The sequence below is a fragment of the Anomaloglossus baeobatrachus genome, chromosome 4, assembly GCF_048569485.1.
Source record: "Anomaloglossus baeobatrachus isolate aAnoBae1 chromosome 4, aAnoBae1.hap1, whole genome shotgun sequence".
Taxonomy (NCBI): domain Eukaryota; kingdom Metazoa; phylum Chordata; class Amphibia; order Anura; family Aromobatidae; genus Anomaloglossus; species Anomaloglossus baeobatrachus.
In genome coordinates, this window is record NC_134356.1 from 476,302,488 (window position 1) to 476,374,402 (window position 71,915).

Here is a 71,915-nt window from a genome sequence, read left to right on the forward strand (position 1 = left end):
TATATAGGTTCAATAAAAAGTTTTAAAAAAATATATCACAAAAAAAAACAAACAACAAAAACTTAGCGCACGTTCTTGGTACTAATTTAATGGGTTGTCCACTACTCAGTGGCATGTTTTCCACCAGAAAAATAGCAAAATAGCACTTCAAAAAACACTTCAAACACCAACCCCCCCCCCCCGCTCACCCCCCACCATCTCCCCCCCCCCCCCCCTCTTCACAGTGCTATTCCAGTTGTGTTGGCACTCACTCTCCCGAGTCTCGCAACGCTTCGGCCATAAAAAACATTAGGGGGATGTGAGCAGTCATCCACAGGTCTGACTTCGTGGTGATGTCCGATTTGTCCAACAGTGGGGACACTAAAGCCAACACCGCTGGAACAGCACAAGAGAGGAGTGGAAGTGTTATTTTACTGGGGGCAGACATGCTGATTGGGAAGGGGCTGTCACAGTCAGGGCCGCCATCAGGGCATTACTACTGTGCCTGGTGTAGGGGGCCCGGTGAAGAGAGGGGGCCCGGCCAGGCCCGGGGTAAATACTTATCTTTAGCCTCAGGCAGGACGGGCCCCGTCTCGTCACCAGGCCCCAGTCACAGCAGCAGCAGCGGGGCCCGGCGGAGTGACTTCACTACCAGACATGACTAAGTTGCATGCGAAGGGGCGGAGCATGCAAATTAGCCATGTGCTGTAGTGGAGGCAGAGTCAGTGGAGCAGAGCAGGGCGCGTCATCGCTGGGCCGTGCAGCAGGAGGTGAGGTCATCACTCTGAGACCTCATTACACTCCTGCTACAGCGGCTGAGGTGGTGAGGATGCGGCAGCCAGCGGGGACAGGTAAGCGCAGTGAGCCGAAGACGATCGCCGGGGGGCCCACTGATCTCTGCCCTGGATGGGGCACTGCTCTCTGCCCGGGGCCCGCGCTGCTCTCTGCTGGGGAGGGGGGGGGGGACACGCTGATCTCTGCCCGAGGCCCTTGCTGATCTCTGCCTGGGAAGGGGGGGAGGGCGCGCTGATCTCTGCCCGGGGGGGTGGGGGCGCTCTTCTCTGCCCGCCGACCCCAGCCCCTGTCTTGCTTCAGCTAGATCAGGGGTGGGGAACCTCTGGCCTGTGGTCTCCTGGCCTCTCTGCTGTGAGCCTCCCTCTGGTGTGGGCCTCCTGCCTCTCTCCTGTGGGCCTCCTGCCTCTCTGCTGTGCTGTGAGCCTCCTGCCTCCCGTGGTGCTGTGAGCCTTCTGCCTCCCGTGGTGCATGAGCCCTAACAGCTAGTCAGGAATATAATCCTCCGTCCGCAGGCGCAGAAGGCAGGCATCATCATGGCGCTGCGAAGGATTCAACGTGGAAGGCAGCAGGCGGCAAGTGACCTAGCCTGGCGGCTACACAGTAAGTTCAGGCCCGGAGGCCATGTGGTGTGTTTGGCGGGCGGCTCCTTGGTCTTTAGAGCAGGTGTGTGTTAGGGCAGGGGGCACCGAACAGTCTCTGATACAAAGGCCTCACTGGTGCTGTATTTTCCTAAGTAAATTCTTTGCTATTTGCCTGTGATAAAGAATCTCCTTAGGAGAATACAGCAGCAGTAAGGCCTTTGTATCTGAGTGTTTGGTGACCCATGTCCTACGGTAATATCCAGGCTGTAATAAAGACTCTCCTAAGGCTGCGTGCCTACCATCAGTGTTAGCAGTGTTTTGGATGTTGCATGCTTCAGCTGCGTCCAAAACGCTGCAATGTACAGTACAAGCACATTGGATGGGATTTGTAGAAATCCTGTGGCCACTGTGCGTGTATGGCCCGCAGCAATAACTGACCTGCAGTGCAGCTTTCCGAGGCCATAGAATGTCAATTGTTTGCTGTCGCATAGGGAGAACACAAGCAGGAGACCGCAGCACACCGAACCCTGATCGTGGGCACGAGCAACTGCGTTATCCTGTGGAGGAGACTTGTGGCCCCACAGGTCAGGATGCCCATCCGTTACAGATTGGAAGATAAATAGAAACTGTTAACGGATCTGTCCTCCATAGACTCCCATGGTAAAGAAAACTGATCCTGCAGAAATACTTTTTCCCAACGGATGATTACAGGGCATGTGGACCTCATTCTGCCTTTATCGCGGGCGGAGGGGACGCGCTCACCACGCTCGGGTCCAGGGCTTCTGCTGCTGCTCTGTGGCTCGAGCGGTGGACCGGACCCGGGGACTCGAGCGGCGCTCCTCACCCGTGAGTGAAAAGGGATGGTTTGTTTGGGGAGAGAGTTCGTGATGCCACCCACGGGACGTGGTGATGATGGCACCACCGCTGCTGGTGACGGGGATCCCGGGAGAGATGGTAGGGAGCAGCTAGGATGTTGTCCCCTCCGTGGGTAGGGGGTTGGTGATCCCGAGGCCCGGTGGTATAACGGGGAGGCTGGACGGCTGGGTTGCAGGGGCAGTGCGGTGCCTGATGGCACTGTGGTACTCACTCAGACAATCAATGACAGAGTCTCTGGTAAACCAAACGGCCGGATGAACGGGTCCCGCAGCCGGCTGCAGTGTTGTTGTGCTCTCCCCGGATGGTGTGATGGTGGCTGTCTTTCCCTGCACCTGTTAGAATGTTCTGACTCCTGTGGTTGCCCACCGGTAGTCCGCTCCCCGGCGTATAGGTGCCGTAGGCGCCCGTTTTGCCCGCAGGCGCTGGCCCTTGGATCTCTAGCCTGTGGCGGTGGCTGTATATCCTCGGTGTGGACTGTTGCCTTCTGTCGGGTCTTGGTTGTTGGGAAACCCCGGGGGTTCCTGTCACACTCGGATTTGACTATGGTCAGTGGCTCCAAGCCTGGTCGGGGTCCGGTGGCCCTGCCTGTGTGCTTAGCTTCACTACGCTCCCCGGTTCGGTACCGCTGGGCCACCGCCCAACCCTGGTCCTACGGCTCTGCAGAGTTCCACTAACTCCTGCAGACGGCCACCACCGTCTGCCAACCTTGCTGTCAGTGCCTGGGCTTCCACCCGGACACTTGCAGTTTCTGTCCTCTCACTTCCACCCACAAACTCTTTACTACTGCTTTTCCCACCTCCAGGCCTGTTAACTCCTCGGTGGGTGAGGCCAACCGCCTGGCTCTGCCCCACCTGGTGTGGACATCAGACCCTGGAGGGAGGCAACAAGGGTTTTTGGTTTACTGGTGTAACTGCCAAGGGTGGGGGGTGTGTATGTTATGTCTGTGACTACCTGGCTAGTCCAGGCGTCACACCTTATCTGGCATTTCTTGTTCACAACCCTCCTCCGCTCTCATAAAGAACCATCAGTTTAAATCTCAGCTTAAAATGCCATGCATAGCCGGGCACAGAGCTCCTGACCTGCTCCTCATATATGCCCTGAGACTGCTGAGGTCAAGTCAGGAGACCTATGGCCAGTCCATGCACTACGGCCCAAGTGCAGACCGGTTTTCACCGACTGCTGAATGAGCCTTAAAGTGACTGTCAGCAGGTTATTTCTCCCCCATCTGAGAGCAGCATAATGTAGAGAGACATACCTTGATTCCAGCGATGTGTCACTTACTGAGCTGTTTGCTGTCATTGTGATAAAATCAATGTTTTCTCTGCTGCAGATCTAGCAGTTATACAGAGCTCGGGAATATGCTGGACTACTTGCAGCATGCCAAGTAGTCCTGTAATGATAACATCACTGGTTAATCAGCAGGAGATTATCAAAACTACACTAAGCAGCCCAATAAGTGACAATCGCTGGAATCAGGATCTCTTCCCCTATGTTATGCTGCGCTCAGATTAGGTGTTAAAAACCTGGTGACAGATTCCCTTTGAAGGGGTTGTCAGGTCTAAATCCACAAGTCAGCATTATCACAATTTGGTTTCAATTAGTTTAAAAACTGTATGCGACACATTCCCTTAAAGAAAAAAATAGACCAAAAATAAATATATAAAACAAAAAAGTTAGATATAAAAAAAAAAAAAAAAAAAAAAAAAAAGTAGAGTAGAGTAGGGTCCGGCCAAAAGAGTCTACCTTGTCGAGGTGGCAGGCTTAAAAAAAAAAAATCTGATGTCCAAAACAAAATCTGATGGCTGCGTGTGTGATACAGTGTTCAGTGTGAAGGGTTAATGTGTGATTGGTGAGGCTGTAGTGCAGAAGTGAAGTTTTTCTAAGAGTGGCGGTGAGACTGTGGAAGATTCGCGGGGTGGAGGTGGAGCTGGGGTGGAGGCGGAGCTGGGGTGGAGCCTCAAGGGGCCCCGAAATTTTGCCAGTATGGGGCCCCAAAATTCTTAGTGGCAGCCCTGGTCACAGTAGTGGACAGTTCCTTGGAGTGAAAGATGGAGAGACAATGATCTATAAACATTTCCAGGCAAATTGCTTTATTACCCACCAATCATAGCAATGTCTAGTTCTTACTCAGTTTATATAAAGTACACATCCACTGACCCAATTTTAATAATTTGAAATATTTTATTTTAACACTGAACATTTAATGCACATGACTTACAATCCAACCCTGAAATAAAAGCGATCTAAAAATGGTTACAATGTTTCAAAGCGTTGTAACAAAACTGTATACATTGCATCCATCAAGCTCCTACAGCTCAGGCAGAAGAGGAGCAGCAAGACGCGATAAGACTTTAGAGTTCAGCTGAGGGATGGTGCTAATCCGATTTAGTTTTCGGCTTGCATACTTGTTCTTAACATACTGTGGGGAATAAAATAAATAAAGTTATTGGGACAATAAAAACCCAAAATGGTTCAGTTTACGTTTCAGGACTACATTCCCATTGCACAGAATAACTTTTGAAACAATCTCTGAAGAATTATCCAATCACAAACTTGGTTATTCCCATCAGGACGATTCTTGCCACCAACACGGAGACTACGTCGTTCTGTATCTAGGTGGCTAAGTAGGGTGGGGGGGATGGCGCTCACACGTTAGAGGTGGGGGTGTTTGTGAGCTCATACTGTATACAGGGGGATGTCAGCATACTTAATTCTGCTCAATATTAACATTTTAATTGTAATATTCAGTAGAGTTAATTACAGCCTATTGGTTCGGCCCACCATACCAGTCACTGTATCTTGTGGCCCCTTGGAAAAAAAAATTGTCCACCACTGATTTAGTCAATGCATTTTCTGAAATTCTTAGAATAATCAAGTAGCAAAAAAGATCATTAAAATACTTACAACAAATTTTGTCATATTGTTATTGACCTTTACTACATTCTTTGCTATATGCTGCATGACTGGGAACAGATTTTCTTCAGTATAGCCAGTGTAATGGTGGACTGTGGCATCCTGAGTGGAAAGCAAAGAAGATCTTAGGTGGTGAACAGCAGTCACATTGTTACTGCATTATAAAGAAATCACACAAGACTGATTGCAAAAGAATTTGCCACAAATGTAAAGTAACAGGTCTGTAGAGAATCTTTGCTCTAATTGTGAGCTTAAGAGTTTAGTCAATTTAAAAGGAGTTTTCCACTACTAATGTAAGCACCTTTCATTTGTCCTAACTCTTCCCAACTACCACTTTCCTAATCTACTTCTGTAGGCTAACAGGCTTGTAAATATCTCTATAGTAGCTTTGATGCTTCCGGCTGGAGACCGGAATTGGACCGGAATTGGACCAATTGAGCAGGGCACGCCACTGGTGGGAGCGGGGCTGCCTCTGAGTGACAGCAGATCATACCCAGATCACACTTCACTCTCCTCTCAGCCTGCACTGCCAAGTGCAGATCATTCAATGTGATATACCATCTAATGATCGGCACATCGCAAAACTTGTCATATGAAAGCACCACCCTGTAAAGCTGGCTGAGTGGAGAATGAAGTCTGCACTGCGATGTGCCGATCATTCACTAGCGAAAATACCGCATGTGCAGCTGCACAGGGGCCCAGAGCGGGAGGGCTCTGGGGGGAACCCCCCCACACACGGGCCCCTTCCTCACCTGTTAGGGCCTGCAGGAGGGAGAGGATTCATCTCCACACAAGCTGCCAGCGCGCAAAGGATGACATAATTTTTCAGAGACAGGAGACTCCGCCCACCAACTCCGTCTCCAGCAGTGCAGACAGAGGCCTGTGCTGTATAGCAGACATGGCTCCCTGCCCCCTCATCCCTGAGCTGCTTCCCTTCCTCGCGTACTGGAAATAAGAGGAAGAGGAGGACCACCACAGACAAGATGGAAGTACCAGCTCCAGAGAAGAACCTGCCGTCCTGACCATCATGTGCCATCATCTGCAAAGAGGGTGAGTCCATGTGTAATGTCTGAAAATCTATTTATCTGTCTCTACCCATCTGTCCCTCTACCTATCTATTATCGATCTATCCATCCATCTATATGTCTAATATGTTTGTATATATGTCATGTCTATGTATTTCTGCACATATGTGTGTATATTGTACATGTATTTATCTATATACATCCTTGTATTCACCGATATGCTCATCTTATTTCAGCTCCATTACAAGTGTGAACAAGGCCGGATGTGGTGAAGTAGCATGTGAACATATAGGCGAATACATTCATTTACAGAAGCCTCCTACTCACTTTATTGATGGAGTGTGTCTGTGCAAGTAATGTAGTGTGAGTGTATTTATATACACACACCTACTGCCGCTTTTCTACTTTCCTGAGAGCAGTCACCGCTCTCCGGTATCTCGGGTCACACTACACTCTGAGCCAGAAGTCTTTTACAATTAAAGCCTATAGAGCATCTATCTGACGCTCTATAGACTTACATTGTAAGTCACTTTCAGGTCCTGCAGAGCAGTGTGACCCAGAGATACTGGAGAGCTGGGACGTCACAGAGAAGAGGAGCAGAACAGCGCTAGATACTGGAGAGAACGGCGGTCATGTCATTGAAAAAGGGAGCAGAACAGCGCTGGATATCAGTGAGAGTGGCGGTGACCTCACTGAGAAAAGGAGCAGAACAGCGCTGGTCACCGGTGAGAGCGGCGGTAGGCGAGTATATTATAACACTACATGCATATACACATTCCATCAGTAAACAAATTAGTGAGACCTTCTTTAATGAAGTCTATGGCGCGGCTGTGCTTCGTTGTATTTCCTCTGTTTCACTGCTATATCCTCCTGTGGTATAGGGCGCTGCTTATAAGGAGCCTGACAGCGGATACACGTGGATCAAGCAGCCTGTATCAGACATCACATCTGTACGACTATTTCATGCGGCTCAGTCCCCAACATCTATTAATGGCCTTCTGTGAATCTCCTCATCGCTTTAGGGTCACACACACCTGGCTGTGATCGTACAGCCACTGCCTGGTACATGCTGCCCGCGGCTCATGGGTATCAGCCTTCAGGTTCCCTTTAAAGGAGTGGTCTGAAATACATGTACTGTAAAGAAACTGTCTGGCAAAAGAATCTAAAAAGGGGGTTACATTTTATAAAACTAAAAAAAGAAATTATTCACCCCTGCTGTCACCTCCTGGATCCTGTGCCGGCCGTCCTGTGGTCTTGTCCCAGAATATGTCACTGTTTTACCAGACACAGGACCGCTGCAGCTTGTGATTGGCTGCAGCGCTCAGGTGACATGAACTGCAGGCATCACAAGCTGCAGCGGTCCTGTGTTCCATAGAACGGTGACATAATTAATGCTGGCACAGACGATAGGGCAGCCGGCGCAGGATGTGACAGCAGGTGAGTACAATTTTTTTTTTTTTTTTTTTTTTACAGAATCTGCTGGACAATGCCTTTAATAAACTATAATCATCTTTCTTCCATCTGACAGCTCTAGTGTTCTATTCCCTGATGCTTCTATTTACAATGGCTGCAGACATCACAGCCCAGATGCCCCATGTGACCGCTGCAGACAATCACTGGTTTCAGACTTTTGAGCCGTATACCACTGACAAGCTGCAAAACACAGATGGTGTCCAGGTTGTGCCATCTCCAACCTATGTAAATAGAAGCATTGGACACAGCACTGAAGCTGCTGCAGATAGAAGGGTGCAGGATTGTCTATTATAGTCAGATGGTAAATATGGAGATTATTTATTGTTTAGATTTGGTCGTTGTGTCCTAAACTAGGAAAAAAAAACAGTGCAACCCATATGTTTACATCATATTATTATGGTATGAAGGGGGAGCATAAAAATTTAAATTCTTGCACATGGACCCCCTACAGTCTGTGTCCGCCATTGCGATCATTAGATAGTATATCACATTGCAGCGCTTGTCACCTCAAGCACCTTACTGTAAAGCAGGCATAGAGGAGCGTGTGAGGTGGTCATGCGTGCAGACTGCTGTCACTCAGAGGCAGCCCTGCCGCCACCAGTGACGAGCCTTGCTCAGTTTGTCCAATTCCGGTCTCCTGACACTGCTGATAGATTAGCTTACAGGAGCAGGGTAGGCAGCAGAAATATATATGGAAAGATTAAAATTTAGTATAAATGAAGAAAAAAAATGTGTATGGGGAGGGGGGGGGGGTTGGGGTCAACATTAGTAATGGAAAACCCCTTTAAGTATTGGGAGTACTTTGGGTTTAGAATTTAAGTATGCAGATGCATCTAAAAGCAAACAGTAGTATCAAATAGTGGCTACTTACCCAAGAACCCCAATCGAGAACTTTTTGAGTCAGGCACAGTGATGCAGCTGCTATGATGGACGGCCGATAGTGAACCATGTCATAGTCCACCAGGGTAAGTTCCATAAAGTATTTAGCAAGAACGTGGTGCTCGGCATCTGCCTAAAAGAAAAGTATATATAGAATATAACATTTGCTTAAATAAAAAACTGGCAGGCAGTGGCACTCTGGAGAAGACAGGACTGTGGAGTCTTATGCTGCACAACACTATCATACAGGTCAGTGAAACCAGCACACTTAAAGAAGTTGTCCAGTTACCAAAACTGTTTTTTTTTTTTTCTGATAAATCTTGCTAATATGTGCCCCTCAACACATCTATTATGTTTTTTCAGCAAAATTACCTTTCATTGTGCACTAGCAGCACACGGTCATTGCTGGCTCCAGCTCTGATGGGGTTAATCTCTCCTCTGACTTCCTGTGTTCAGTTCCTACAAGTCCCAGAATTCTTTGTGGCTTTAGGGCGGTGTCTGGCTTATCTAACACACCCATTGTGTCTAATACACCCACTCTGCTCCCACCCAAACCCTCCTCCCTGCCTCTTCCCAGTGGATGTGCACTCAGAGAAATCACAGATACAGCAGCTCTGCACAGCCAGGGGAAGAAAGTGTGTGCGCGTGTATATACAGTGTGTGTGCGCGTATATACAGTGTGTGTGTGCGTATATACAGTGTGTGTGTGTATATATACAGTGTGTGAGTGAGTGTGTATGTGAGTGTGTATGTCATACTCACCTGTCTGCAGGGTACGGGTGCCATGCCTGCTTCCAGCCCCTGTCTCGGTCCCGCCGCTTCGGCTGTGTGCAGTCTCCCCGGTGCATGCATGAAGCTTGCAGGACCTGGCCGTGGATCACCTGATGCAGTCACCTGACGCATCAGCTGATCGTAGTCTCGCCGGCTATCAGCTGATCCTGCCGTCAGGGGACTTCATCAGCTGATAGCCGGCAGCTCCTGCAGTGATGGGCCAGGATCAGACTCCGCTCCAGGAGCTGCCGGTCATCAGCACAGACGTGAGTATTTATTTATTTATTTTTTTTTTTGCACTGATGCATCAGCTGATTGTATAATCGGCTTTTATACAATCAGCTGATGTATGATGTGATTCACATCCTTTATCCTGACACATCATCTGATCGCTTTGCCTTCCTTCCAGCAAACCGATCAGATGATATTGGATCCGGATTGGACGGCACGGGACCCTGACCCAGGATTACTGCGGAGGGGGGTTTATTTGAATAAAGATGGAGTCACTAATTGTGTTGTGTTTTATTTCTAATAAAAATATTTTTCTGTGTGTTGTGTTTTTCTTTTTTTCTTATCATTACTAGAAATTCATGGTGGCCATGTCTAATATTGGCGTGACACCATGAATTTCGGGCTTAGGGCTAGCTGATAATATACAGCTAGTCCTAACTCCATTATTACCCGGCTAGCCACCCGGCATCAGGGCAGCTGGAAGAGTTGGATACAGCGCCAGAAGATGGCGCTTCTATGAAAGCGCCATTTTCTGGGGTGGCTGCGGACTGCAATTCGCAGTGGGGGTGCCCAGAAAGCTTGGGCACCCTGCACTGTGGATTCCAATCCCCAGCTGCCTAGTTGTATCCGGCTGGACACCAAAATTAGGCGAAGCTCACGTCATTTTTTTTTTTAAATTATTTCATGAAATTCATGAAATAATTAAAAAAAAAAAAAAAAAAAGGGCTTCTCTATATTTTTGGTTCCCAGCCGAGTACAACTAGGCAGCTGGGGGTTGGGGGCAGCCCGTACCTGCCTGCTGTACCCGGCTAGCATACAAAAATATGGCGAAGCCCGCGTCATTTTTTTTTTCTTTTTGGGTAAAAAACTGCATACAGTCCTGGATGGAGGATGCCGAGCCTTGTAGTTCTGCAGCTGCTGTCTGCTCTCCTGCATACAATGAACATTTTGAATAAGGAAATGACATCAGACCTTTTTTATTTTTTTCATCAACAATCTTTAATGGCATTGTGCACTGATTAAAAACGCAGTGAGCAAAAACGCAGCAAAAAAGGCACCAAATCGCGGCAAAAACGTGACATGCAGCATCCGGTCACCTGCACTACAAGTGCCAGAGTGGAGAAAGATAGTGACATGCAGCACACTATGTGTCAGAGCAGAGCATGTCACTGTCTCCACTCCGCTGACCTCACAGCCCGTACACGCTGCGATGGATGCAGGGGGACACAGAACAAGTAATCGGCCGACACTGGAGTCATCTGATTACTTGGGATGAATTGAACAGTAAAATGCTCTGGTGCTCGATGGGTGAAGCCCATGCCGTTTTTTTTTAAAAAAAAAATTAATTAAAATAAAAAAAAAAAAAAAAAATCACATTGTTTGTGGGCTCCCGCTGCATTTTCTGTTGCTAAGGGTAACCAAAGCAGCTACTGGCTGCTAGCCCCCGCTGCTTGGTGTTACTTTCACTGGCAATAGAAATGCAGGGAAGCTTTTTTTTTTTTTTTTTTATAAAGGTTTTTCCCTGAAAACGTTTTTAAGAAAATGACGTGGGCTTCGCCATATTTTTGTATGCTAGCCAGGTACAGCAGGCAGCTACGGGATGCCCCCAACCCCCAGCTGCCTAGTTGTACCCGGCTGGGAACCAAAAATATAGAGAAGCCCTTTTTTTTTTTTTTTATTTCATGAATTTCATGAAATAATTAAAAAAAAAAATGACATGGGCTTCGCCGAATTTTTGAGTCCAGCCAGGTACAACTAGGCAGCTGGGGATTGGAATCCGCAGTGAAGGGTGCCCAAACTTTCTGGGCCCCCCGCTGCGAATTGCAGTCCACAGCCGCCCCAGAAAATGGCGCTTTTATAGAAGCGCCATCTTCTGGCGCTGTATCCAACTCTTCCAGTGGCCCTGGTGGCAGGTGGCACGCTGGGTAATAAGGGGTTAATACCAGCTATGTTTTACCCGCTGGTATAAAGCCCGAGATTCTAAATGTCAGGCCAAGGTTGACCTGGCCATTAAGAATCTCCAATAAAGGGTTAAAAAAAAAAAGACCACACAGAGAAAAATACTTTATTAGAAATAAATACACAGACACAGTAGGGACTCCATGTTTATTACTCCCTCTCACCCCTCCACGATGGAGAGATTTCTGTACTGACCATGCCAGGAGAGAGCGAGGGAAAAGAGAGCGAGCGAGGGGGGGGGAGGAAAAGAAAGCGAGCGGGGGGGGGGGGGGGGGGAGGAAAAGAAAGCGAGCGGGGGGGGGAAAGAGAGCGAGCGGGGGGGGAAAAGAGAGCGAGGGGGGAGGAAAAGAGAGCGAGGGGGAGGAAAAGAGAGCGAGGACGGGGGAGGAAAAGAGAGCGAGAGGGGGGAGGAAAAGAGAGCGAGGGGGAGGAAAAGAGAGCGAGGGGGAGGAAAAGAGAGAGCGAGGAGGGAGGAGAAAAGAGAGCGAGGGGGGAGGAAAAGAGAGCGAGGGGGAGGAAAAGAGAGCGAGGGGGAGGAAAAAGAGCGAGGGGGCGAGGAAAAGAGAGCGAAGAGAGCGAGGGGGGAGGAAAAGAGAGCGAGGGGGGAGGGAAAAGAGAGCGAGGGGAAGAGGGGAGGAAAAGAGAGCGAGGGGGGAGGAAAAGAGAGCGAGGGGGAGGAAAAAGAGAGCGAGGGGGGAGGAAAAGAGAGCGAGGGGGGAGGAAAAGAGAGCGAGGGGGGAGGAAAAGAGAGCGAGGGGGGAGGAAAAGAGAGCGAGGGGGGAGGAAAAGAGAGCGAGGGGGGAGGAAAAGAGAGCGAGGGGGGGAGGAAAAGAGAGCGAGGGGGAGGAAAAGAGAGCGAGGGGGGAGGAAAAGAGAGCGAGGGGGGAGGAAAAGAGAGCGAGGGGGAGGAAAAAGAGAGGAGGGGGGAGGAAAAGAGAGCGAGGGGGGAGGAAAAGAGAGCGCAGGGGGGGAGGAAAAAGAGAGCGCAGGGGGGAGGAAAAAGAGAGCGAGGGGGGAGGAAAAGAGAGCGCAGGGGGGAGGAAAAGAGAGCGAGGGGGGAGGAAAAGAGAGCGCAGGGGGGAGGAAAAGAGAGCGCAGGGGGGAGGAAAAAGAGAGCGCAGGGGGGAGGAAAAGAGAGCGCAGGGGGGAGGAAAAGAGAGCGCAGGGGGGGAGGAAAAGAGAGCGCAGGGGGGGAGGAAAAGAGAGCGCAGGGGGGGAGGAAAAGAGAGCGCAGGGGGGGAGGAAAAGAGAGCGCAGGGGGGAGGAAAAGAGAGCGCAGGGGGGAGGAAAAGAGAGCGCAGGGGGGAGGAAAAGAGAGCGCAGGGGGGAGGAAAAGAGAGCGCAGGGGGGAGGAAAAGAGAGCGCAGGGGGGAGGAAAAGAGAGCGCAGGGGGGAGGAAAAGAGAGCGCAGGGGGGAGGAAAAGAGAGCGCAGGGGGGAGGAAAAGAGAGCGCAGGGGGGGAGGAAAAGAGAGCGCAGGGGGGGAGGAAAAGAGAGCGCAGGGGGGGAGGAAAAGAGAGCGCAGGGGGGGAGGAAAAGAGAGCGCAGGGGGGAGGAAAAGAGAGCGCAGGGGGGAGGAAAAGAGAGCGCAGGGGGGAGGAAAAGAGAGCGCAGGGGGGAGGAAAAGAGAGCGCAGGGGGGAGGAAAAGAGAGCGCAGGGGGGAGGAAAAGAGAGCGCAGGGGGGAGGAAAAGAGAGCGCAGGGGGGAGGAAAAGAGAGCGCAGGGGGGAGGAAAAGAGAGCGCAGGGGGGAGGAAAAGAGAGCGCAGGGGGGGAGGAAAAGAGAGCGCAGGGGGGAGGAAAAGAGAGCGCAGGGGGGAGGAAAAGAGAGCGCAGGGGGGAGGAAAAGAGAGCGCAGGGGGGAGGAAAAGAGAGCGCAGGGGGGAGGAAAAGAGAGCGCAGGGGGGAGGAAAAGAGAGCGCAGGGGGGAGGAAAAGAGAGCGCAGGGGGGAGGAAAAGAGAGCGCAGGGGGGAGGAAAAGAGAGCGCAGGGGGGAGGAAAAGAGAGCGCAGGGGGGAGGAAAAGAGAGCGCAGGGGGGAGGAAAAGAGCGCGCAGGGGGGAGGAAAAGAGCGCAGGGGGGAGGAAAAGAGAGCGCAGGGGGGAGGAAAAGAGAGCGCAGGGGGGAGGAAAAGAGAGCGCAGGGGGGAGGAAAAGAGAGCGCAGGGGGGAGGAAAAGAGAGCGCAGGGGGGAGGAAAAGAGAGCGCAGGGGGGAGGAAAAGAGAGCGCAGGGGGGAGGAAAAGAGAGCGCAGGGGGGAGGAAAAGAGAGCGCAGGGGGGAGGAAAAGAGAGCGCAGGGGGGAGGAAAAGAGAGCGCAGGGGGGAGGAAAAGAGAGCGCAGGGGGGAGGAAAAGAGAGCGCAGGGGGGAGGAAAAGAGAGCGCGGGGGGAGGAAAAGAGAGCGCGGGGGGAGGAAAAGAGAGAGAGGGGGGAGGAAAAGAGAGCGAGGGGGGAGGATAAGAGAGCGAGGGGGGAGGATAAGAGAGCGAGGGGGGAGGAAAAGAGAGCGAGGGGGGAGGAAAAGAGAGCGAGGGGGGAGGAAAAGAGAGCGAGGGGGGAGGAAAAGAGCGAGGGGGGAGGAAAAGAGCGAGGGGGAGGAAAAGAGAGCGCAGGGGGGAGGAAAAGAGAGCGCAGGGGGGAGGAAAAGAGAGCGCAGGGGGGAGGAAAAGAGAGCGCAGGGGGGAGGAAAAGAGAGCGCAGGGGGGAGGAAAAGAGAGCGCAGGGGGGAGGAAAAGAGAGCGCAGGGGGGGAGGAAAAGAGAGCGCAGGGGGGGAGGAAAAGAGAGCGCAGGGGGGAGGAAAAGAGAGCGCAGGGGGGAGGAAAAGAGAGCGCAGGGGGGAGGAAAAGAGAGCGCAGGGGGGAAGAGAGCGAGGGAAAAGAGAGGGGAGGGGAGAGAGGGATAAGAGGGGAGAGAGGGATAAGAGGGGGGCAGAGAAGAGGGGGAAGAGGGGAGGGGGAGAAGAGTGGGGGGAGAGAAGAGAGTGGGGAAAGAACGGGGGGGGGGGGGGCAGAGGTGCTCTGTCACCAACTGTCTCCACTCTGTGACTTGTGGTGCAGGTGACAGAGTGCAGACAGTTGGTCCCATGCAGCAGGACAGATGGCAGAGCACAGCGGTGACATGCCTGCCAGTGTCTTGCTGCTGGGAGGAGCACACGATCACACTGCCCGACACCGGCCGCTCTCCTGACATCGCAGCAGAGCGGGCGGGTGGACAGTGTGAGCACATACTTACGTGCAGGGGGGGATTCAGCTAAAGACCCCCCCTGTACTGCACCCTGGCGCCCCGTGTCTCAGCCTCTCTGCAGGACGCCGACTCCACAGTGACGTCCTCCGGCTCCTCCCCTCGATGCTGAGCTGTGACGTGCGGTAGTCACCGCCCACAGCCCTGTCACTCAATCTGAGTGGCGCCGGCATCCTGTGACGTACCCGTCTTGTTTGAGAGCCCGGAAATGCCGGGACGTCAGAGGATGCCGGCGGCCACAGCTCCAGGGGGTCATGTGACTGGCACTGAGCGTGCAGGATAGCGCCGCTCAGTGCCAGAACTGGAAACAGAAGGCAATGGAGAAGACGCCTAGAATTGTAAGTATAGCTCATACAGAAAATAAAAAAAATGGGTGAACCACCCCTTTAAGCCTGCTTGACACGCTGCAATGTCTCTTACAATGTGTCGGCGGGGTCACGTCGTAAGTGACGCACATCTGACATCGTAAGGTACATTGCAGTGTGTAACAGCTACGTGCTATTTCGAATGAACGGTAAAACGGTCATCGCACGCACATTGTTCATTTCTCTAGAATTGAACGTGAGATTGTACATCGTACCAAGGGTAGCACACATCGCAGTCTGTGACACCCCGGAAACGATGAACAGATCTTACTTGCGTCCTGCGGCTCCCGGCCAGCAATGCGGAAGGAAGGAGGTGGGCAGGATGTTATGTCCCGCTCATCTCCGCTTCTATTGGCCAGCTGCCGCGTGACGTCGCTGTGACGCCGAACGTCCCTCCAACTCCAGGAAGTGGATGTTCGCCGCCCACATAGAGGTCGTATGGACGGGCAAGTGCGTGTGATGGGGGTTAATAGTTTGTGCGGCACATTCAACAAATTAAACGTGCCGCACATACGATGGGGCGGTTACGATTGCCTACGATATCGTATGCTGGATCGTAAGGTGTAAAGCAAGCTTAAGGCCAAGCTCACATGGCTGTATGAACGAGGGGGAAAGGGGTCACCCCAGCATATATGCTGTTATGTGGGACAATCGGGCCGGTAATGCAAATGACATTTGGCTCAAAGTCTGATCAAAATTGTAGCAGAATGTCAGTTTACTGTGATCAGATTTGTGAGAATCACAGTAATGGCGAGGAAAAAAAAAAAAAAAAAAAAAAAAGAAGGAGAGAGAAATCTTTCCATTGTATCAGCTTAGAGGACATCGGAGTGCTGTCCAATGTGTTACACGCACCCGGAGACTTGAATGGGTGCATGTGACCCAAGATACTCTGACAATATCCGCATGCTTGATATTTTCTCATACTAATTGGGCATGAAAAAAATCCACTCATTGCAGGCCCGGACTGACCATAAGGCAAGTCTAGCAAATGCCAGATGGGCCGGTCCCTGTAGTGGGCCGCTCTCTGCTGTCACCGCCGCTCTGCTCAGCAGTGTGCAAGCCGGGAACTGCCATGTGCACACTAGCTGCAGCAGGACCAAGAGGCAGCGCTGTGCCGTCCTTGCCGTGTGCCCGGCATGCACATTGCCAAGGAGCGCGGCGGTGCCGGTGACCGCATCTTCCTCCTTCCTATTCAAATGTATTTGCGTCTTTCAGACGCAAATATATTTGAACAGCGCGCCTGCACTGGACCCCGCCCTCAACGTGCAGCAACGTAATGACATCAGCACATTGCTGACGTCATCACAGTGCTGCGGGCGCCACGCTGGATGCACCAGGCAGCGGTAAGCACTCCATAGAGGCGCTGAAGATATTAAATGGGGATGAGTGGGGAGGGACTGAGGACACAACGAGGCAGGAGTAGTGATGGGGGGGTGTAATTTGTGTGTGGGGGCTAATAGGGGTGCATTGTATTGTGTGTAGGGGGTGATGGGGGGGTGCATTGTAGTGTGTGTGTGTGTGTGTGTGGGGGAGGGGAGGGTTAATGGAGGGTGTGTGTGTGTGTGTGTGTGTGTGTGTGTGTGTGTGTAGGGGTAATGGAGGGTGCATTGTATTGTGTGTGTGTGCGTAATGGAGGGTGCATTGTTTTGTGTGTGGGGGGGGATTACACAAGATGTTTGGGGTGGGGAATATATAAATTAATAAAGGGGCAATATGGGGGGACATTATGGAGAGAGGAAGTGTGGGGGTATATTACAAAGAGAGCAGTGTGGAGGGGACATTATGGAGAGAAGCTGTGTATGGACATTATGGAAAGAGGCAGCGTGGGGGTATATTAAGGAGAGAGGCAGTGTGGGAGGTATTTTGGATAAGGGCAGTGTGGGGGGGATATTTTGTGAAGGAAGCACAGCAATTATTTTTTCAGGGGCACAACATGGGAGATATTTATATTTATGAAGCAGTATAATGATACTTTTATTTTTAAAGGTGCTGTGTGGGGAAGTGCTGCTAAAGAATAAAGATGGAGGTCTTCAGAGACGAGCAGTGGGCACAAAACCTTATCATGGCGTCTATACTGCGTAGAGACAAAGGATTGGAATGACTCAGAAGATGTCATCTATAAAAGGTACCTGGATGTAAATTATTATTTGTGACATTGCCTGCGTCTTATCAGTATTGTGGTTCCTGTATGGTCCGCAGTCTGATAACAATGGTAAGGAGATGCTGGGAGTTAAGGACAAGCTGGAAGTTGTAGATTCCGGCATCTTCCGAGCCTGCCCATTGATCTGCATTGTAAAATACAGAGCGTTTTCCGAGTGGAAAACACCAGAAGAATGGAGCGGTCACTTCTTTTAATCACTTGGTGGTTTTAGAAACCGGAAGTGGGTAAAAGATGCTCAAAATCCTGAACCTGTGCACAGCGAGGAGATGCAGATGGTCATTCATGGCCAGTATTTTTCATAGTAGTTTCCATGGTGGGATCTGCCCCCAAACATTTCATTGCATATTCCCTAAGTGGTATGTACCCAAAATTATCACCAGTGACAACAACAGCTTCCCTGATCTATCTGTAGAATAGGTCATCAGTATTAGGCCAGGGGGATGTGATTTTGTATCCCCGCTCATCAGCTATATGACCGCAGCATTATATGGAGAGCAGCATCCTCTTCATTATCTGTGAGACCCAGCTCTGTAGGGAAAATAGCGGCTTCACCAGGTCCTGCTACGAAGAGCAATAAATAGGCCTGAGCTGTAATACTGGATGCAGCCGTGACTGCATGTTATATGGTCGTGTTACACAATCTACAAGTGCACAAAGACATTACACATTCACCACGCGAAAAGTGGGCCTGTGCACCCCCAAGTGCCAGGGCTGAATTTTAGTCCCAGGCCGGCCCTGACTCATTGACATTGCCCCATATTATAACATTGGTCTGAGGGCTGTCGGAACATTAGATATCCTTCGTCCATCTGAGCCCTAAAACAGTCTCTGGCTTTTGTAAAAATAAAAAAAATAAAAAAAAAAAGTAAAAAAACATAGGCTTCACAAGCTTCATTTTCACTAGTGCACTGCATCTCAAAGATTTTGCAGAAATTTTCAGGTTGCTGATTAAAATTAAAGAACTTCATTTTACCTTCAAAGAAAACATTAAATTCCAATCTAGTTTGTGACAGTGTAGATAAAATAACCTCGGCATAGAAGACTCAAAAGTGGGCCAGTAGGCTATATACAGAGTAAAGTTGAACCAATATAGAAAAAAAAAAGGAAAGTAAAGCCAACAAAACAACTTGTATACAGTTTATTAAGATTACAATTTCAAGGACAAACAGTGAACAAAATGAGGGGGCACAGCGGGGGGAGATGCCGTAATTGTTACACTAACGGGTCCCATAGAAAATGTAATATATACAGTCATATGAAAAAGTTTGGGCACCCCTTTTAATGTTAACCTTTTTTCTTTATAACAATTTTGGTTTTTGCAACAGCTATTTCAGTGTCATATATCTAATAACTGATGGACTGAGTAATATTTCTAGATTGAAATGAGGTTTATTCTACTAACAGAAAATGTGCAATCCGCATTTAAACAAAATTTCACCGGTGCAAAAGTATGGGCACCCTTATCAACTTCTTGATTTGAAAACTCCTAACTACTTTTTACTGACTTACTAAAGCACTAAATTGGTTTTGTAACCTCATTGAGCTTTGAACTTCATAGGCAGGTGTATCCAATCATGAGAAAAGGCATTTAAGGTGGCCACTTGCAAGTTGTTCCCCTATTTGAATCTCCTATGAAGAGTGGCATCATGAGCTCCTCAAAACAACTCTCAAATGATCTGAAAACAAAGATTATTCAACATAGTTCAGGGGAAGGATACAAAAAGTTCTCTCAGATTTAAACTGTCAGTTTCCACTGTGAGGAACATAGTAAGGAAATGGAAGAACACAGGTACAGTTCTTGTTAAGCCGATAAGTGGCAGGCCAAGAAAAATATCAGAAAGGCAGAGAAGAAGAATGGTGAGAACACTCAAGGACAATCCACAGACCACCTCCAATGACCTGCAGCATCATCTTGCTGCAGATGGTGTCAATGTGCATCGGTCAACAATACTGCGCACGTTGCAAGGAGAAGCTGTATGGGAGAGTGATGCGAAAGAAGCAGTTTCTGCAAGCACGCCACAAACAGAGTCGCCTGAGGTATGCAAAAGTACATTTGGACAAGCCAGTTACATTTTGGAAGAAGGTCCTGTGGACTGAGGAAACAAAGATAGAGTTGTTTGGTCATACAAAAAGGCGTTATGCATGGAGGCAAAAAAAAACACGGCATTCCAAGAAAAGTACTTGCTACCCACAGTAAAATTTGGTGGAGGTTCCATCATGCTTTGGGGCTGTGTGGCCAATGCCGGCACCGGGAATCTTGTTAAAGTTGAGGGTCGCATGGATTCAACTCAGTATCAGCAGATTCTTGACAATAAATGTACAAGATTCAGTGACAAAGTTGAAGTTACGCAGGGGATGGATATTTCAGTAAGACAATGATCCAAAACACCGCTCCAAATCTACGCAGGCATTCATGCAGGGGAACAATTACAATGTTCTGGAATGGCCATCCCAGTCCCCAGACCTGAATATCATTGAAAATCTGTGGGATGATTTGAAGCATGCTGTCCATGCTCGGCGACCATCAAACTTAACTGAACTGGAATTGTTTTGTAAACAGGAATGGTCAAATATACCTTCATCCAGGATCCAGGAACTCATTAAAAGCTACAGGAAGCGACTAGAGGCTGTTATTTTTGCAAAAGGAGGATCTACAAAATATTAATGTCACTTTTATGTTGAGGTGCCCATACTTTTGCACCGGTCAAATTTTAATTGCGGATTGCACATTTTCTGTTAGTACAATAAACCCCATTTCAATCCAGAAATATTACTGAGTCCATCAGTTATTAGATATATGAAACTGAAATAGCTGTTGCAAAAACCCAAATTGTTTTAAAGAAAAAAGGTTAACATTAATAGGGGTGCCCAAACTTTCATTTGACTGTATATTATATCATATATATGCAACCAGGATGGTAATATATAAACAGTGCTTTATAAAAATTACAGTCTAGTGGCATACATACAGTATGTGACCTGTTGTAACAATTGCTGCGTCTCCCCTGCTGTAGCCCCCCCCTCCCCATTTTGTTAACAGTTTGTCTTTGCAATTCTAATCGTAACATTTGCACATTATTTTGTTTGGCTATACATTTTCTTTTTTTGGATACTTTGTAACTGTACAGCCAAGGTTGAGGCAACATTTGTCGCACTCAGTAGGCCATATGATAGGAAATCACTAGATACGATGTTGCTGCGCACACCGCAATCTCATTGTAACGTCACATGTCACAGGCTAACCCTCAACTAAGAGATAACAAAACCTTAGTCACATAAAAAGAAACATACGTGGCAACACCTGGTGGCTCTGCGAAGGAAGTGTAGCGGTAATGGTCTTCCAAGGTCAAATCTCAGCTTATCAAGTATTGTTTTTTCCATTTCTCGAATCTCTGCATTGGAATAGGCATTATCTGTTATGTAGACAAAGTCTGCGATCTCTGGAGAATACATTTCTTCATATTTTGATGCCACAAAGAGTGATGAAACTCCCACCAGTTGGAGCTTATTCCTTTGAACAGGATGAACCTTAAGACAGTTGCAAAGTTATAAAATGTAAATGCCTTTTCCCTTTAGCCAACAGATATGTATAAAAAAAACAAACCAAAAAACACAATAGTGTTTTTCCACCAACCTATTACATCCATGTACAGTATATATCAGTAACAGAAGGCAGCGTATATTAAGAAACCTACTTGTAGGAAGCGATCCAAAATTGCAACAGCCATGTAGAGAGTCTCTTGGAGAAGGTGGAATTTAGAGTGAACTTGCATTAGCCAGTCTATGAGGATTGCTCTCATACGCTCATTCACTTCCATTCCTTTCAGATAATTTGGACGTATAGACTGTTTGACCTTGATTTGCAAAGTGAAATATAGTATAGGCTTCATTGTATACAGATAGGGCAAATTTAGCAAAAAGAACACACAAAATGCAGGATGTGCACAACATTAAAAGGATTGTCCACTAGATTAACATTGATGGCCTACCCTAATGATAGGTCATCAATGTCTGATCGGCTGAGGTCTGACTCTTATTGATTTGAATAGGAGGCGGATGTACAGTATCCGGCCGCGGACACTATCAGAAGATGAAGTGTGACGCCCTGGGCAAGCCAGGGGTCACAGGTCATGACACCACCACACACCCCACATTCCCTGCAGGCACACCAAGGTCAGAACACAAATCCTTGTTGCCCTCCTTCAGGGGCTGATGTCCACACCAGGGGGTGGGCCAGGCGGTTGGCTCCGCCCACCGAGGAGTTCACAGTCCTGGAGGCGGGAAAACCAGGCAGATGAGTTTGAGAGTTGAAGGAAGTGAGAGGGAAGTGGTAGAGGAGCAAGTGTAAGGAGAAAGTGACAGTAACAGAGCCTGAAGTTGATCCGGGTGTGTGCCCCGGACTGAGACAGCAAGGTTGGCAGATGGCGGTGACCGTCTGCAGGAGTGGCCTATTGTAGTCTACCGTAAGGACCGTGGACGGGTGGTGGCCCGGCGGTACCGGACCGGTACACAAAGAGAAGCCAGCACCATTGGCAGGGGCCTTTCGGATCCCGGCAAGGCTTGGAGTCGCCGTACAATTTGCCAAATCCGTCAGTGAAGGGGACCTCCGGGTCTCCCAACAGCCAAAGTCCCGATTGAAGGCAACCGTCCAACCATATTGGAGAGACACCGCCACCGCCAAGGCACCAGTTTCTCAGAGCCAGCGCCTGCGGGCAAAAGAGGGGCTCCTCCGGCTCATATCCAAGCTGGGGAGCGGGTTACCGGTGGGAATCCATCGCTACCAACAACCGTATTTAGGTGCAGGGAAGAGACAGTCACCGCTAACTTGCAGGGAACATCAACACCGCAGCCATCCGAGGGACCCGTCCAACCAGCCGCTTGTTTACCGTGAACTGTGTCGTCATCATTGGGCTGAGTGAGTACCTCCGTGCCGTGCGGCACAGCGCTGCCCCTGCGTCCCTGCACCTCAACAGGCCCCATAACCCGCCTGTCAACCATCCTAACTCCCCATCATCGGGCCCCGGGACCACCAACCCCCTACCCACGAAGGGGAGGGCCAACATCTAGCTGCTCCATACCACCACTCCCGGGATCCCCATACAGAGCAGCGGTGGTGTCCACACAATCACCACAACCGTGGGTGGCGTCACGGACAGTAAATCCCCAAAACCAATCCCCTTTTCACTCACGGGCGAGGAGCGCCGCTCGAGTCCCCGGCCCATCGCTCGAGCCACCGAGCAGCAGCCGGACCCGAGCAGAGGGAGAGCGCGGCGTCCCCTCCTCTGCCCGCGACAGAAGCAGCTCCAAAACTGAGCATTTTCAGCTGCGGCACTGGAAACAGCTGATCAGCTTTGGTGCCTGGTGTCAAATGCCTGCCAATCAGACATGAATTACCTACTGTAAGGATAGGCCATTAATGTTTAAGTAGTGGACAAGCTTTTTAAATACACATTCTATGGGATGCTTCAGATGTACATACAAAATTGGTCTAAGTATAGGCTGCAATGTACAGACTGGATGTAGCTCTCCTGACCCGAGCATTACAGCCTCAGACACGTGAGGCAGACCTGTTGGTAGTCCATGTTTGCACGGACATCTGACTCAGTCTAATGTGAGCTTGATGGAGCACTAATGACTAACAGCTTCTTTCTTGCTGGAAGGGCGCCCTTGCTTGATTGGGAGTTCAGACCAATGATATGGTCACACCATTGGTCTGCATTGTGCAGTCTCAGATCCTGTAAGCAGAGCAGAAATGCAATGAAGCATACTGGAGCCATAGGTTCAACCAGCTTCAGGGCAGCAGTTCTAAAAAAAAGAGGCTATAACCGCTGAAGTTCTTGCCCAAGAGACTGGTGCAGCCAGAGCTGGCCACAGACCAGCCACCAGTTCCTGCTGAATTTGGGATGGGGAATTGTCTAGAACTGAGTGTGGGGGGGGGAATTTTCATTAATAAGCAAGTTGCTTGTCTTTAGGAGACCTTTGGGAGGTTTTTTTGTCACAAATCGGTACATTTTAGCCAAACTGAGCTAATTGAATTACAAACCTCCAGTTCCTTCAGGTATCTATAAATGTCTTTTACATAGTCACTGCACATCTGTGGTTTGTCAGAGTCTTCAGTGTCAATATCTTCCACTTCATTGAGAATCTCTGAAAATGCTTGGCAGAGGCCATCTTCATCCTTTATTGTTCGATCTGTATTGAAAGGGACCTAGAAGGGGAAAGTTAGGCATATTTCTCCTGGAGAACAGCACACTAAGCATGATACAGCAAACAGAAGGGACTAATAGCTAAGTGTAGATATTAACATTTACGACAGTTTATTGCATTTTTCTGTAGATAAGGAACCATCCAAATTTGCTCCATTAGGATATAAGCAGACAGTAGATTATTGCAGAAACTTCTGCAGTTGACCCACTCATATGAATATGTGGTCTATTTATAAGATGGCACTGGTTTGATTTTATTTGTTTTGCATTCCTTTGCCTGGAAAATAGCTTTTAAATTTCAATACAAAAAAAAAAAATCACTGAGTCACACAGGCTTAGAAAATAGAATTTGGCTCGACTGTGTAGGTTGGCACCCAGGAGTAGCAAAATGTCCCGACAAAATAAAAATCTTATGCTCGGGCACACATACTCACGAAGAAGCCCCTGGCGAAACGCGCGTTAGGGTATTTATTTTCTCCAAGCTCCATGCACTTTATTCTGGCAGCCTGACACTGGTTCGTATGGCTGCTTTTGTATCCCCTGGCCTCTTCATGCTCTTATGGCTGCATCTTTGAACCTCGGGTTAATGCAATATTACTTGTCCTGTTGCTGCTAAAACCACTGGTTTTCGGTGCTCTGGGTCAGTGCAATAATTATTATCTTTCTGCTGCTATTTATCATCTTTGGGTTGGTGCAATATATTATACATTGGCAGTGCCATTTATACTTTTCTAGCTCGTTATTGAAACACAGCCCATATAGTGCATTTTATCTACTTCTTCCCTTATTTGCACAGGTGGATTTGTCCCACATATCTGATTAATTGCTCTATGTACTGACTGAAGAGGAGTGTAATATCTAACCTTATATTGAGGACCCCTAGTGGTCAAAATATTTATATATATATATTTATCCATTATGTATTGGTGATACAATTGTGCTTTTGGGTTGCTTATGGATGGAAATAATTTTCATGGCGTATCCCCTTTTTCTTTTTTTGTTTGTTAGTGTTTTTTACTTTGCTGATTCATTTTTTCAATAAAGATATTATTTGATTCTACCTTTTGGCTATTCACTCTGTTCTCTATAGGTTATTGTTCTTACTTCAGAGTTAGCTAATATATGATTTTGGCCATTTATTGGTGTTTTGCTCGGGCACACATAGTTGAGGCAAAAAAAATAAGATAATACTGCATTTTTATTATTCTACTATTTATTGACGCAAAAGACAAGTTTCCAAATTCCGATGTTTCGGCCCTAATCCTGGGGCTTTGTCAAGAATGCGAATCTGTGTAATACAACAGGTGTCAAAAGGGATATTTACTATTAACACACAGAAAAGATTATAATTACTTACCGGTAATTGGATTTTCCAGAGCCATGACAGCACCGTACATGAGCGAGTGTATCCGCCCCCAGGAACAGGAAACCTATCTGAAATAAAAGGTGTACCTGTCCAAAGCCCCAGTTTTTAGAGCCTTAGAAGTAACCGCCTTATTAATAAACACATCCATCACCATATAGGAGAAGCCCCTAATGTACCACACACATTCTACACATGAGTTGGGGTTTTTTTGTGATAAAATCCACCACCAAATCAGAGAGGGAACTAGCATAGTGCTGTCGTAGCTCTGGAAAATCCAATTACCAGTAAGTAATTATCTTTTCCCTTCACATGACACCGCACTGTACGTGAGAGAATACAAACAAAAAACACACACACACAGAATTCTAGGGTGGGTCCACCACAGAGAGCAACTTTCTCCCAAAGAGATCTGAAAGCCCCAAATCCAAATGATAGTGCTTGAAAAAGGCAGAAGGTGATGACCACACTGCAGCCTTATAGATGTGCTCTACCCAAGTGTTCGCCCAGGAATTGGATATAACTAATAAAATGGGCCCTAATCACTTGAGGGGGGCCTGTCCTGAAACAGAGTATGCCAAACTAATGTCCTTCCTCACCCACCTAGCAATAGTGGACTTTGTGGCCACTTTCCCTGTATTCGGCCCACCAAACAAGACATACATGGTGGAAGACTTTTACCAGGGTTCTGTTATCTACAAGTATCTCAGAACGCTTCCTCTGATATCGTGGGAATGGAAGACCTGCTCTGTGATTTTGGTTTGTCACAAAGGATGGCAAATTTTATTTCCTGGCTTTTATAAAACTTGGAGTTAACTATAGGTGAAAAGGCCGGGTCTAATATCCTGTCGTCCAGAACCGTGGTGAAGGGAGGGTTAATAGAGATGGCCTGTAGTTCACAAATATGCCTGGCCAATGTTAATGCCACCAACAATACCAATTTTAGGGTGAGGGCCTTATTATTGGTGGCTGACAAGATGGGTTCAAAGGGGGCTCTTATGAGGGCATTCAGTACTAAAATTATGATCCTGGGGCCTGATAGTGGCCTAGAAGGAAAAGAAAGCCCTGATTAATCTACACACCCATGTAGTGTGGGCAGTTTTCTTACCAAAAAGTGTGCTTAGGGCTGTAACCTGTACCTTCAGGCTATGTGCACACTTTGCATTTTTTCATACGTTTCCAAAGCATTTTGTACTGCAGCGTTTTGATTTTCAAGCAAAGTCTATGGGAAATTGTGATTTCTTGTGCGCACAATGCTGTTAAAAACGCGGCGTTTCAGTTGCAGAAAATTTGGCAAAAACTCAGCATTTAAAGAAGCAGCATGCCAATTGTTTTTGCCATTTTGGCAGCGTTTTGCTAACAGAGTCAATGAGAATTTTCCAAACGCATCCTAAATCAAAATTCTAGTGTTTTACATGCTTTTTTGATGCAGAAAGCATGCGTTTTTCACATTATATTAAGGGCATGATATGTCTCTTTACACACACACACACACACACACACACACACACACACACACACACACACATAGTCCGACAATTAAATTAATGAAAATCAATAATTTAACATTATTTTATACATAAATATTAGAACACCGTTATAATTTTAATAAAATTAGCTATTTTGTGTATGATTTTAATCATGATATTCGTTATTTTTTTCCGTTTTTTTCATAGTGCTTGAATGTTTAAACTTTATTTAGTAGTGTATTTGTATTCAAAACGCATCTGACTTTATGCATTGAAAAAGCATGTAATACGCGGCTAAAACGCAGTAAAAACGCAAGCGTGTTTTTAGAGTTTTTGTGGTCAAAACCAAATTTGACAAAGACAATTTCTGCCAGAGGATGCGTTTAGAACTGCAAGAAACTCAACGCAAAGTGCGCACATAGCCTTAGTGTACTGGTAGATAGGCCCCTTTCTAACCCCTTCTGCAGAAATTCTAAACACCTCTGCTAGCGGCACCTGCTGCTGTCGGATAACGTGCACCCTTAAAACTCTAGGAACTCCCTCCGACTCCCCTCGTGGATATAGGAAAAAGAACCTTTCATGCTGATGAGTTTCTTGGCTTGCGAATAAATCTATCTCCATTTTTCTTCAAATTAGACAGATTTGTTTGAAAACCTCTCAGTTCAAAGTCCATTTGGTTTGTTTTAGCATAGGACTGCTTAGGTAATCAGCTACGATATTGTCTGACCTCTTTAGGTGTCGTGCCCTGAGTGACCGCAGGTGCCCCTCAGCTCTTCTGAATGTTTTCTCCATCTCCACCATGAGGGATTTTGACCTGGTACCCCCTTGGTGATTTTAGGTAGGCCATAACCATGTTGTTGTCTGAGAAGTGGACCCCGTTTTTCCCTATGATCTTTCCTAAGACTGACTGTATCACTTCCATCACTGCTGCTAGTTCCTTAAAATTTGAGGAGCTGTCTCTGAAAGCTAAATTCCACTCCCCTTGAAGGTATTGGCCCTGCAGATAGATGCCAGCCCAGTGGGTTGGGGAGCCTATGGTGATAACTATTGGTTCTTCAGTGTTCCAAGGGACTCCTTTCCTCAAATCTTGTTCATCTAGCCACCAATCTAGTAACCTTAGGACTTCCTTAAATAGCCCAGCTCTGCCGCCTGAATGGACAAAACTTACAATGAAGGCCTCGTGTAGAACTGTGCCCACTGCTTGTCTCACATTGCTTGTCTCACTGAGATTTCTGGTTGCATTTGAACTGAAAGGATTTTCTGTTTTATCTTGAGTATTTTTTATTTGGGTGGGAGAAAAGAATATTGTCGAACTGAGTCCACATTGAGTCCCAAAAATACTTGAACCGGAGTCTGTTTTTTTCCCCTTGATTTTGCCTCCTTTATCAACCACCTTAGCTCTAACAGGACAGAGGTGACCTGGCTGACGGCTGCTGAACAATCCCCTTCTAACTTTCCCACTATCAAAGTCCTCAAAAGTATGGGACTATTAAAATGTCCTTTTTTCTTTTGTAGTTGGCCATGTCCGTCACAATTTTGGTGAACACTCTTGGGGCTACTGAGATGTCAAGCAGGGACACTGGTACTGAAAGGGAGTCAGTTTCCCTATGACTTTTACTGCCTGCCTCAGATATCTTTGATGATCTTCGTGGATGGGGGACATAGTAAGATGCATTTGTCAAGTCTGGTGCTGCCATGTAGCAAAAGGGGAACAGTAGTCTCACTGCTGAATTCAGTGTCTCCATCTTGAATCTTTCTAATTCAAAAGTAGAGATTGTGGGATCTTAGATTGAAGATGGTCCTGAAGGACCCATTGGGGTTTGTTTGTTTGTTTGTTTTTTAAAATACGAGAAATAGGTTGCTAGTAGGGCTGAGCGGACCCGAACTGTAATAGTCCTGATCCGCACGGGTTCAGCGCTATATCTGTGTTGTACCCGGCTGCGGGATTCCGGGTGCACAATCCGGAATCGGCAATTATTAAAAATAAACAAAATCAGAAATAAATGAGAGTTTCATACTTACCCAGACTCGGTGTCATGGCGGCACACTGCTTCCGTGTCACGCATTCACTTCCTGTACTGTGCACGCAATCACACAGCTTTCCGTGCTTTCCCCACCCACCAGATGTCCTCTCATCTGTGATTGGTTCCTGGCTGACGCGCCCCTAGCCTGTGACAGTCTCTGCCACGGTCATCGCTTATCGCGGCTCAGTAATAGGCTGCACTCAGAGAAAGCAGCCGTGCTCTATGGCTGCTTGCTCTGAAATGTAGCAGAGCTGGATGTGTCGCTGTTGGACGTCGTGTGGATTACGCCGGAGCTGGAGTGGTTTGTTGGGGATAATAAAGAGGTGAAGGAGGGAGAGTTTTGTACTTTATTTCAAATAAAGGATTTTTCTCTGTGTCTATTTACATTCATGTACAGGTTTGTGTGATGCAGGTATCTGATAGACGCCTGTGCCAGCACAACCTAGGGTTTAGTAGCAGCTGTGTGCTGTTATTAACCCCTGCTATTAGCTCGATTGCCAGCACACCAGGGAAATCGGGATGAGCCGATATCGCACCAGAATTGTCACATCTAATAGATGCAGCAATACCGGGCGATGCGGGCTGAGAATATACCTGCCCCCAGCCGGCGTTCTTTGCTGAAGATCAAAACTTAATTATTTATTTAAATAAAAAAAAAGCCGCATGCGACGAACTCCCGCGAGTCTGACATCGCAGCACAGCCGCACACTTCTGACAGGAGCATGCATGTGTTTCTAGGTACATGCACGCTCATGCTCAAAGAACGGCAGGCTGTGCCGGGTGAGGTCATGCTTGGCAGACCCGCACAAATCTAACATCACAGTCACAGTAGCACTCTTCTGACAGGGGCGTGTATGTGTTTCTAGGTACATGCACGCTCATGTTCAGAGAACTGCAGGCTGTAAAAAGAAAAAAAAAAATCCTGCCAGCAGTTGGAAATTTGGTGCCGAAATCTGGTGCAGACGATTTCAGCACCAAATATGCACCTCCTAGCAAAAAAAAGTGTCAAAAATAGCGAAAAAAATAAATGCGGCAAAAAACGCAGCAAAAAAATGTGTGAAAACACCGCGTTTTTTTGCCAGGAGGTGCAGATTGGATGCAGGAATATGGTGTAAAAATTTCAGCAACAAATTTGCATCTCTTGGCCAAAAAAAACCCAGATTTTTCTGCTAGGAGATGCAGGTCTGTGAAGTCAGTGACCTCCACCTGAGGTCAGGTTACCTGCGATCACAGATGAAGGACCGTGGGAACCTCCAGCTGTGACCGCAAATGACCTGAGTGACGTCACCGCTCAATGCGCAGCTCATTCATTCTCTGGAGCTCACAGAGAGCGGTCGTGTTCACGTGCCTCTCTGATATTCAGATGTAGCAGAGCTGAAGCGGCGTGGGACCTCCTGTGGATTACGTCTGAACTGCAGGGTGTTGGGGGGGGGGGGGATTGTTTATTAAAGAGGTGAAGGAGGGGGTGTTTGTATGTTATTCCAAATAAAGGATTTTTCTCTCTTTTTATTTACATTCATGTACAGGTTTGTGTAATGCAGGTATCTGACAGATGCCTGTGCCACCATTAACCTAGGGATTAGTAGCAGCTGTGTGCCACTATTAATCCCTGCTATTACCCCGATTAGCACCGCATCACGCCTCCGGGAAGACCTGGTATCGCACCGGGATTGTCACATCTAATACATGCGGCAAAACCGGGCGGCTGCGGGCTGAGAATACCAGCCCCCAGCCGGCGTTATCTTGGCTGGGGTTGAAAATTAGGGGGGAACCGCACGTCATTTTTTTTTTTTTAATTTATTTAAATTAAAAATAAAAAAAAAAAAGCCGCATGCGATTTCACCACAGTTACACATTCGAGGGACTCGCGCGAGTCTGCCATGGCATCACCCGGCAGCCTCGCACATGTGACTGGATACACTGCACAGATACAATGCGCGGCTGCAGCTCCAGCCGTCAGGCTGTATCTGTGCTGCCGATTGTTTATTTTTTACCACCATGCTGACCGGCAGACACTTGCACTGCTTTCCCCACCCACCGGCCATCCTGGCGCCTGTGATTGGTTGCAGTTAGCTGCCACTCAGGGTGGGAGCGCGTCTAGCTGCAACCAATTACACACGCTGGTGGGCGGGGAAAACAATGAATATTGAATTGTCGGCTCCGGAAGGTAACAGCGTGACCCGGAAGGAGTGTGCCGCCATGACAGCGCCTCTGTGAGTACACCGTGCTCGCTCCCACCCCTCTATCCCCTCCACAAACGTTTTTAACGTTCGGATTCTGGTCTCCATTGACTTATATGGGCACCGGATTCTGGAGTGGATTTCACTCTTTTCAAAATCTGGCAGTGATCCGCCGGTACCGGATTATTGGCCGCTCAATCAACTCTAGTTGCTAGTAAGTTTAGCAGATACTTATGCACTGGGAAGAATCTGTGCTTGCACTCTTCCAGGTTGCTAAATATGGTGTCTTGGATGGATCGCTGTTCTTTCAGGGATTCTACTCCCATGGTGGCTCTTATGTTCTATTACGCAGATTCCGATCCTTGACAAAACCCCAGGATTAGGGTCGAAACGTCTGAATTTGGAAATTTGTCTTTTCCACCAATAAATAATAAACCTGCAATATTCTCATTTTTTTTTACTCTAACTATATGCATGCACGATGAGATTTTTTCTGTCTAGACAGGCTTAGGGCACATTTACACTGCACAATTATATGGAAGGAATGGTTACCCGATATTTGGGCAGTGGCAACTAGCGATCAACCTACAAAGTAGTCAAACTTTTTTGAGACCAGTATGTAGAACAGAAGTATGAGCAAAATGTGACCAATAACTAGAAAAAAATAAAATTTATACCTGAAACAATGTCTTAGCTGTCCATATCACGTTTAGTACATTTTTTTCAGGGTCTTCTTGCTTTATGACTTTGACTTGCTTAGAGGTCTTACAGTTCTATGTAAAAATAAAATAAAATAAAAAAAAAAAAAAGTCATAAAAAGAGAAACATAGAAAAAAGCAACACAAATGAAAGAAAAGAGTTGGGGAGGGGGGGGGGGTGCGTGGGGGAGTTTGAGCTCATCTGGAAGAAAGGAAATATATATATATATGTACCGCAGCCACTGCATGGTTTGCTGGAATCATTGTATCATTGCGGATTTCTTCAAGAGGGTGTCTCTGGCTGGATAGTCTGTCTTTCATCATGTTTATTCCTCCTGCCAAAGCATTGTCCATTTCCAGAGCTGTAATTAGAGTGCAATCATCAATGGTTATGTACATTTTCTGCAGTAATAATAGCAGGCAGAACATTAAAGCGGGCTTTACACGCTACAACATATCTAACAATGTGTCGGCGGGGTCACGTCGTAAGTGACGCACATCCGGCATCGTTAGTGGTGTTGTAGCGTGTGACAGCTATGTGCGACTGAACGTAAAACCGTTCATCGCATACACGTCGTTCATTTCCTAAAAATTGCACGTCGGGTTGTTCAATGTTCCCGTGGCAGCACACATCGCAGTGTGTGACACCCCGGGAACGATTTAGGCGTGTCACAATTAATTGAAAGGTATAAAGCAGGCTTTACTCACACACCAGCTCTGCTGAGTCAGACGCAACGTTTCAGGAAATGGGAAAGAATTTTTTTCTCTAGAAATTAAAAAAGATTAGATATATCCACATATAAAGTAACTTAATAGGTTCCTAAACTGTTCTCTTGTTAGTAACAAAAAAGTAAAAAAAAATATATATATACACCTCTATTGTACACAGCTAGGCAAGTGACTACCAGACAGTTACCACCAGACAGCATGTTAGCATTTTGCGTGGCCAGACATTACCTTAAAACTGTCTGGATAATCGGGTCGATAATATAAGGAGGATGTGGCTATTCTGTATTTTATTCATACCCGTTGATACTTTCTTTATGTAATTGTATTTTGCTGAAAAAATTTCAATAAAAACAGATTTATCATAAAACTGTCTGGATAAAACGGTATAAGAATCACTTGAAATGTAATGCTGGAAGATAAAAAAAAATAAATACAAAATATTTATCCCCTTCCCCTCTATATGGTTAAATGCTAGTTGAAAAAAAAAAAATACACAAATAGAATTAACTCTGCTGATCGTTTTCAGGTGGCTCCACTCCAAAACATTAACAAAACACCCAAATATGCATTTTGAGCAAAAAAACAAACAAAAACAAAAAACACCACAACACAAGACTCGCTTTTCAGGATTTTTTTTTTTTTTTTTTAGCATCTTTCAACCTAGGAGGACAGCTCAAAAGGCACCAAGGCTTCTTTATGACAGTATTGACAGCGAGTTTTGTTTCAGGTTAAAAATAAAAAGGAATAGAAAACACAAGTATAGAGGAAAAAAAAAAAAAAAAAAAAAAGTGTTTCCATAATCCTTTCAGAAAAAAACTTTTTTTCTTCTCAACAATTTTTTTTTTTTTTTTACAATGAGTTGTAACATTCATTTTACCCTATAGTGTACTGCAATGGTTGAAGAAGAAAAAAAAAAAAAAAAAAGTTCCAAGTGTGGAGAAATTGTGACAAAAAAAAAAAAAAACCACCCCAAAAAAACCGCATTGTTTTTGGCAATTGTTTCTTTTTTCCTCCATTGTGTGGCAAAAGTGACCTGGCACTGATGAGGAGAATAGATTTATGATTACAGTGATACCAAATATGTCCAGTTTATTTTTATTTTAGTGGTAAAACAAAAACCTTTTTTGGGTTGTGTCGCCATTTTCTGAGATTTGTAGCATTTTCATTTTTCAATAGATTGAGCTGAATTATGGCTTATTTTTTGCGGTATGAGTTCACGTTTTAGGATAGAAATGATATTTTGATCACTTGTTACAGCATTTTTATCTGATATTGCATCAACCAACAAAAACTTTGTTTTGGAGTTCTTGATTCTTTTTTTCCCGTTATTTACAAATCAGGGGAATTTTTTATATATATATCCATCTATCGGACTTTTCTGAACTTGACAATTCCATGTGTTTTTTGTTGTTTTTTTTATTATCTTTAATGGGGGAAAAAAACTTTTTTTGTTAACCTGTGATTGTCTGAACTGTGGACGAGCACATTGCGTTTCACAAATTTATGGATGGGACTGGCCTGAGATTTGTACAATTAAGTTAAACAGGCCTAAGGAATCAGTCTGATGACTGTTTTCAGTTCACGTGTGCAAGTATGGATGACAGAGAACAATTATAGTTAGTGCAAAAAATTATTGCAGAATGCACCATTCTAGAAAGTGTATGTAAAGGCAGGCAGGTCCTTCACCCAAACACACCGTGCCAGTCACCTCCCCCCCCCCCCCCGGTCATTACAATGGTCATCCAAACACAGCTGCAGAGTAATAATCCTCACCAGGCTCACTAATTTCAGCAAAACCATGGACCAGGTTATAGAGTGAAAGCGTACCTCCACTATCACAAGAAAATTAGTATAATGCAGTATAGATTTTCCAAAGCAATTCATTTCTGCTGATAACCCTGAAAGTCTGAGCTGCGGCCTACATTGAAACATCCCACGTCTTGTTCCTGCTGCCAGACTACCCTTTTGGGTGTTAGAAGACTTACCAGCACTCGGTAGAACGCTGCATATTTCACTGTGACCGGCAGCACAGACTTCTGGCGGTCCATGGTGCAGGTTATCACCAGAAAACGCTATTAGAGCGATTTAGGCCATGTGCATATGTTGAGTATCTGGCGAGTTTTTACCTCAGCGTTTGTAGCCAAAACCAGGAAGGGGATAAAAATAAAAATACAGAAGAAGTAGTGCCTGTGTTTCTATTCTACTTTTCCTCTGATTGTCCCACTCCTTGTTTTAGCTTAAAAAACTGAGGTAAGTAACTCTGGAGAAACTGGAGATACATTTTATAAACCATTAAAATCAGATCCTTGCAAAACAGCATCTTATTCACTCTGGAAAGTCCAGCCTCTTAGGATAGACGTAATGCCCAACTCACCACAGTGCTCCATGCAGCCATTGTAATTAATTATGTGCTAAGCGGCTACTCCCAGACCTTATTACAAACTCCTATTTGTATCAGGACAAAATCCTATTGGATAGAATCATTTTTAAGGGTGGAAACCATTTAACCCCTTTTCTACTCAAAAGGCTTGATACTTGTTTTGGACTAGGAAACTAGCACATTTTTAGGCTAGCGCCACACATCCGTGCTGCCGGCACGTGTTTGTCATTTTTTACACGTACCGGCGGCACGGAGACACGTTAACCAATGCTACCCTATTGTAGCAGGGACACACACGTAAAACCACACGGAACGTGTGTCCGTGTGCGTTTGTACGTGTGTGCGTTTTTCAAAGCGCTGACATGTCAGTGTTTTCTCCCGCAGCACGGGTGTCACACGGCCCGCACCCGTACCACACGGGTGTAGTGTGGATGCGGTCCCGTGTGACACGTGCCGGAGAAAACACACATGTCAGTGAAAAAAAAAAAACCATTAACTCACCTTCTCCAGCCCTCCTGTCTCTGCCGCTGCTGCCTCTTGCTGCCGACCGCCGCTCATTATTCTCATTGAATATTCACTTCACTGCCTGGCAGCAGCAGCAGCGGGGAGACGGGAGGGCTGGAGACCGAGGATCAGCACCACGGACAGCAGCGCGGACAGCAGGAAGGACCAGGTGAGTATGTTAATTACCGGTTCTACGTGTGCTATCGCGGATAGCACACGTAGAACACACGTGTCACGCACGTACCAGAGACACGTACTTACCTGCACGCAACACGCAGTGAAAATACGTGTCTCTCGGCACGTGCGTGAATTTCACGTGAGTGTGGCAGAAGCCTAACTTTGTGTGCTTCACAATTTTATTTTTTTACCAATTAGTAATGGTGTTATGGTATTTGCAGAGTCTATGTTTAATTTGTATCTATTTTTTAATTTTATTTCTTTTTTATCCCTTCTTTCACATCATACTCACTTGGGATTTCCTCACTTAGGAAATGATTAGATAATTACGGTTCAGATCCTTTAATTTAATTTAGGACAAAGCTAAGGCTCACTCAGATGTCCATTTTTTTCTCGTACGTGGAACCCATAACTTTTTTATTATTCCATCAATATAGCCATATGAGGGCTTCTGTTCTACAGGACGAGTTGTACTTTTGAATGTCACCATTGTTTCTGCCCCATATTATACTGGAAAACGGGAAACATTCGAAGTGCAGGGAAATTGCAAAAAACAGTACATATGCACAATTGTTTTTTTATTTACCATGTTAGGCCCGTTTCACACGTCAGTGAAAAACACTGACGTTTTTTCCTGGCGTGTAAAACACGCACATGTCCCTCCGTGTGCCGTGAATTACGGCCCACGTGGGTTGTCTAAGTGCAATCCGGGCTCTGTTCTACGTGGCCCGTGATTGCACTTAGAAATCAACTCACCTGTGCCAGCTCCCACTGTCCTTGGTGCTGATCGCTCCCGCGGTGCGGCATCCGGCCGGCGCTGACCCCCGCAGCAGCTGCTTGCACTTAGAAATCAACTCACCTGTGCCTGCTCCCGCTGTCCTTGGTGCTGATCGCTCCCGCGGTGCAGCATCCGGCCGGCGCTGACCCCCGCAGCAGCTGCTTCCGGGTCGGCTGTGTCGTGCATCATGAATATGCGCGACAGTAATGAGTAATGAAGCAGCATGCAGAACGGGCTGCAGAGAGCATCGCTGAAGCCGGGTGAGTAAAAATGTTTTTTATTTTAAAAGCACGTTTTTTTCTGGCACGTGTTTCACGGACCACACCACTGCGTGGTCCGTGGGACATCAGTGATGCCAGAAAAAAAATGGACATGTCTCCGTGCGGCAATCACGGACACACGTGAACGCTGCACGGAGACATGGTCAGTGAAACATCACTGACGTGTGAGCAGACCCATTCATTATAATGGGTCTGCGTATGTCAGTGATTCTGGTACGATTAAAAAAAAGCACAAACGTACCAGAATCACTGACGTGTGAAACAGGCCTTAACTATATGATAAAACTGACTTATTAGTATAATGTCTCAGGTCGGTACGTGTTCGCAGATACCAAACATGTATAGTTTTATGTTTATCTAAGTGGTAAAAAAAAAATCAGAACTTAGTAAAAATAAAAATGAATTGCGCTTTTGTCGCTATTTTCCGAGACCCATAGCGATCTCATTTTTCTGGATCTGGAGCTCAGTGATGGCTTATTTTTTTGCATCTTGAGCTGATGTTTTTAATTATACCATTTTTGGATAGATGAGATGTTTTGGTCACCTGTTATTACATTTTATTGCAATGTAAGGCCCCTTTCACACGTCAGTGATTCTGGTACATTTGTGCTTTTTTTTAAACGTACCAGAATCACTGACATACGCAGACCCATTATAATGAATGGGTCTGCTCACACGTCAGTGATTTTTCACTGCACGTGTCTCCGTGCGGCGTACCCGCGTGTGCGTGATTGCCGCACGGAGACATGTCCATTTTTTTCTGGCATCACTGATGTCCCACGGACCACGCAGTGGTGTGGTCCGTGAAACACGTGCCAGAAAAAAAACGTGCATTTAAAATAATAAACATTTTAACTCACCCGGCTTCAGAGGCGCTCTCTGCAGCCCGTGCAGCCTGCTGCTTCTAAGCCAGCTGATTACTGTCGCGCATCTTAATGATGCACGACACAGCCGATCCGGAAGCAGCTGCTGCAGGGGCCAGCGCCGGCCGGATGCTGCATCGCGGGAGGGTTCAGCACCACGGAGAGCGGGAGCGGGCACAGGTGAGTTGATTTCTAAGTGCAATCACGGGCCACGGAGAACGGAGCCCGGATTGCACTTAGACAACCCACGTGTGCCGTGAATCACGGCACACGCAGGGACATGTGCGTGTTTTACACGCCAGTGAAAAACGTCACTGTTTTTCACTGACGTGTGAAACGGGCCTTAAGGCACCAAAAAAATGTAATTCTAGAGTTCTGATTTTGTTCTCGCTACACCCTTTACCGATCAGATTAATTGATTTTATATTTTGATCGGGTATTCCTGAACGTGGTGATACCAAATATGTGTATTCTTTTTATTGTTTTTTTTTCAATGGGACAAAAGGGGTCATTTAAACTTCAAATTCGAATTTTTAAAAACTTTTCTTTTTTTTTCTTAATTTTACTATTCCCCTTAAGGGATTTTATGCCTGTACTGTCTGATCGCTTGTGCTGTTCAAAGCGATGCTTCAGCATCCCTCTGATAAGCAGAAATGCTTATCTCCTGTGAATGCTGGTGCTCTTCCAGCTCTCACAGGAAGTGAGTGATGGCAGGAACAGGAGTCATCAGCTGAACCCAAACTGTCATAGCAACCCAACGGCGCCCCGTGATCACGTCAGGGGGCAGCTGATGGTGACGGCTAACAGCGCGATCCTCGCTGGAGCACGTTTACTTGCGCTGTCAGAGTTTGACAGCACGATCTAGGCTAGGGGTTAACAGGCGTGAGTGGATCTCCAATCCATCATCACCTGTTGGCTGCACATGTCTGCTGATATGATGAGCAGACATATGCGGGGAATAACGCATGCTATTGTGGTGAGGGAGGCAACCTAGGATGTATAGCTACGTCCTAGGTCAGTGATGGCAAACCTATGGCACGCGTGCTGTGTCCTCATCCTGCCGATTTGATCTGCTGGCGCGGTGGTGCGGGCAGTTTAAAGCTATGTTGGAGCGGAGGAGACATTTCTCCTCACTCTGACACTCCTCCTGTCCCAGCCCGCAGGTGTGTTGCCTAGGAGACGGAGGAGTGTCAGTGAGCGGCGCTGGCGTAATGACGTCTTCTGGCCACGTGGGAACTGAGGACCCAGCGGCACGCAGCGGTGGAGGGGGTTCTGGATGGTGAGTTGTGTGTTGAGAACATACATGCCAGCATGGGGGGAGAACATACATGCCAGCATGGGGGGGAGAAAACACATGCCAGCATGGGGGGAAACACACATGCCAGCATGGGGGGGAAACATACATGCTAGCATGGGGGGGAAACATACATGCTAGCATGGGGGGGAAACATACATGCTAGCATGGGGGGGAAACATACATATCAGCATGGGGGGGAGAACATACATTTTTTGATTTTTTTGGGGGGGATATCTTCTTCTGGTGACCAGCTGGATTCTGATCCGTGCATCCCCTTCTCTATATATAATTGCAGATGGTGGTAAAGTGGCTGATAAGTATTTTTGGTTTTCATTATCTGCATTCACTGTAAACTGTAAAATTATGATAATTACAGTCAAAATAAGCACAGACATCAATTTTTTATTTTACGTCCAGGGCAAAAAATGTTTTTCCAATTTTTACAGACTGTCCTGGAATTTCTAGATGGTTGGCCACCCTGGGCCAGAGCATGGATATAATTACCTCTGACATGGCACACCTCCTGACTGGTGAAAGAGCAGATGGTGTTGCCTCGTGGTAAAACCTGAGTCAACCAATCAAAATTCAGCTTTCATTTTAAAAATATTACTGGTTGCTAAGGTTACATCGTGCAGGCCACTTGCTGAGTAACATAGTAGTATTCATACATGAGGTACACTATAATAAAGTGGCAACGTAATCTGGGCTCCTTGCAGTCACTGTTTCCATTTCACTCATAATCTCGCTTGGCATGTTACGATAGGCCCCTGTTCATTTGACAGGCTAAAGGAGGGTGACTTTTTACCTTCTTCAGGGTGCCTCATCATACCCTCTTTTTATAAGGCCTCATTCAAACGTCTGTTTTCACATGTACTAATCTGCAGGTTAATAGCGTTTAGAACCTGCGCGGCCCCTGCACAATGAACCCCGCTGCCAGGAGGAAATTAACTTTGTTCCTCCCAGCAGTGTTCAGATTTCAGTCACCGAGGTGGCACTCTGTGTATAGAAAGTGGCGGCTGTAACCACGTCCTGCACATAGACAGCCAGATCTAATGCTGTGCAGCTGTCAGTTAAAGTGGGGGGCGCGGTTACATCCATCGCTTGCTATACACAGAGAGGTGACTGAACCTGTGATGGCACCGCCTCCATGATAGAAACCGGGACATTAATAAATAGAAAAAAGGTAATTTCCTCTCAGCAGTGGGGCTCAATGTGTGAGCACTGTGCAGGTTACAAATGTGACGCCCTGCAAAACCAGGTAGTCACAGTTAAGCCCCCGCATAACACCTTCCCTCACTAGGAAACACACAGCCAACCAGAAACCCTAGTCACCCCCCCTTAGGGAAAGATAGACACACCAGTGGGAGTGACCAGGCGGTTGGGACACGCCCACCCAGGGGTCCAGACAGCCCGGGGCGGGAAAACAAAGCAGATTAGTCTGAAGTTCAGTTTGGAGAGGAGTGTGGGCTGGAGCTAAGTGTAGCTCCAGCAGAAAAGTTCAAGTTGAACGGTACCAGGGTAGGAGCCCTGGTGCCACTGGCTAAGAGGCAGACAGTGGTCTCCGTCAGCAGGAGACAGGAAGACGGCTCGGCAGAACCGAGGTGGACCGGGACAGGGTTGTAGCCCACTAGTACCGACACGGGGAACCGTCACGGAAACCGTAGCACAAAGGGAGGTACTCGGACCCTGAAGTCAGAACCGGAAACAAGCGGACTAGTTAATTCACCGATTGAGGCCAGGACTAGAGGTTCTGTCCCACCCAAAGTCCCTCATAGAAGACAACAGCCCACCGATAGGGATAAGAGGTAACCGCCAGGGCCCATAGATCCCACGGGCCAGCGTCTGCAGGCACAGCTCCTTGGGCCACATCCAGCCGGGAGCGGACTCCTGAGTTTCACGCTAGGAAGTCCACCTTACACGAAACAGTGCAGAGAAAAGGATAGAGACCACCAGCCGGGTGGGGGACCCAAATGCAACCGGCCGCGGCACCAGCCACCATCACCTTGGTTAACCAGAGACTTGTGTGGTTCATTAACTGTGAGTACACCAACACTCCCTGCGGTCACTATCCCCTGTACACAGGCATCGGGTGCCGGGGCCACCATCCCTACCCACGGAGGGGTTAACAACTAGTTGCAACAACATCTCCCCTGGGTGACCCACAGCAGCAGCGGTGGTGTCCCACTTCATCACACACCGTGGGTGGTGTCACGAATTTATTACAGCCTAGCCCGTACATTTACGTCCCCCCATTTATTCGGAGTGTCTGCGAGACCCCCAGGTCCGGGGACCCTCGAGCCACCACCTCAGCAGGCCCGGACCCGAGCAACACCGGCTGCTGGCACAGGGGTGGCACACAAACACTATTATTCTGCAGATTAACCCCATAACTGCAGGTTAATAAACATTTTTATACGTGACAGATTCCCTTTACACTGTTATTCACTCATTCATGGGTTATTTACAAACCCTGTGTACATAAAAAAAATTACGGAGACATGTCCGTTTTTTTTAATAAAAGCTCAGAATTACCCATACAAGTCTATAGGTCCATGAAAATAATGGCATCTGTGTGCTGTCCGTTATTAATATTGTATTAGATAGGAGAAGCTTTGTAATTTATTTAGTTTTCATCAGTGGAAATCACTGATAAAAACACTTATTGTATTATTAAAAAAACTAAAAGCCCATTTTTGTCTTGGCACCATATTCATAAATTACGTGCACCAATTTTATAAATTTTGCATACAAAACGGCAAATAATATCACAAGACAAGAAAGGAAGGGATATAAAAAACCAGATGATTTATTGGGGCTTATACATCTCGGATGATTAGCCTGAGGGTATGGTTCCACTAGCATATAGCGTCCGATGCGAGAGCATCAGAAGCGATATGCTAATGATCCTCTCCTGCGGGTGTCAGCCGAGGGTCATACAATCTTGCGATCGCATCACTGCTGCAGAAAAGAGGGAGGGAACACTTTCTCCCCATCTCCTCTGCTGCCTGTCTCTGCGTACATCGCACTGCACTCATATTACATGCAAGTGCAGTGCAATGTTTCACACGCTTCCATAGACTTGTATGGGGGTGCATGAGCCGAGACTGGCTGCCAAACACACCATGCTGCGATCCATTCTGCATGCCACTATGGCAGGAGAAATCAATCGCAGATGCACACTGCCCCATTGTTTTGCACTAGAGTAAAGCGGGTGTCACACGATACGATCTATCGTGCGATTGCACGAGCGATCGTACCCGCCCCCGTCATTTGTGCGTCACGGGCAATTAGTTGCCCGTGTCACACAAAGTCGTTAAACCCCCGTCACACATACTTACCTGCTGAGCGACCTCGCTGTGGGTGGAAAACATCCACTTCCTGAAGGGGGAGGGACTTTCGGCGTCACAGCGATGTCACACAGCGGCGAATAGAAGCGGAGGGGCGGAGATGAGCAGGATGTAAACATCCCACCCACCTTCTTCCTTCAGTATTGCCGGCGGGAGCCGCGGGACGCAGATAAGCTGTGTTCATCGTTCCCGGGGTCTCACATGGAGCAATGTGTGCTATCCCGGGTACAATGAACAACTAGTGCAAAGAAAAATAAACGATTTTTTAAAAATGAGCGACGTGTGACAGATAAACGATTTGCACACGATTTCCAAACGTTTTGCGTCGCTCGTAGGTGTCACACGGGACAACGTTGCAAACGATGCCGGATGTGCGTCACAAAAACCGTGACCCCGACGATGCATTGCACGATAGATCGTCTCGTGTGACGCCCGCATAAGAGCAATCCAGTGTATTATCGAAATGCACTCGTCCGTGCAAAACGCAAGTGGAACCGTACCCTGAGGCTAATTCCAGCAGCTTCTCCTCCCCCCTCTGCCCTAGAATGACAGATCTCTTCCATGTGTATGTATAGAGAGACGAGTCAATCTAGGGGAGTCAGTCGGGTCCTGCCTCTGACTATTTATTTAATGCTGGAGTCATCAGCTCTCCTGACAGGAGCGTGTCAGCTTCATGTATTTTTATTCTGGCTGCTGGCCAGTCCAGCTGATACGATCCTCGCTCGAGTCACACGCAAGTGTGCTTCCAGCTGTAGAGTTAAGCGGGCTTTACACGCTACGACATCGCTAATGCGGAGTCGTTGGGGTCACGGAATTCGTGACGCACATTCGGCCGCATTAGCGATGCCGTTGCGTGTGACACCGATAAGCGATTTTGCATCGTTGCAAAAACGTGCAAAATCGCTAATCGGCGACACGGGGGTCCATTCTCAAATCTCGTTACTGCAGCAGTAACGAGTTTGTTCCTCATTCCTGCGGCAGCACACATCGCTGCGTGTGACGCCGCAGGAACGAGGAAGCTCCCCTTACCTGCCTCCCGGCTGCTATGCGGAAGGAAGGAGGTGGGCGGGATGTTACATCCCGCTCATCTCCGCCCCTCCGCTGCTATTGGGCGGCGGTTCAGTGACGTTTCAGTGACGTCGCTGTGACGCCGCACGGACCGCCTCCTTAGAAAGGAGGCGGTTCGCCGGTCACAGCGACGTCGCCGGACAGGTAAGTATGTGTGACGGCTGTGGGCGATGTTGTGCGGCACGGGCAGCGATATGCCCGTGTCGCGCAACAGATGGGGGCGGTTACCCACACTAGCGATATCGGGACCGATATCGTAGTGTGTAAAGTAGCCTTTATAGTCTCCGCAGCATATCAGAGTATATCACACACGGCTGCAATAATGTAGTATCTAACTCATGCTACCTGTGATTCAGGCGACAGGATCTCCTGTCAGTGGGGCAGACAGATTGCTGTCGCAGGGACAGTAACAGGGCCCGGGGGTGCATGGAGCCCGTCGGTCTCAGCCCCTGCTTCAGCTGGATGTGCATCCGAGGCTGAAATATATCACGGTTCAGAGACCCATCGGGTCCCTGTACTGCGATACACACTGCCGGTCAAACAGAAACTGGCAGCTTTAATCTGTGTCCCAGTGACTGAGGGCGGGGCATATGGCAATGACATCATGCTGGTTAGCTGGAGGATTGAGGAACAAAAACCTGAATTCCATGGTGCCGGTGGAAATCAGTAGCCGACATTGATACCCTAAATCTGGACTCCTGAAGCCTGGACACAGGATCTGTTCGGAGGAACTCCAGTCTGATAAGCTGACACTGAAGTTGTGCGGGGGCGCACAACCAACAAAGGTGAGCAATTCTAATATTATAAACGTTAAAAAGGATTCCACGGGTGCTTCTCATAGTGCGCTTGTTTTATTATCTATTTAATTAAATCATGCTTTCCAATAGCACTGACACGATGAAAGCTGCTGACCACTGTGCGCTGGCTACACAGGAGGACACTGCATGACAAGGAGCCAGGGACGGCGAGTACAATGTTGTTTTTTGCAATAGACAGAATGAAGACATATTTACCAGGATGGGGACATATGAAGGAGACAATATGTACCAGAATGGGCCCAGCAGGGGGACAGTATACACCAGGAGCAGAACAGTAGATACCAGGAGGGCCCCAGGAGAGGTCCAGGATGGGGTTATATATACACCAGGAAGTAGGCTAGAATGGGGAACATATATACTAGGATGGGGGACATACTTACTAGGATGAGTGGCATATATACCATGATGAGGGACATATTTAAGAGGAAGGAGCCCACGATGGGGGACATTAAAACAAGGTGGGGGACATTACTACATAGTGGAAGGGGGGGGCAACTCGTATGTCTTTATAGGATTTAGAATGCTAAATGAATACATACATATACATACATCTGACCAACATAAGTGGGGGGGGGGGGGCAGGTCCAAATTTTGCCCCTGGTTCCATCAAACTCTAGTTACGCCACTGCCTGTCAGGTACCCAATAATATTAGTTCATTTTGCACTGCCAATGCGACTGCATCACCCCCCCCTTCCCCCTCTCACACCCACCCTGTCTCCTCCCATTATCCTCTTCCCTCTCTACCAGTCTGTCTATTGTAATTTGTATATGTATTTTGTATGTAACCCCCTCTCATGTACAGCACCAGGGAATCAATGGTGCTCTATAAATAAATAATAATGATAATAATAATAACAATAATGATAATAATATTAAATAATAATAATATAAGGTATACTTTAGGTTTTGTGCCAATATACTGCCCATTGGGGCTTCCTGACTGTCCTCAGATAGCAGATGTTGGGTAAAGTATTGCAAAATATCCAATCTATTCTTGTCCTCTGATATAAGCTACTATCAGATGTATACAGCAGCCGCCCATCTCCTTCAGTACAAAAATCATGCTCTGCTAAGCTTTCATGTGTTATAGAATTTGATGGGAGACAGCTATCAGGTGAAAGAGTCTAAGGCAGGCTTTACACGCTGCGACATCGCTAGTGTCGCGGGCGGAGGAGGGGACGCTGCGCTCTCCCACTGCTCGGGTCCGGCTGCCGCTGCTGCGGCCTGCTGCTGCTCGGTGGCTCGAGCGATGGGCTGGATCCCGGGGACTCGAGCGGCGCTCCTCGCCCGTGAGTGAAAGGGGTTTGGTTGTTGGGATAGTTTATTGTCCGTGACGCCACCCACGGTTGTGGTGATTGAGTGGACACCACCGCTACTCTGTCGGGGGAGCCCGGGAGTGATGGTATGGAGCACCCAGTTGTTGATTTGCCCCTCCGTGGGTAGGGGGTTTTGGTGGTCCCGGGGCCCAGTGATGGGATTGGGATGGTGGACAGGCGGGTATGGGGCCTGTGGAGGTGCAGGGGCGCAGGGGCAGCGCTGTGCCGCACGGCACGAAGGTACTCACTCAGCCAGTAAACACGACACAGTTCTCGGTAAATAAACAGCTGGTTGGACGGGTCCCTCGGACGGTTACGGTGCTGATGTTCCCTGCAGTTAGCGGTGACGGTCTCTTCCCTGCACCTATGTATAGTCTTTTGGTAGCGATGGATTTCCACCGGTAACCCGCTCCCCGACTTGGATATGAGCCGGAGGAGCCCCTCTCTTGCCCGCAGGCGCTGGCCCTGGGAAACTGGTGCCTTGGCGGTGGCGGTGCCTCCCCTTAACGGTCGGACTGTTGCCTTCAATCGGGACTTGGTTGTTGGGAGACAGAGGTCCCCTTCACTGACGGATTTGGCAAATTATGGCGACTCCTAGCCTTGCCGGGATCCGAAAGGCCCCTGCCCTGGTGCTGACTGTTCTTTGTATACCGCTCCGGTACCGCCGGGTCACCACCCGTCCACGGTCCTTTCGGCAACCTCCGAGCAATCTCTCCTGCAGACGGTCACCGCCGTCTGCCAACCTTGCTGTCTCAGTCCGGGGCACACACCTGGACTAACTTCAGGCTTCTTGCTGTCACTTTCTCTGTCACTACTCTCACTTTCAACTCTCCTCTTTCTCTTTACTGTTTACTCCTTCACCTCCTAAACTGAACTGCCTGGTTTTCCCGCCTCCAGGGCTGTGAACTCCTCGGTGGGCGGAGCCAACCGCCTGGTTCACCCCCTGGTGTGGACATCAGCCCCTGGAGGAAGGCAAGAAGGATTTATGTTTTGACCTTGGTGTTCCTGCAGGGAATGTGGGGTGCGTGTGGTGTTGTGACCTGTGACCCCTGGCTTGCCCAGGGCATCACACTAGCAATTGCTAGCGATGTCGAGCGCGATAGCACCCGCTCCTGTCATACATGCAATATCTGGTGCTTGCTGCCGTAGCGAACATTATCGCTACGGCAGCTTCACACGCACATACCTGGTCGGCGACGTCGCTGTGACCGCCGAACAATCCCTCCTTCAAGGTGGAGTGCGTTCGGCATCACAGTGACGTCACCGCGATGTCACTAAGCGGCCGGCCAATAGAAGCGAAGGGGCGGAGATGAGCGGGACATAACATCCCGCCCACCTCCTTCCTTACGCATTCCTGGTGGACGCAGGTAAGGAGATGTTTGTCGTTCCTGCGGTTTCACACACAGCGATGTGTGGTGCTGCAGGAACGACAAACAACATCGTATCTGCAGCAGTAACGACATTATGGAAATGAAAGACGTGACACAGATCAGCGATTTTTTACGCTTTTGCGCTCGTTCATCGTCGCACCTAGGATTTACACATTGCGATGTCGCTACCGGCGCCGGATGTGCGTCACTAACGACGTGACCCCGACGATATATCGGTAGCTATGTCGCAACGTGTAAAGCCCGCCTAAGGGCCACTTGAAGTGAGCTCTACGGACAGCACGGTGAACCCAATAACCTGTGTGCCATTGCATATGTGCCGCCCTGCACATTACCTTCAGGTGCAGGTCGTCGCAGGGTCGCCACAGGCTTGGAGGTCTTCTGGTCACAGGTAGGTTGATTTCTGTTGGATTCGTGATGCTACTCTCGGTATTGCGGTCAGGGCGACCGCCACTGCAGATTAGGGGATGCCTGGGGCTGATGGGAGGCGCAGTTAGATGTAGTGGCCTCCCGAGAGTGAGGCTAGCCCCAGGGCCCAGTTTGGATGTGTGGACCCATAGGTCACAGAATGACTCACACGCACAGCAAGAATGTCTTTCAGGGTTTTTACTCACGTCAGATGGCAGGGGTGAGTAACCCGGGCAAAGCTGTGATAAACAGGTGGAACCAGGAATTCCTTCAGGCTGACTTGTGAGGGTGGCTACTGACTCGCCTTCCTAGCCCTTGTGTTTTTGTGGTGACCCAGACTTGTAGTCCTACGGGTTCACCAAGGGAAGTTGCTTCTGCCTGTTCTCCCCTTTTTCGTCCCGTCTGCTTGTAGCCTGGACCAGGTCACTCCGGCTACTTGCCTCTTGTGAACTATGGGCCCTCTCGTTGCTACGTGGCTCCGGACTCTGTGGTGTTATGGTGGAGGGTATGAAGTACCCCCACCTGCAGTTTGAGCAGGCCAACTGAATGGGCCCCTGCTCTGGGGACCTGTAACCCCGTGTGGGCCTGGTCCTCGCCTGGCAGTCCCCGTACTCAGCCACCCCTTTGCACTCCTGCCTTGGGTGGATTTCGGGCGGCACTCCCAGGTGACCGTTCTCCCCCATCAGTAACCACTGCACCTGCGGTGTCTGACTAGTGGCAGCCTCCAGGTCTCCTCCTTGCGACTTCTCTGCCTGAGCTCAACTGACTGACTGGCTCACTGCTCCCTTCCCTCTGTGCCTGCCTACGCAACTTAGCAACCAGACTCTCTACCACACCCCTTGAGTGGAGATGGAGGCCACGCCCCCTCCTGGATTCCCCAGGGGTACCTTCAAAAGGTCAAAAATGTAGGAGACCTGGTTACTATGCCCCTGTGTAACCACACCCCGGTCAGCCTTCTGGATTACCTGTGTTGTACTGCCCCCAGCATGGGTGCAGTACTGAGTGGTGCCTGACCAGCTCAGGGGCGCCACATTCCCCCTTAGTTATCAACAGCACGTCCTAGGGCTGCAAGACAAACATTTTAAAATGCATAAAACAGTAAAACATTAAAACATCATAAAAGCATCATAAATTATACCAGGTACCATACATCACCACCCTCCACCCACAAGTCCGTTACCCACCCAAAACCCTCTCAGGAGGCAGGTCACCGGTTCTTTTAGCAACCAGGTCTGGGCCATCTGTTTCCCCAGACCTTTCCTCCAGTCTTCCTCTCCTGTCAAGCCGCGCCTTCGGCCACTTCTGGCAGGATGTAGAGGCGGCTTTCTTGGTCTGGTGGTTAATGGGGTATACCCCCCTTGTGGAGCCGCGCCTTCGGCCTCTTCTGGCAGAAATGTAGAGGCGGCATCCACAGTCAGTCCAGGCAGGGCACCCACTTTGTGGTGGAGAGCCAGGCCCCATAAACAGGCGTGCTCCCTGGTCACAGACGAGCCAGGCCCCATAAACAGGCATGGCCAGGTGGTTGTACCTCTGGGGTAACTATCAACACTGCGAGAGTTTGTGGCTATAGCCAGTTCATAGCCTGATGGTCCGTAAAAGTGCACAAAACCAGGTGCAGAATGAATTTTTAAAGGGTTTCTCACAACAGTACTTGTGGGCACATTACTTGAATTTTCCTTTAAATGTTGCAAACTGGGAATTTCAAAACTGTAATTTCTGACTTTTTGCTTACATGGATTCTTCTTCCTCCTTACCAGGGCTTTGGCCTGTAGGGCTGTGGCACCTGTCAATCACTGTGTCTCTGTAGTGGTATCTTTAGCTTGTTCCTTGTCTTTTTCTGTTCTTTCCTCTGTTTCTGTTTGCTTTGGGGGTTGGGTAGGGACTGTTGAACTGCAATACTGATTCCTGGGGCATGGTGTAACATCTAATGCAAACCAGCCATGTTCTCCTTGGTATTTAGTAAATTCCACCAGGCCTCCCATATGCAGGTTTCTTCCAGGATGTCCTCTTGGCAAGTGGGTTCTCACATCTCTCCTACTGACAAATATGCCTTCTCTGACATCAGGTGCTACAATGAAGCCGTATCCTGATTTAAGGCTGAATTCTTTGACCACTCCACGGCAAAGGGGTCCTCTTTCCTGGTAGCGGGCTTTTCTTAATATCTGTTTGTCTTCTAAGTCCCGGGCTGTACCATCTTCCCTATACCGATCTGGGGACTGCTGTATTGTGGTCTGTTTTGCTCTGGCGCGACGTCGTGCTCTGCTCGTGGGACTTTTTGTAACTGCAGGCTCCCAGTCCCAGGCTACATACATGCGTGGTATCGTGATGGCCAGCGCTTCATCTTCGGCGGGGGATGTGGCGCCCCTGACCTGGTCAGGCACCACTGAGTACTGCACCCATGCTGGGGACAGTACAATACAGGTAATCCAGAAGGCTGACAGGGGTGTGGAACACAGGCGCATAGTAATCAGCTCTCACACATGTACCCATGAGAGGACCCCTGGGGATCCCAGGAGGGGGAAAAGCCTTGACCTTCACTGGAATAGTGGAGGGGGCCAAAAGCCTCCATCTCCTCTCAAGGGGTGTGGTAAGAGAATCTGGTTGCTAGGTGGCGTAGGCAAGAACAGGAGAGGAGGGGCAGTGAGTCAGTTAGAGCAGAACTCCATAGGGCTCAGTGAGGAGCAGACCTGTGGGGCTGTTGCTGTCTAACAGCGCCCGCGCAGTGGCTACTGACGGGGGAGAACGGTCAACTAGGAGTGCTACCCGAAATCCATCTTCAGCTAAAGAAAGGGCACGGAGTGGGAAGTAAGGAGACTGCTAGAGAGTACTAGGCCCAAACGGGCGGCAGATCCCGAAGCGGAGATAGATCCAGCTTTCTTTTGCTAAACCTGCCGGTGTGGGGCGCTCAAAGCCCACGCCACAACACCACAAAAGCCGCAGCCACGTAGCCACAGTTAGGGCCCATAGCTCACAGGAGGCAAGAAGCTGGAGTGAGCTGGTCCAGGCAACAAGCACACGGCAAACGAAGGGGAGTGAGGCTTCAGCAACTTCCCTGGGTGACCCCCATAGGGACTCAAAGTCGGGGTCACCCCAAACCACCAAGGGCTAAGGAAGGCGAGTTAGTAGTCACCCTCACAAGTCAGCCTGAAGGACACCTGGTTCCCACCTGGTTCATCCCAGCTACGCCCGGGTTACTCACCCTGCCACCTGAAGTGAGTAAAAACCCTGAAAGACATTCTGCCTGTGTGGAGTTATTCTGCGCCTTGTGGTACTACGCACCTACACCGGGCCCTGGGGCTTGCCTCACTCTCAGGAGGCTATTCCAACTAACTGCACACACCATCAGCCCCAGGCGACCCTCAACCTGCAGTGGCGGTCCCTACTGGCCGCAATACTGAGAGTGGCGTCACGACTAGAAGAAGATCTCCTACCTGTGACCAGATCCAGCTACGTGGAGTCCCTGAAGGTAATGCACCGACACAGCGTTTGCGGGGCTTCACATCTGGCGTCACGAACAGGATAAGGACTAGACCTGTTCAGACAGGTGACCATGTGCCTGGGCGGTCCGCTTGAAAAATTGGAAGCGCCGCCATATTGCCACCATGAAAAGCGCGCTGAAAAACAACAGCAGCCCGCGCTGGAAGAAGTTACCGCCCACGAAGAGGTGTGGCTACCCAGAGATCCCCTGCAGAGTTCTGACCTCGCTTGTGAAGAGAGCGGAGGCGTCCAGAGACGTCGGGACAGAAAGGGAGCCAGAAGCCTGCTGCTGGGAGAGGAGCTGCTGAAAGAGGCAGAGCGGAAACTGAACAGCTTGCTATTAGAGGCAACGGCGAGTCCACAGCTGGAGAGTCGTGCAGAAGAGGGCGCAGAAGAAATGGCGTCTGACCGCAGAAATCCAGAACCGGGCTCCGCTGCCTGGTGGTATCGGGAGCTGGCCCAGTTCTGCGACCGACTGGAGACCCGGGTCGTGGAGCAGATCCGAGAAGAACGTATGGAACTTCTGGAGATGGCTGCCGCGGTTCAGGCCTATGAGAGGGGAACCGCACGACGAGTGCCAGACCGGACGGCGACGACTCAGACCCCGATGCTGCCACCGATGGGTGAGTCCAGTATTACCCCTGCCGGCCCGGATGCCCCGACCCCTGCTGCCACGCCCGCGGTCCCTGAAGAGGCGCCCGGCGCGGCGACGCTGAGCCAGGCCGCAGCCACGCCAGGTGCGGCCCGCCAAGCCCAGGCCGCCGCAGCGATGCCCTGCTCGGCCCGCCAAGACCCGGCCGCCGCAGCCACGCCAGGTGCGGCCCGCCAAGCCCAGGCCGCCGCAGCGATGCCCTGCTCGGCCCGCCAAGCCCCGGCCGCCGCAGCGATGCCCTGCTCGGCCCGCCAAGCCCCGGCCGCCGCAGCGATGCCCTGCTCGGCCCACCAAGACCCGGTCCCTGCAGCGACGCCCAGCCCAGCCTGCACAGATCCCATCGCAGCTGCGACGCCGATCCAGGCCGCCGCCATACAGGGCGCGGCCCGCCAAGACCAGGCCGCCGCCAAACAGGGCGCGGCCCGCCAAGACCAGGCCGCCGCCATGCCGGGCGCGGCCCGCCAAGACCAGGTCGCCGCCATACAGGGCGCGGCCCGCCAAGAGATTGCATCACCATTTACCCCGGCCTGCAAGGCCAGAGCAGACACCGCTCCCCAGTCCAAAGAGGTCCCTGCTGGAAAGCCCACGCTGGGGGAGGACCCCGAATACTGGCGGCTGAAGGCTGACATGGAGGCCAAGTTTCCACAATGGTTGGTGGACCGGTACATGCTCCCTCCGCACACCCCCAAGAGGATTCCAGCAATCCCTGCAGCAACCACGCCAAAGAGTCCCCTGCCTGAGCCTGCTGAAGAAAGCCCATCCCCAGCACTGCCACCAAAGGAGTGCCAAGAAGAACTAAGGGGGAGAGGAGGCCAGGAAGCTGAGGAGCTGACTCCGGAGCCACCGGCAGTGGAGCAATACTCAGAGCCGGAGATGTTACCCTATTCCCGTTGGGATGAGGAGGACTTGACACCGTCTGCTGATGAAGACCAGCCCAGAAACCTCACCTGGGGCCCTGCAGGCATTGAGGTAACAGCCCAGCAGAACCCAGCCCGCAAGACCAGGCGTCGCAACAGAACAACGCTGTCCCCTGCACCACAGTCTCCAGAGCAGAGAGAAGTCACAGCCAGAGACCTACAAGAAAAACGGTCCCTGAGAAGAGCCAAAGCCCAGGTCAGAGGACCCCTTTGCAGAGGAGTAGTGGAGGATTTCAATTTGAGAAGTGGATATGGATTCATTGTAGCACCTGGTGTGAAGGAAGGGATATTTGTCAACCGAAGAGATGTGAGCGCTCATCTGCCTAGAGGACACCCTGGCAGAAACCTAAAGATGGGGGATTCAGTACAGTTTACCATGCATCAAGGCGAAAGAGGACTGTACGCGCTTGACGTAGCACTATGTACCAGCAAACCTTACAGCCACCCCATGCTACAGGAAAGAGAAACAGATACAGGAAAGGAAACAGATGAAGATCAAGAAAGCAGAGACAAGGAACCTACAGATGAGACTACCTCAGACGACGACAAAGAGCAAGAAAGCAGCAGGTGCCGCAGCCCAACAGGCCAAAGCCCTGGTATGGAGGAGTAAAGGAAAGTAAGAAGTCAGCAGTTAGAAAGTTAAAGTTTTGAAAAGTTTGTTTTGCAACGTTTACGTTTAAGCATGTGCCCACAAAAACTATTGTGAGAAAACCATAAACCTTAAGGCTATGAACTGGCTATAGCCACAAACTCTCGCAGTGTAAATAGTTACACCAAAAGGGCACCACCACCACCAGAGTCAGCCTGTTTAGGGGCTTGGCTCGTCTGCAACCAGGAGGAGCCCGTCCGTATATAGGGCCTTGGCTCACCTGCGACCAGAGAGCATGCCTGTTTATGGGGCCTGGCTCTCCACCACAAAGAGGGTACCTGGTCAGCACCAACTGTGGAGGCCGCCTCTGCATCCTGCCAGAAGAGGCCGAAGGCGCGGATCCACCAGGCCAGGTATACCCTGAAACCACCAGCCCATGTAAGCCGCCTCTACATCCTGCCAGAAGTGGCTGAAGCCGCGGCCAACGTGAACGGGTTTTGGGTGGGTTAACGGACTTGTGGGTGGAGGGTGGTGATGTATGGTACCTGGTGCTTTTAAAAATGTTTTACATGTTTTAATGTTTTATGCATTTTAAAATGTTGTCTTGCAGCCCGAGGACGTGCTGGTGATAACTAAGGGGGAATGTGGCGCCCCTGACCTGGTCAGGCACCACTGAGTACTGCACCCATGCTGGGGACAGTACAATACAGGTAATCCAGAAGGCTGACAGGGGTGTGGAACACAGGCGCATAGTAATCAGCTCTCACACATGTACCCATGAGAGGACCCCTGGGGATCCCAGGAGGGGGAAAAGCCTTGACCTTCACTGGAATAGTGGAGGGGGCCAAAAGCCTCCATCTCCTCTCAAGGGGTGTGGTAAGAGAATCTGGTTGCTAGGTGGCGTAGGCAAGAACAGGAGAGGAGGGGCAGTGAGTCAGTTAGAGCAGAACTCCATAGGGCTCAGTGAGGAGCAGACCTGTGGGGCTGTTGCTGTCTAACAGCGCCCGCGCAGTGGCTACTGACGGGGGAGAACGGTCAACTAGGAGTGCTACCCGAAATCCATCTTCAGCTAAAGAAAGGGCACGGAGTGGGAAGTAAGGAGACTGCTAGAGAGTACTAGGCCCAAACGGGCGGCAGATCCCGAAGCGGAGATAGATCCAGCTTTCTTTTGCTAAACCTGCCGGTGTGGGGCTCTCAAAGCCCACGCCACAACACCACAAAAGCCGCAGCCACGTAGCCACAGTTAGGGCCCATAGCTCACAGGAGGCAAGAAGCTGGAGTGAGCTGGTCCAGGCAACAAGCACACGGCAAACGAAGGGGAGTGAGGCTTCAGCAACTTCCCTGGGTGACCCCCATAGGGACTCAAAGTCGGGGTCACCCCAAACCACCAAGGGCTAAGGAAGGCGAGTTAGTAGTCACCCTCACAAGTCAGCCTGAAGGACACCTGGTTCCCACCTGGTTCATCCCAGCTACGCCCGGGTTACTCACCCTGCCACCTGAAGTGAGTAAAAACCCTGAAAGACATTCTGCCTGTGTGGAGTTATTCTGCGCCTTGTGGTACTACGCACCTACACCGGGCCCTGGGGCTTGCCTCACTCTCAGGAGGCTATTCCAACTAACTGCACACACCATCAGCCCCAGGCGACCCTCAACCTGCAGTGGCGGTCCCTACTGGCCGCAATACTGAGAGTGGCGTCACGACTAGAAGAAGATCTCCTACCTGTGACCAGATCCAGCTACGTGGAGTCCCTGAAGGTAATGCACCGACACAGCGTTTGCGGGGCTTCACAGGGGACGTCAGGCTCTCCTCATCCCAGCTGGAGTAGGGTAGCATTTCTCGCTCTGGGCCCCCTTCAATTACACAGGGTGCTGCGTCCTCCTCCGATGGGGTCAACTCCTCAGCCTCCAGGCCTCCCCTCCCCCTTAGTTCTCCTGAGCACTCCTCTGATGGCAGCGCTGGTGACAGACTTCTCTCCTCGTGACAGGGCGGTGGGCTTATCTGAGCCAGGGCAGCCTCTGGGATCACTCCGTGTAACCGCCTGGGGACGACGTACTGGTCCACCAGGTCTTTTGGGAACCGCGCCTCCAGCTCTGCCTTGAATCTCAAGACCGCAGGGTCTTCTCCCGGGGGGGACGCAGGACCTGGTTCTTCGGTCAGCGGCTGGGTGCGGTGGCTGTTTCTGCCTTGTGGACAGGAGTAGATGGCCTTGCGGCCTGGTCTTGGCGGGCCAGGCTGGGCGTCGCTGCTGCGGCCTGCTCTTGCCGGGCCGGGCATCGCTGCTGCGGCCTGGTCTTGGCGGACTGGGCTGGGCGTTGCTGCTGCGGCCTGGTCTTGGCGGGCCGGGCTGGGCGTCGCTGCTGTGGCCTGGTCTTGGCGGGCCGGACTGGGCGTCAGTCCACCGGGCGTCTCTGCAGGGACCGCGGGTTTCGCAGCGTGGGCCGTGGCGGGCATCGCCTCCGGGGTCGCAGCAGAGATCTTCATGGGCGTGACAGCGTGGCGCGCCGCGGGCATCGCAGCGGCCACAGGTTGGGACAGCGCCGGTGGGGGTCGGTACTCTCACGAGGGCAGGGGCAACACTGAACTCACTCATTGGTAGCATCATCGGAGTCTCGGTGGTCGCCGCCCGGTGTGGCACTTGTCGCGCGGTCCACCTCTCGTAGGCCCGAACCGCTGTAGCCATCTCCCGGAGCTCGGTGCGTCCTTCCCTGAGCTGCTGCACGATCCTGGCCTCTAGCCGGTTGCAGAACTGGGCAAGCTCCCAGTCCCACCAGGCAGCGGAGCCCGGCTCTGAATCTTTGTATGTAGACGCCATCCTCTCTTCTCTCAGCGTCGCCTCTGCACAACCTTCCACCTTCACTTCCTGTAGCTCTGTCTCTTCCCGCCGTCTCTGGACAACTCTGCCTCCATCACTTGCGAGGTCAGGATGCTGCAGGGGTTCTCTGGGTAGCCACACCTTTTCGTGGGCGGCTACTTCTTCTAGCGCGGGCTGCTGTTGTTCTTTGGCGCGATTTTCATGGTGGCAATATGGCAACGCTTCAAACTGTTTAAGCGGACCGCCAAGGCACATGGTCACCTGTCTTAACAGGTCTAGTCCTTATCCTGTTCGTGACGCCAGAATATGTACCGCCCCGCGCATTACCTTCAGGTGCAGGTCGTCGCAGGGTCACCACAGGTTTGGAGGTCTTCTGGTCACAGGTAGGTTGATTTCTGTTGGATTCGTGACGCCACTCTCGGTATTGCGGTAAGGGCAACTGCCACTGCAGATTAGGGGACGCCTGGGGCTGATGGTAGGCGTGGTTAGATGTAGTGGCCTCCCGAGAGTGATGCTAGCCCCTGGGCACAGTTTGGGTGTGTGGAACCACAGGTCACAGAATGACTCACACGCACAGCAAGAATGTCTTTCAGGGTTTTTACTCATGTCAAATGGCAGGGGTGAGTAACCCGGGCAAAGCTGTGATAAACAGGTGGAACCAGGAATTCCTTCAGGCTGACTTGTGAGGGTGGCTACTGACTTGCCTTCTTAGCCCTTGTGTTTTTGTGGTGACCCAGACTTGTAGTCCAACGGGGTCACCAAGGGAAGTTGCTTCTGCCTGTTCTCCCCTTTTTCGGCCTGTCTGCTTGTAGCCTGGACCAGGTCACTCCGGCTACTTGCCTCTTGTGAACTATGGGCCCTCTCGTTGCTATGTGGCTCCGGACTCTGTTGTGTTATGGTGGAGGGTATGAAGTACCCCCATCTGCAGGTTGAGCAGGCCAACTGAATGGGCCCCTGCTCTGGAGACCTGTAACCCTGTGTGGGCCTGGTCCTCGCCTGGCAGTCCCCGTACTCAGCCACCCCTTTGCACTCCAGCCTTGAGTGGATTTCGGGCGGCACTCCCAGGCGACCGTTCTTCCCCGTCAGTAACCACTGCACCTGCGGTGTCTGACTAGTGGCAGCCTCCAGGTCTCCTCCTTGTGACTTCTCTGCCTGAGCTCCACTGACTGACTGGCTCACTGCTCCCTCCCCTCTGTGCCTGCTTATGCAACTTAGTAACCAGACTCTCTACCACACCCCTTGAGTGGAGATGGAGGCCACGCCCCCTCCTGGATTCCCCAAGGGTCCCTTCAAAGGTCAATGGGGGAGACCTGGTTACTATGCTCCTGTGTAACCACACCCCGGGCAGCCTTCTGGATTACCTGTGTTGTACTGCCCCCAGCATGGGTGCAGTACTCAGTGGTGCTTGACCAGGTCAGGGGCGCCACACATACAAGCAATTTTTCTTACAGATCAATGGTCCATGTGAGAAGTCACTACTTGCACCAGTTTGGTCAATTGCACAGATCAGACTAGCACGTCAACAGCAGGAACCTCTGCACCTGCCTTTTATGCAGACAAACACGGGGAAGACAGAGCCACTCACATGCACAATTTGCGGTTGTAACCAGTTTTTAGTAAAAGTGTGGGAACCAAATGTTAAATGAGAACTGTACCGTCAACAAACGTTACATAAATAGTATAAGAGAATTGAAGAACCAAGGTAATATATCAGAAAAATCTTGCTTCTTTCTCCATTTATGAGCCACCTCTTCCCCTCTTCCTTGCCTTTTGAACTGAGGGGAAGGGGGGGGGGAACAGCTCCAACTTTCAAGTTGGACTGTCAGCATAGTTAAGTATCAGGTTACACTTTCTATTCAACTCTATAGTGGGGAGGTGAGAGGAGCAGAGTGAGAAAACAAAGGGAAAGATTGTGCTGAGCTTTGTAACAACTCTTATCTCACCCCTTTGTGGTGATGCACACTGCCGGCCAAACAGAAACTGGCAGACATGCTGGATTTACCAAGAGACATCTGGCTTCAGCATGTGCTCTTATCAAGGCCAGCAAGTACAAAACCAGTCTACGAATTCTTCAATATATGCTCCTTGGTTTATAACAGCATCCCCACAAGTGAGTAGTATATTTTTTTATACTTGTGTGTTGAACCTTGAAGTCAGTGAATTCCCCACCCCCCAAACAAACACAAGGTGAGAAATACCTATTGTCTAATGTTTAACATGTCGAACAAAGGATATTATCAAGGAGTTTGTATGTTCTCCCCATGTTTACGTGGTTTCCTCCCACACTCCAAAGACATATTGATGAGAACTATCAATGAGGACATTGATGATGTCTGGAAAGTGTTGTGGAATATGATGGCGCTATATAAAGGAGTAAAATAAATGACTAATACTATGCGTTATGCTGTATTCTGTTCATTGACACTTGCTAAAGGCGATATGAATAATGTGCACCACAGCTAATCTGTGGCACGTCACATTATACATCACTTAAAAAGGAACCTGTTTTTTCAGAATTGAACCAAAAATATCACCTTCTGCAGCTTCTGTGCAGGTGCGAGATTATGAGAGCACTAACTGGCTCACAATAGCAGGCACAGGATTTCGCCCACGTAGTCGTCATCCACGTCAATCATCAAAGGAGGACAGCGAAGAGGGACAAAAGGAGGGACAGGAGGCCAAAAAAAGAACGCCCAACCGACCAGAATGGTTAATTTACATATGTAGCCACAGATTTTATAAAGGTGTTTGTGGGGTCTGCAAGAGGAGTCAGGGAACAAGGTGCACCTGTGACGCCCTGGCAAAGCCAGGTTGTCACAGAAAGAGTTAATCATCCTTGGTAACCTGATCCCACACCAGTGCAGCAGGACAAACCACCTCCCCCAGTGTAAGAGCAAAACAGAGCAGGAGGGGAGGGGCTGGAGCATAGTGTGTGGAGAGAGAGACAGGAGAGGAGCCCGGAGTTGTAGCTCCCGGGCTAATACAGAAGCGTGCTCCAAAAGGGCCGGGACAGGCTGTTAGTGAGGAAGGGGCCAGAGGTAGCCGGGGCAGGGTAGCGGCCCGCCGGTACCAAGGGTGACTTGGATCACTGCAGGGGAGTGGACTCCCCGTTCCTGGCTGAGGAGAAGGAGAAAGAGTGGAGAAAGAGGCACTGGCTGCAGGGAAAGAATAGGGGCTGCTGCACCGTGTGTGGGACACTAACACCCTCCATACCGAAGGCTGCGGACTCCGGCAGTTTCTGGTTAATTCCTGACTCTGTGTGAATTTTCTTGCAAAGCGAACTGTGAGTAACAACATCCCCCGGTCCAACCGGACGCACAGCTCTCAGGCCCTCTCCATCTCCTCCCTGCACCACCTCACCGGGGTCCCGGGACACCAACACCCTACCCGTGGAGGGAAATCACCACCTTGCTGCCCACCACCATCCCCGGGATCCATTAACCGGCAGCGGCGGTGCTCCATTACCTCACCACACACCACGGGTGGCGTCAGGACAATCTCCCTTACCTAATCCCCTTCTTACTGTGGAGCCTGGGATCACAGACCGGGTCACGCCACCGTGATACCCACAGAAGTGACCCCGTGGCCCGGATCTGAGTACCCCTTGTCCCCGGGCGACACATTTTTGGCGTCACGAACAGGATCCTTACCCATCCAGTTACCTGGAGGAAGTGCGCCTTGTGGGTGGTGGCTCGAGCCTCTCACGGACCCGGGGGTCACGTTGCTCTGCAAGGGGGTTGGCTCTACACGCAGGGACTTCGGTGGGGAGTTCCATGGCCGGAGCCGCGGTGGTTTGGTTTGGGATGTAAGTTTGTGACGCCACCCACGGGTTGTGGTGAATAGATGGACACCACCGCTGCCGTTAACTAGGCGTCCCAGGGACCGTGTTGCGCAGCTTGGTGTTGACCCCTCCATGGGTAGGGGAATGATGGTCCCGGGGGCCCGGGGGAGGTGCTGAGGCATGATAGCGGGTGCGGGCGTGTGCTGGTGCGGTGCGGCGCTGTGCGGCGCGGTGCGCGGCCCGAAGGCACTGGTGTACTCACTATGACACAATACACTGGAGTCTCTGGTAAACCAAACGGGATGATGAACGGGGCCCGCAGCCAGCTGCAGCTTCTCCCTGAACGGGTTGGTGGTTTCCGCCTTTCTCCTGCACCTTTTATATGAACGTTTGACTCCTATGCCTAGGCAACGGTAGTCCGCTCCCCGGCTTTCTGGTTGTCAGAAGAGTCCTGTTTGCCCGCAGACGCTGGCCCTTTGGGTTTCTATGCCTTGGCGGTGGCTTTACCCTGTATGGTTGGGCTGTTGTCTTCTAACGGGTCTTGTGTGGGATAGGTCCTAAAGTCCAGTCCTCAATCAGTTGATTTGACTCTGCCCTGTCAGTTCGGGGCCTTGTACTGGTTCTGAGCACCCCTCCTGGTGCTCCGGTTTCCAATTGGTTCCCCGGTTCGGTACCGGCGGGCCACCGCCCGACCCCGGTCCCTATGGTTCCACCGGCAGTAATCCCAGCTCCTGCAGGCGGCCACCACCGTCTGCCTGCTTGCCAAAGGTGACTGGGCTCCGACCCAGCCACCTGAGTAGACTTCTTGGCAGGCTTGGTCACAGGTCTGCCCTTGAACACGTCCTCCCGCCTTCACTGTCAAGGCTACTTCTCACACTGCTCTAGAACTTCTCTCTGAACTTGTGTCTTTCCCGCCTCCAGGCCTGTGAACTCCTCGGTGGGCGGAACCAACCGCCTGGCTCCGTCCCCCCTGGTGTGGACATCAAACCTGGAGTGTGGGGACAAGGGTTTCTTGGTTGGCTGCTGTCACCTACTCGGGGAGGGGGGTGATGTGTGTGTGACTACCTGGGACGACCTGACTAGTCCAGGGCGTCACATTCCCCCTTGGTTTAATGCAGACCGTCCGCTGGCTGCCCGTCCATCACCGGTTTATTTTTGTTTTTCTGTAAGATAAAACGGGAACACAGTACAAGTATACTAACGGTTGTACAAACTTCAAATGTTAACTTTTCAGATCTTCCCTTATGGGAGGCACATACATGAACGTTACTAATACAAAAAAACCAACATTTTTTATTAATACGGGAAACGGGACCGGGTCCTTCAGTCACCCACCCAAACAACCTAAACCTTGATGCTGCCCCTAAGAAGTGGGCAGCACCCCTTTTCCCCAGTCCAGGAACGGGCCCAGGTGTTTTCCAACGGGACGGGTGCAGGTTTCACAACTGCCTATCTTTTCAGAGGCCCCACGTCCAAGGGGATCTCTGACTCGGAGGATGGCCACTGGTTGTAGTGATGGCGGGCCTCAGACATCTATTTCCCGCAGGCCCATCCTCCAGTCTGCCTCTCCGGAGGCTGTGAAACCGGAAGGCCGGTTAAGGGGGTTTATTTACAAGCCCAATAGTTTTTGGGTGGCCTGCCAGTTCTCGGCCTTGTCTTTTGAAAACGGGGGCAAAAACAAAGTCTTAACGGGGATGGGCAGTATGGTCCCAACGGGGACTGTTCACTTTGGCAGCCAGGTTCCGCTGCCTTTAATCTCTGTCAATCAGGTGAAAGCCTCGGGTGATTAGTGCTCATTCATTCAGCTATTTACACAATCAACATATTGCACCCCTAAATGGCAGTTTCCCTGTACCTAAGCGGGGGCCTACCTAGGTTAGGTCGTGTGGACCTCCTGGGCCCAGTGTTGTCAGTGGGAGGCAGTGGGACAGAGGGGACAACCGGTCCCTCTTCCCGTGTGTCAGGTATGGCAGATAGAGACCTACGGGGGCGTAGTATAGGTGAATCCCTGGGCGTTTCTTCGGGTGGCTCGCTGGCGGGCGTTTCCATCTCTCTCTCTTCCAGGGGTTGTGGGAACATTATCACGGGAACAATTACTGCGCCATTCTGCATGGGCCAGTCCGCTGGGAAGTCACCCATTACGGTATGAATCACCTCTTTCTTCTTTTCCCCGCTCGGCACGAGGATCGGAACCTCATCCACCAGTCTCAAGGGATCTGGGCATCTCTTCAGGTGGTCCCTGGAAACAGTAGTTGTGGTCTTCTCCTGGTCGCGACTGATCAGATAGGTTTTCGCGTTCTCCCATCCAGTGGGCTGTATGACATACGGGGTAATTTCCCATTGATCGTCGAGCTTATGTGTCCTCCTCTTGCACTTCAGTACCACATCCCCAGGTTCAAAGGGGGTTGCCGGAACCCGCTTGTTGAAGCGCTGCTCTTGCTTTTCTCGGCTCTGGCACAGATTCCTTTCCACATACTCCTGGATCAGTCGGTACTGCGTCTGTCGCTTAGCATCCCTGTTGTTAGTGGAGGGAAGGGCTTCAGGTGCCTCTATGTCCATCTCCAGGTCCACAGGCAGCCGTCCCGGTTGGGCTCTCATCAGGTACACAGGTGTGCACTTGGTGGAACTGCAGGGGATGTTATTGTACATGTCCACCAGGTCAGGCAACTTCTCCGGCCACAGGTTCCTTTCCTCCAACGGTAGTGTTTTGAGAAGGTTCAGTACCAGGTGATTCATCTTCTCAAACATCCCGTTGGTCTGGGCATGGTATGGCGTAGTCCGGATCTTCTTACACCCGTACAAGTGGCAGAACTCCTGGAACACCTCTGCTTCAAAGGCCGGGCCCTGGTCTGTGAGTACCCTTTCCGGGTAGCCATGCGGTCAGCAGAAGTAGGCCTGTAAGGCTCTAGCTGCGGTACGGCCCGTCAAATCTTTCACGGGGACAACCACCATGAACCTCGACTAGTGGTCTACAATGGTCAGGGCATAGGTATACCTGCTTCGGCTGGGTGTGAGCTTGACGTGGTCTAGGGCGACCAACTCCAGTGGCTGGTGGGTGACGATCGGCTGCAGGGGGGCCTTCTGGCTGGCCTCGTCCCGCCTTCTCAGTGTGCAGGGACCACATTCTCGACACCAGGCCTCCACAGACTCTCGCATCCCGCTCCAGTAAAACCGCTCTCTCAGCAACATTTCCAGATTTTTCCAACCGAAGTGCCCTGCACCATCATGGTAGGCCTGCAGGACCCTGGGCACACTGGCTTGGGGGACCACCACCTGGCGGACCTTCTCATGGGTCTTTGGATTGATCATCTCCCTATACAGCTTCCCCTGATGTAAGTACAGCTGGTTTCTCTCCTTCCACAGCCGTTGAGCTTCTGAAGGGGCCGCGGGATCCATCCTGGAAGAGCCCTGCGCGATCATGGCTTTGACCAGCTGGACCGCAGGTTCCTGGTCCTGAGCTTCTTGCCACCCCTGGTCAGGCAGCGGGTCAAGGTGCACCTGCTGTTGGTTAACGCAGGGCTTCTCATCTCGTGGCTGATGGAATGCGGGTAGCTCAATTTCTTCAAGGTCGTCGTCTTCCACCCCTTCATCGGGTAGGTGCGGCATTCGAGACAGCGCATCCGCATTGGTGTTTTTTCGGCCAGCCCTGTACTTGATAGTGAAATCGTAATTGGACAGTCGAGCCATCCACCGCTGCTCCAGGGCGCCCAGCTTGGCCGTATCTAGGTGTGTCAATGGATATTGTCCGTGTAGGCAGTAAACTTCGCCGCCGCGAGGTAATGCTTGAACCTTTCGGTTATTGCCCACACAAGGGCTAAGAATTCAAGCTTGAAGGAGCTGTAATTTTCGGGGTTCCTTTCCGTCAGCCGGAGTTTTCTGCTAGCAAAGGCGATCACTTTTTCCTTCCCATCCTGCACCTGGGACAGGACCGCACCCAGGCCCACATTGCTGGCGTTGGTGTAGAGGACGAACGGGAGGCCGTAATCAGGGTAGGCCAGGATTTCTTCTCCCGTCAGGGCGGACTTCAGCTGGTGGTAGGACTCTTCGTGCTCCTCGCCCCAAACAAACGGGGGACCAGGGGCCCTCCCATTCTTGGTCTGTCCCACGAGGAGATCTTGCATGGGCGCAGCCATCTTCGTGTACCCCTTGATGAAACGGCGGTAGTAGCCCACCAGGCCCAGGAACTGCCTCACCTATCTCACTGTGGTCGGCCGTGGCCAGCTCTGGATGGCAGCAACCTTTTCCGGATCCGGGGCCACACCTTCTGCGCTCACCACATGTCCGAGGTATTGCACCTTGGGTTTCAGCAGGTGGCACTTAGAGGGTTTCAGCTTCATCCCATACTTGGAGAGGGCGCAAACACTTCTGCCAGGTGCTCCAGGTGGGCCTCATACGTCTTGGAATACACAATCACATCGTCCAGATACAATAGAACAGTCTCGAAGTTGAGATGCCCCAAGCAGCACTCCATGAGCCGTTGGAAGGTCCCGGGGGCGTTGCACAGCCTGAACGGCATACTATTGAACTCGCAGAGTCCCATGGGAGTAGCAAAGGCGGTCTTCTTGCGGTCTTCTGGTGCAACCGCCACCTGCCAGTATCCACTGGTAAGGTCAAGGGTAGAGAAATAATTAGCAGTTTTTAGTGCAGCCAGCGACTCTTCAATGCGGGGGAGAGGGTAGGCATCTTTATGTGTTATCTGATTGATCTTCCGGTACTCCACACACATTCTCATTGTACCATCTTTCTTCTTTACCAGCACCAATGGAGCCGCCCAGACACTACAACTATCCCGGATGACCCCTGCCTCCTTCATGTTCCTCAACATGTCTTTGGCGCATTGATAATGTGCTGGTGGTATCGGCCTATACCTTTCTTTAATGGGTGGATGTGTGCCTGTGGGGATATGATGTTGAACCCCCTTAATCTTCCCGAAGTCTAGCGGGTGCTTGCTGAAAACCTGCTCATACTCCTGTACTACCCTGTATATCCCGTCTTTGTGATGTACCGGGGTAGACTCAGTGCCGACATGTAACTCCCGGCACCACTCCTCTAGTGGCTTAGATGGGGTGTCACTGCTCATGTGGTGTGTAGGGGTAGTGGGGGTGGTCTCATGGATGGCGTGGGGGTCTATGGTAAACAGCTTAGCTATGGTGGCGTAGCGGGGGAGCCTAACCTCTTCCTCCCCGCAATTCAGCATTCTCACAGGCGCTCTCCCCTTCTTGACGTCAATCACCCCTCTGGCTACCATTACTGTGGGCCAGTGCTCTAAAGGCGAAGGTTCCACCAACGCCGGGTAATCCCGTCCCTGGGTGCCTACTGCTGCCCTACACCAAATCATCATTTTTCTCCTTGGCGGGACCACCAAAGGGGCTGCGTCCATTACCCGCACTCCACCAATCTCTACACCCGTCAGGTTCACTTGCTGCCGGTGCAGGAGGGCCCGGATTTCACGCTGTAGGGCCCTCTGCCGACCTCCTTCTGTAGTGGCAGACAGTTGCTGCAGCAAGCTCAACACCTCTCCCATACAGTGCTCAATCACATTAGTCCCTAGGACCACTTTCGGGTTACAGTCACTGGACTCATTCAGCAACACAATCATCCCTTGGCTTTTCAGCTGGGTCTGTCCCACGGTCAGGGTCACCTCTCTGAGTCCCACTTGGGTCATAGGGAGCCCATTGGTCGTAATGACGGTCATGCTATCATCGGGAGGGGCAAGTTCACTATCGGCCCAATATCGCTGGTACAATGAATAAGGCATAGTAGTTACCTGCGATCCAGTGTCCAAGAGGGCCATGGTCGGGACGCCATCCACCGCCAGGGAGATGATGGGGTGGCCTCCAACAAACCGGTCTTGCCAATCAGCCGGGCCATGAGGATCTACTCCTGAGGATTGGCCCTTGGCCTCAGGGGTTGTTAGTTTAACGGACATCGCCTAGAGTAATGGCCAGGCTTGTTGCACCTGTAGCACACAGGCGGCCCGTACCGCAGGTCAGTGTTCTTCCTTCGCTGCATCCAAGGAACGTCCTCGGGGCTGTCAGCGAGCTGAATCTTCTCTTGGGGCTTGACTCTCGTCGGGAGCTGGAGTGCGGCGAGGATCCAGGTGAGATCTTCCTCCATGCATCGGACCTGCGAGGCCAGTGCTTCTATCGTCCCGACGGTTGCGGCAGGGGCCGATAGAGCCAAGGAATGGGTGCTACCGATACGGGAGCGGTTTCGACCGGCCAAGGGGTCGCGTCAGGCGCGCCAGCGGTTGGTGCTTGCAGGGCCTTAATGGCCCGCTCCTTTAGTACGGTAAAATCTAGGTCGGCGTGCTCCAAAGTCCATAACCGCAACTGTTTGCGATCTTCAGCAGACCACAGTCCCTGCAGAAACTGCTCCACTAACATCTTGTTGCTGTCGGCCTCACTGATGGTGTTCACCCACCTCACCATCGGGAAGGCCATCTGCAGGCGCAAGGCATAGTCTCTTATACTATCCGCGGGCCGTTGCCGACATTAGTAGAACTGCATCCGCAACTCAGCCTCGGTGCGGGTTTCAAAGGCGGTCTGGAGTTTTTCGAAGATAGTAGTCACCGAGGCCCGGTCTGCGTCCGTCCAGGTCACCGTCTCCTGCTCAGCCACACCGGTCAGCTGCACGAGCACTACCGTCGCACGCTGTCTGCCAGTCATGGCATACAAGTCAAGGATCGGGTTTATCTTTTTCCGGAACACCTGTAGGGCATCAGGCTTCCCATCGTACCGCGGTAGCCAGGTATTACCGGACACATATGGCAGGGAGATCGGCATTACCTGGGCGACCGCTGGACCCGCGGCCTCCCCCGCTCTTTCGACCAGAGCGGGGGCCGCCACGTTCCCGTCTTCAGGCGCCGCCACTCGGCAGCTGACACCCTCTTCTTTCCCTCTCTCCTTGGTCTTTTCCAGGCACTCTCTTTGCTTTCTGCACCGCTCTGCTCTCGGGGGGCGGGATTTCGCTTTTCGCGCCCTTTCTGCTCAGGGAAGACGGCTCGGGTGGGAACTTTTCACACCCAAGATGGCGGATTCTGCAATTTTTCAGCGGGACGCCGCTAACGACAATTTTCAGGCGCACTTCCATAGGTAAGTGGATGGTTCTATCCTGTTCGCTGACGCTAGAAGAGTCGATGTGTACCACCCCGCGGGCTCGGCTGCGACCGCCGAGCCGCTCGGATCCGTGGTCGTACAATGGGTGGTGGCTCGAGCCTCTCACGGACCCGGGGGTCACGTCGCTTTGCAAGGGGGTTGGCGCTACACGCAGGGACTTCGGTGGGGAGTTCCACGGCCGGGGCAGCGGTGGTTTGGTTTGGGATGTAAGTTCGTGACGCCACCCACGGGTTGTGGTGAATAGATGGACATCTAACGTCATCTAACGGCCACCGCTGCCGTTAACTAAGCCTCCCGGGGACGGTGTTGCGCAGCTTGGTGTTGATCCCTCCGTGGGTAGGGGAATGATGGTCCCGAGGGCCCGGGGGAGGTGCTGAGGCGTGGGAGCGGGTGCGGGCGTGTGCTGGTGCAGTTCGCGGCCCGAAGACACTGGTGTACGCAATATGACACAACACACTGGAGTCTCTGGTAAACCAAATGGGATGATGAACGGGGCCTGCAGCCGGCTGCAGCTTCTCCCTGAACGGCTTGGTGGTTTCCACCTTTCTCCTGCACCTTTTATATGAACGTTTTACTCTTATGCCTACACAATGGTAGTCTGCTCCCCGGCTTGCTGGTTGTCGGAAGAGCCCTGTTTGCCCGCAGATGCTGGCCCTTTGGGTCTCTATGCCTTGGCGGTGGCTTTACCCTGTATGGTTGGGCTGTTGTCTTCTAACGGGTCTTGTGTGGGATAGGTCCTAAAGTCCAGTCCTCAATCAGTTGATTTGACTCGGCCCTGTCGGTTCGGGGCCTTGTACTGGGTCTGAGTACCCCTCCTGGTGCTCCGGTTTCCAATCGGTTCCCCGGTTCGGTACCGGCGGACCACCACCCAACCCCGGTCCCTACGGTTCCACCGGCTGTAATCCCAGCTCCTGCAGGCAGCCACCACCATCTGCCTCCTTGCCAAAGGTGACTGGGCTCCGACCCAGCCACCTGAGTAGACTTCTTGGCAGGCCTGGTCACAGGTCTGCCCTTGAACTCCTCCTCCCTACTTCACTGTCAAGGCTACTTCTCACACTGCTCTAGAACTTCTCTGAACTTGTGTCTTTCCCGCCTCCAGGCCTGTGAACTCCTCGGTGGGCGGAGCCAGCCGCCTGGCTCCGCCCCCCCTGGTGTGGACATCAAACCTGGAGGGTGGTGACAAGGGTTTCTTGGTTGGCTGCTCTGTCACCTACTCGGGGAGGGGGGTGATGTGTGTGTGTGACTACCTGGGATGACCTGACTAGTCCAGGGCATCACACAAACACATGAAATTGTCATAAGCACACAGAGCTAAACTGTGATGTAATGGATATTATCTGTTCCAGTTGTGACTACATTTCATATCATATTATCAAGCCTGTATCCATACTTTTTTCCCATCTTGTATTCTTACAAAGGAAAGGTGATTAATGAACCATTCTTTAAGTAGAGAGATCTGTATTGTACTTATCCGCTCTCTGACAGGCTGGATTATGCTTAGGATATGAAAAATGACTAACTGATCAATTCTGTCCTGTCCATTAGGGTATACTTTGCAGGAGATACGCATTACTTTACAGTATATATACTACTCATGATGGGGAACTTTATTCACACAGTATGGCATTTGTATGCGATTATGACATACATAAATACACTATATAGACAACACAATTTGAGACACCTAATCACTGAATTCAATTTTTTCATCAGTCTCATTTGCCACAGATGTATAAAATCCATCCCAAGCCTATGAAAAAGAATAGGTTGTGCTGAAGAACTCTCTGAATTAGGCCTAAGACACACGGCAAGAAAAATGGTGAGATTGGAGTTCTATAAAACATCACATTCCACTCGGACCAATTTTAGCTTTCGTGTCAGCGCACATGAGCAATTATTTTCTGAGCCCTAATCGGACCGAGAAAACAAATGTAGCATGCTGTGATTGCAATGAGAGACTCTTTCTCTCACACTCATTCAAGTGTATGGGGTGAGAGAAAAACCGCACTGCACTCGCGGTACACCGGTGTACCGCGCATGCAGAGAATGAGAATCGCAATAGCCAGCTACAGAGGAGAGAGGGAGAGAAATCCCTCCCTCCTCTCCGCAGCTGAAGTCCGCTCGCACAGTGGGACCTCAGTTGCAGGGATACTAGCATGATACTCGGCTCTGCTGTACTGCCAGCGTGATCCGAGTGTCATGCGAGGATCGCACTAGTGCCCCGTGTGGCCCCGGCCTTACGGCATGGTCCTGTAATAAGATGGCACCTGTTTAACAAGATAAACACACAAATAAGTGAAATGTATACTTATCAGCCAATCTCCAATAGTTAATCTGATCGTCTAAGTATAATGGAGGTAGGGCTGCATAGATCCAAAGCCCAGCTGGCTACTGGGTAAGGTACTTGAAAGGAACATGATCCAGCAATCTCGTAAATAAAATCCATAGATTTATTAATTCATTAAAAGCACAAAGAACACTGCATAGCAGAAAAAAAAAAAAGGTGAATTAAAAATGTATATACATGTTGATGACGACGTGTTTTGGACTGTCCTAGTCCTCAGTCATATCATATGACCAAGGACCAGGACAGTCAGAAACACGTGATCATCAACATGTATATTCATTTTTAATTCACCTATTTTTTACTACTATTGTGCTTTTAATGAATTAATAAGTCACCTGTTTAACAAGTCCATTTGTGAAACTTTCCTCCTAATTATACTACAATAAAAAAGATATTATTGAAAAGTATTCCCTTAACCTTCTTGCATTTACAGAAATCTGGATCCAGCAGTCTGGCACCACTGAGAACAGAGCACATGAAGGTGTTGGTCTGCTCCTTTCATCATGATGTGCTTGCCTGGTAAACCCCTCAGTACTCACTTATGTTTCGTTCTTTTGAAGTCCACACCATTAGACTTTTCAAACTATTCTTCACGAGAGAGGCGGTTGTTCTATCGCCCTCCAGGCTCCTCCCGTCACTTTCTAGATCCCTTTGGCACTTGGCTTCCAAACTTTCTATCCTCCGATTCCCACTCATCATGGGGGACTTTAACATCCCCATTGAGGACTCGCTCTCACCATCTGCCACCCACATTTGCTTTCTCTGACCTCCAATTTCAGCCTGATTCAGTTCACCAACTCTCCTACCTATGAAGACTGTAATATGCTGGAACTGGCCTTCTCCCGACTCATGCATGATTTTACTAACTCCCCTCTCTATCAAAAACTGTCTCAAAAGGACAACCCCACTTATCACACATACAGAAACCTAAGGGCAATCAATAGCCAGCATCTATGGACAATAGTCATCTTTAGCTTCCATTTCTGCCCTCTCCTGGCCAGACTGCATTGTCACATCATAATAAGACATTGCAGAGAGTCCTGGATAAAACTACACCTGATACACGCAGAAGAACCCGACAGACAGCGGAAACCCTGACACACAATGCAAACACATTTCCTGTTCAAGGTTTGCACAGCGTGTGTGGAGAAAATCTCAGCAGAAGATCCATTATAAGTTCATGATGAAAATTTATGTCTGCTCTCTATCTGACCAAACAAATCTACTACACCACTCTTATCACATCACTAACCAAAAATCCAAAAAAACTCTTCAAAACCTTCCACTCCCTCCTGATCCCTAAAGTATAGGCCCCCGGCACCAACCTCAGTTCTGATGTTATGGCCACTGTTTTCTTACAGAAAAAGTCAACCACATCAGTCAAGACATTTTTGAACAATCCCCTCAGAGGCAGGACTCCCTTCTCTCCCACACCTCAAGCTCACTTTCCATCTTTGAGCCCATCACAGAAGAGGTGACCAGACTCCTCCCTTCTTCTCACCCTACATCCTGCACCAGTTACCCCATTCCCTCACATCTCCTTTAGTGTCTGTCCCCAGCTGTCACTATATCTAATCAAAATATTTAACCTCTCTTTCATCCAGTATCTTTCCCTCAAAATTTAAAGATGCCAACATAACCCCTCTATCTAAAAAAATATCACTCAACCTGACCTGTGCAGCTAACTACAGACCTGTGTCTAATCTTCCCTTTATCTCTAAACTCCTGGAACGCTTAGTTCATTCTTGACTAATCCACTATCACTCTGAAAATTCACTTCTTGATCCCTTAAGGTACTGTCACACTAAGCAACATCGCTAGCAACATCGCTGCTGAGGCACAACTTGCTAGCGATGTTGCTTAGTGTGACATCCAGCAACAACCTGGCCCCTGCTGTGAGGTCGTTGGTTGTTGCTGAATGTCCTGGACCATTTTTTAGTTGTTGCTCTCCCGCTGTGAAGCACACATCGCTGTGTGTGACAGCGACAGAGCAACAACTAAATGCAGTGCAGTGAGCAGGGAGTCGGCTTCTGCGGACGCTGGTAACCACGGTAAACATCGGGTAACCAAGAAGCCCTTCCCTTGGTTCCCTTGGTTACCCGATATTTACCTTCGTTACCAGCGTCCGCCGCTCTCAGCTGTCAGTGCCAGCTCCCTGCTCTCTGCACACGTAGCTGGAGTACACATCGGGTAATTAACCCGATGTGTACTGTGGCTAGGAGTGCAGGGAACAGGGAGCCGGCACTGGCAGTGTGAGAGCGGTGGACGCTGGTAACGAAGGTAAATATTGGGTAACCAAGGGAAGGGCTTCTTGGTTACCCGATGTTTACCGTGGTTACCAATGTCCGCAGAAGCCGGCTCCCTGCTGCCTGCACACTTAGCAGAGTACACATCGGGTAATTAACCCGATGTGTACTATGGCTAGGTGTGCAGGGAGCCAGCGCTAAGCGGTGTGCGCTGGTAACCAAGGTAAATATCGGGTTGGTTACCCAATATTTACCTTAGTTACCAAGCGCAGCATCGCTTCCACGCGTCGCTGCTGGCTGGGGGCTGATCACTGGTTGCTGGTGAGATCTGCCTGTTTGACAGCTCACCAGCAACCCGTGTAGTGACGCACCAGCGATCCCTGCCAGGTCAGGTTGCTGGTGGGATCGCTGGAGCGTCGCTTAGTGTGACATCTCACCAGCTACCTCCTAGCAACTTACCAGTGATCCCTATCAGGTTGTATCGTTGTTTGGATCGCTGGTAAGTTGTTTAGTGTGACTGGGCCTTTACAATCTGGTTTCCGCTCTTGACACTTTACTGAAATGGCCCTCAATAAAGTCTCTGATGACTTATTAATAGCAAAATCCAATGGTCACTATTCCCTATCGTTTCTCTTAGATCTCTATGGCACTTTTGACACTGTGTATCACCATCTCCTTTTCACCATGTCTCACCATGCTCTGCTCTATCGGCCTAAAGGAAACTGCTCTCTCCTGTTTTTCCTATCTCACAAACCACGCCTTCACGGTTTCTTTTGCCAGCTCTTACTCCTCTTCTCCTCACCTTCGAGGTTCCTCAAGGCTCAGTCTTGAGTCCTGTCCTCTTCTCTCTTTACATCGCCCCTATTGGACAAACCATCATATGTCCAGTATCATCTCTATGCTGATACCTTAATACAAAACACCAGGGATTGTCTCTACACTGTCTCTCAAAACATGTCTTCCCTCCATCTAAAACTGAATCTCTGAAACTGAAATTGTTTTTCCTCCTTCTAACAGATACCAGACATCTCAATTACCTTTGATGGTTCCATCATTATGCCCTGTGCGCACTGGAAAATGGAATTTTCTTAAGAAAATTCCGCAGGTATTCAAAGATTACCACACCCGCGGTAAAAAAACGCGGCAAACCGCACCCGAAAACCGCAGTATTGTTCGCGGTATTGCCACGGTTTTGCCGCGTGCGGGTTCGTATGTGCTTTATTGCATTCAATGCAATAAAGCACATTTAAAAAAAAAAAAAAGTCATTTCATTCTGAGATAGAGAAATAGACAGAAGAATAGATAGAAGAATAGATAGATAGACAGACAGAGGGATAGATAGAAGGATAGATAGAGGGATAGATAGAGGGATGGATAGATAGATAGATAGATAGATAGATAGATAGAGGGATAGATAGAGTCCCTGTGAGCACAC

At 50.0% G+C, this 71,915-nt stretch overlaps 1 protein-coding gene across 1 annotated transcript; it reads right to left on the minus strand.

The window, feature by feature from the left end:
• Positions 1-4,448: 4,448 nt before the first annotated feature.
• Positions 4,449-31,537, minus strand: LOC142301713 (G2/mitotic-specific cyclin-B2-like). Its single transcript, XM_075342731.1, has 8 exons — positions 31,420-31,537; positions 31,165-31,260; positions 23,289-23,453; positions 20,941-21,099; positions 20,537-20,773; positions 8,514-8,654; positions 5,136-5,246; positions 4,449-4,650 (listed from the first exon to the last, which is right to left on the minus strand). The coding sequence occupies exons 1-8, from the start codon at positions 31,507-31,509 to the stop codon at positions 4,540-4,542; spliced, it is 1,110 nt and encodes a 369-aa protein (XP_075198846.1). The 5' UTR covers positions 31,510-31,537; the 3' UTR covers positions 4,449-4,539.
• Between the last annotated feature and the right edge of the window lie 40,378 nt (positions 31,538-71,915).

Bases quoted from the DNA above. Each gene is read 5' to 3' on its own strand.
- LOC142301713 (XM_075342731.1), bottom strand. From the start codon at position 31,509: ATGATGAAAGACAGACTATCCAGCCAGAGACACCCTCTTGAAGAAATC. The intron at 31,261-31,419 runs GTACATATATAT...ATTTTTACATAG, and splicing joins CAAACCATGCAGTGGCTGCG to AACTGTAAGACCTCTAAGCA. The intron at 8,655-20,536 runs GTATGTTTCTTT...CTTTTCTTTTAG, and splicing joins GAGCCACCAGGTGTTGCCAC to GCAGATGCCGAGCACCACGT.